The sequence below is a fragment of the Vulpes vulpes genome, chromosome 13 (genome assembly GCF_048418805.1).
Source record: "Vulpes vulpes isolate BD-2025 chromosome 13, VulVul3, whole genome shotgun sequence".
Classification (NCBI taxonomy): Eukaryota; Metazoa; Chordata; class Mammalia; order Carnivora; family Canidae; genus Vulpes; species Vulpes vulpes.
In genome coordinates this window covers 119,099,447-119,165,527 of record NC_132792.1, presented here as the reverse complement: position 1 = coordinate 119,165,527, position 66,081 = coordinate 119,099,447, and the positions used below count along the sequence as shown (strand labels likewise).

General features: G+C 55.8%; 5 protein-coding genes across 14 annotated transcripts; 4 read left to right on the top strand and 1 right to left on the bottom strand.

The window, feature by feature from the left end:
* The first annotated feature begins 13,405 nt into the window (after positions 1 to 13,405).
* HDGF (heparin binding growth factor) lies at positions 13,406 to 22,301 on the top strand. 4 transcript variants are annotated; one of them, XM_025997345.2, is made up of 6 exons: positions 13,406 to 13,686; positions 19,139 to 19,215; positions 19,347 to 19,485; positions 20,088 to 20,273; positions 20,556 to 20,785; positions 21,003 to 22,301. In XM_025997345.2, the coding sequence occupies exons 1-6, from the start codon at positions 13,600 to 13,602 to the stop codon at positions 21,007 to 21,009; spliced, it is 726 nt and encodes a 241-aa protein (XP_025853130.2). In that variant the 5' UTR covers positions 13,406 to 13,599; the 3' UTR covers positions 21,010 to 22,301. The 4 variants fall into 4 exon arrangements, with proteins under 4 accessions (XP_025853130.2, XP_072589719.1, XP_072589718.1 ...); XM_072733618.1 differs by lacking the exon at positions 13,406 to 13,686 and adding an exon at positions 13,891 to 14,064; XM_072733617.1 differs by lacking the exon at positions 13,406 to 13,686 and adding an exon at positions 15,531 to 15,720.
* A 788-nt stretch (positions 22,302 to 23,089) lies between these two features.
* On the top strand, positions 23,090 to 26,919 carry MRPL24 (mitochondrial ribosomal protein L24). Of its 5 annotated transcripts, XM_072733615.1 has the most exons (7): positions 23,193 to 23,254; positions 24,410 to 24,541; positions 25,037 to 25,384; positions 25,465 to 25,560; positions 25,760 to 25,863; positions 26,141 to 26,271; positions 26,371 to 26,919. In XM_072733615.1, the coding sequence occupies exons 3-7, from the start codon at positions 25,202 to 25,204 to the stop codon at positions 26,505 to 26,507; spliced, it is 651 nt and encodes a 216-aa protein (XP_072589716.1). In that variant the 5' UTR covers positions 23,193 to 23,254; positions 24,410 to 24,541; positions 25,037 to 25,201; the 3' UTR covers positions 26,508 to 26,919. The 5 variants fall into 5 exon arrangements, with proteins under 5 accessions (XP_072589714.1, XP_072589712.1, XP_072589716.1 ...); XM_072733613.1 differs by lacking the exon at positions 24,410 to 24,541 and having other exon boundaries at positions 23,090 to 23,254; XM_072733611.1 differs by lacking the exon at positions 24,410 to 24,541 and having other exon boundaries at positions 23,132 to 23,254; positions 25,034 to 25,384.
* Positions 26,879 to 33,711, bottom strand: METTL25B (methyltransferase like 25B). 3 transcript variants are annotated; one of them, XM_025997342.2, is made up of 8 exons: positions 33,322 to 33,711; positions 30,228 to 30,352; positions 29,912 to 30,104; positions 29,518 to 29,580; positions 29,185 to 29,328; positions 28,029 to 28,510; positions 27,417 to 27,601; positions 26,879 to 27,138 (listed from the first exon to the last, which is right to left on the bottom strand). In XM_025997342.2, exons 1-8 carry the CDS (start codon positions 33,430 to 33,432, stop codon positions 27,017 to 27,019), a joined length of 1,425 nt encoding a protein of 474 aa, XP_025853127.1. In that variant the 5' UTR covers positions 33,433 to 33,711; the 3' UTR covers positions 26,879 to 27,016. The 3 variants fall into 3 exon arrangements, with proteins under 3 accessions (XP_025853127.1, XP_025853128.1, XP_072589711.1); XM_025997343.2 differs by lacking the exon at positions 29,518 to 29,580; XM_072733610.1 differs by lacking the exon at positions 29,518 to 29,580 and having other exon boundaries at positions 32,622 to 33,512.
* ISG20L2 (interferon stimulated exonuclease gene 20 like 2) lies at positions 33,700 to 39,437 on the top strand. The gene is made up of 4 exons (XM_025997341.2): positions 33,700 to 34,005; positions 34,476 to 35,324; positions 37,133 to 37,333; positions 38,194 to 39,437. The coding sequence occupies exons 2-4, from the start codon at positions 34,593 to 34,595 to the stop codon at positions 38,305 to 38,307; spliced, it is 1,047 nt and encodes a 348-aa protein (XP_025853126.1). The 5' UTR covers positions 33,700 to 34,005; positions 34,476 to 34,592; the 3' UTR covers positions 38,308 to 39,437.
* Positions 39,438 to 50,346: 10,909 nt separating this feature from the next.
* CRABP2 (cellular retinoic acid binding protein 2) lies at positions 50,347 to 55,403 on the top strand. The gene is made up of 5 exons (XM_072732542.1): positions 50,347 to 50,521; positions 50,787 to 51,050; positions 54,008 to 54,186; positions 54,350 to 54,466; positions 54,909 to 55,403. Exons 2-5 carry the CDS (start codon positions 50,981 to 50,983, stop codon positions 54,957 to 54,959), a joined length of 417 nt encoding a protein of 138 aa, XP_072588643.1. The 5' UTR covers positions 50,347 to 50,521; positions 50,787 to 50,980; the 3' UTR covers positions 54,960 to 55,403.
* Positions 55,404 to 66,081: the final 10,678 nt, after the last annotated feature.

Sequence of the window (66,081 nt, the reverse complement as noted above, 5' to 3'; positions counted from 1 at the left end):
TAGTGCTCTTAGAAACTGCAAGCGGTGTCGGGAAGGAGAGGGAGTCTGCGAAGGTGGCGGATGGGGAAAAACGCTTAAAGGGGAAGTGACCTCTGAATGAACAGACGGAGTTCCCGAGTCGCCCGAAACCGGGAGTTGGAATAAAACACCCAGTAAGAGCCAGGGCCCGAGAAACGCGTACGAAAGTGGAGGGGGGGAGGGGGAAGTGACAAATAAGCGAGACTTGAAGTCTGAGAGCCGAGATGAATATACCCCTGAGTGGGGAGGTGACTCCCTCGCCATGACCGAGGTGCACGTCCAGGAGGACCCAGCCCTTCCAGACTGGCGCCTGGCCTCTCTCTGCAGCAGCCAGTGAGGAGAAAGATGGGCAGGGCCTGGAAGGCAGCCGGGTGTTTGAGCTTAGTCCGTTGCCGCTGCACCCCCTCGGGCAGAGGGGGGAGAGGAGTCCGAGGCATCACCCGAGCCCGTCCTTGTCCTGCCCGAGGCTCCGTCCGTCTGCGGACGTCCTCTGCATCCTCCGCACCTTCTGCATCCTCCGCATCTTCTGCATCCTCTCCATCGGTCTCTCTCTCCCCGCGCCCGCTGTTTCCTGCTGTGCCTTTGTGGGTGACCTTCGTATCCATCCGTGTGTGTGTCCCTTCCCAGCTCAGGAATGTCTGCCCACAACTGCTACCTGTCTACCTGTGGTTTTCTTCCCTTTCTTCTTTATGCATCTTCACCCTTTCTTGCCTGCTTGTGTCTGGATATTCTCTGTTGTCAGTTCTGTGTGTGTCCTTCACATGCTAATCCACCTCGGTGGGCGCCGCCTCCGTGCTCCTGGACAGCAGAAGATTCCACGGAGCTCAGCCCCTGAAGACTGTTGACGTTCTGTGAGGAGGCCAAAGAGGAATTCGGAAAGGACGGTGGGGGGGGTGGAGACGATGATGATGGCAATAAGCAAGAGGGACAGTGAAACTTCCGTTGGACAAGCTTGCATGGCCCCTCCTGCCACCCTGTCCATGTGTCTAAGGTCTTGTCCTGCCTTCATAGACAAACTGATACTCCACCTTCTCCATGAAGCCTCCCAAATCTGTTTGCTTTGTGCTCTGGATGCAGAGAGCAGTTTTCCAGCATTCCAATTCTTAAATTTTAATGTGCCTAAGATCACTGGGAAAGCTTAAAAATGCAGATTTCTGAATTCCAGCCTAAGAGATTCCTATTCTGTAGGTGTGGAGGTGGGGCCCAGAAGTCTGGATTTTGAAGAAACTCCTCACTTGATTGCAAAGCAGTTGTGGCAAGGACTACAGTGAGAAGCTACACCTCCCAGTCAGACCTCAGCTAGTATGCTTTGCACAATGCTGACTTGGACCTAGGACTAGCTGCTTTTTTTTTTTTTTTTTTAGATTTTATTTATTTATTCATTCATTCACGAGAGACACATAGAGAGAGAGGCAGAGACACAGGCAGAGGGAGAAGCAGACTCCATGCAGGGAGCCCAAGGTGGGACTGGACCCCAGGTCTCCAGGGCCCCACCCTGGGCTGAAGGCGGCACTAAACCGCTGAACCACCCGGGCTGCCTGGACTACCTGCTTTTCAAATCTAGGTTACTGAGCCTGCTTTCTGGTGACTTTGGCCAGTCACTTCTCTGAGTCTCAATTTTTTTCTTTGAAAAATGGGTAGAGTATTAAGGACTCCTGTCTTGGGATCCCTGGGTGGCCCAGCGGTTTGGCGCCTGCCTTCGGTCCAGGCATGATCCTGGAGTCCTGGGATTGAGTCCCACGTCAGGCTCCCTGCATGGAGCCTGCTTCTGTCTCTGCCTCTCTCACTGTGTCTATCATGAATAAATAAATAAAATCTTTAAAAAAAAAAAAAAAAGGACTCCTGTCTTAGTCCTGTAAGAAACACTTGATATTAACACACAGTGAAATGACTTAGAATGTAAGTCATTCAACAACACATTTTGCTGACCTGCAGAGAAGAGAAGCCCCAAATATGGTCTAAGCTGGGTTCTCTCACTGTAAAGATTAACGATTTGTCTCATGAGGTATATACCTGCCCTTAAAAGTTGTTTTCATGTAAGAAATTGATCATAAAACTCCACAACAGGAATGGGAAGAGGATATATTTCTCACTGTGTACTCTTTTATACCTTCAGAAATTTATAACCCGAACATATATTACCTATCCTAAAATAATAATTACAATAATAAAGTCTTCCAGGAAAAGATAGTGAATTGAACTGTCATCTAATCTGGTTCCCCCTGAAATACCACTAAAACTTCAATAAAGGCATGTTTAGGGAAGAGGCATTAAAGATCATTTTGAAAAGATTTCAACCCACAAAGATGGGAGATGGGCAGACCATGGTAGCAGCACTTGGGCAGGTGAAAACTGATTCAGCATGCCCTAGAGAGCTGAGAGCCACGCTGGCCTTGGGGAGTGGTGAGAATCAATCTCATCTATAGTGGAAGCCTCCAGAGGCTGAGGTGTGATGGCAGCAAGTACTTCTAGAAGTGAATGAGAAGAGAAGGGGACAACGTGAAGACTGGTTAAAAACTGTTTAAGAAACAGATGCAGGGGACAGCCAGGGTGGCTCAGCGGTTTAGTGCCACCTTCAGCCCAGGGCATGATCCTGGAGACCCGAGATCGAGTCCCACATTGGGCTCCCTGCATGGAGGCTGCTTCTCCCTCTGCCTGTGTCTCTGCCTCTCTCTTTCTCTATCTCTCATGAATAAATAAATAAAATCTTAAAAAAAAAAAGAAAAAAGAAAGAAAGAAACAGATCCAAGGGCTCCTGGCTGGCTCAGTCCATGGAGCATGAGACTCTAGACCTTGGGGTTGTGAGCTTGAGCCCCATACTCAGTGTAGAGATTCCTTAAAATGAGATCTTAGAAAAAGGAAACGGATCCCTATATCCCCTCCTTCACTTTATGCTGGTGGGAGACTGCCTCTCTGCAACCCCAGAAAAAAAATCAAAAGTTTTTTGTTTTTGTTTTCTTTCTCTCAGGAGGGACTAAAACAGGGTTTCTGCCACTGGGAAAACCAGCCACAGAGATAGAGGCACTGCTTTGAGAACAGGGGAAATAAAGCAATATGCACATTAAATACTAAGACCCCAGCCCTATTTCTTCCAGGACACTGGCCACTGGGCCTTTGTCCTCCTGGCTAGATATTGGGAAAATCTCCACTGAATATCTTCAGCCCGAGAGGAAAGACCTATGGAGTGTGATATCGGATTCCTGCCACCAACTCTCTGCACAGACAGGCCCGACTATGACATCCTCAGGTGTCAAGAGGCAAGCACCCGCTCAGAGGGAGAACAGGCCTTTGTCCCTCACTCTTAAACATGAGCAGCACCAAGGGTTATATGCTGAAAAAAGCCTCCAACAGGAGCATGGAAACCAAGCAAACAACCGGAAATAGAGAAAGTGCAGGGAGAAGAAGACTTAAAAAAAACTATCAATAATTTTCCCAGATAAACAAGAAAAATACTGTATCCACGAAACAAAACAGAATGCCATAAAAGGTAATATACTAGGGTGCCTGGGTGGTTCAGTCGGTGAAGTGTCCGACTTGATTTCAGCTCAGGTCATGATCTCAAGGTCATGAGACCTTGTTGGGCTCCATACTGGGGGTGGAACCTGCTTGAGATTCCCTCCCTGTGCCCCTTCCTCCCCCAAAAAAGTAATATGCAGAAAATAAAATAGAGCTCCTGAGAAATAAAAATGTAAAAGCATAAATAAAATTCCCACTAGCAGAGTTGGATGACACAAGAAAGTCCAACATTGAGTAATAAAGAGTTCCAGAAAAAGAGAACAGAAAACAGGAGAAAAAAAAAAAAAAACATAAGGGAGGAAATAATTAAAAGAATTTTCTTTTTAAGGACACTCTCTGCCCAATGTGGTGGGACTTGAACTCATGACTGCGAGTCACACTCTCCAGTGACTGAGCTGGGCAGGCTTCCCACACCTGAAGGACAGGGGGTTTCAGACTGAGAAGCCTACCAGCTGCTCGACCTAATGGATAAAAATAGATTCGCACCATCGGGAAATTTCAAAAGGCTGGAGACACAGAGATCCTACGAGCTTCTTCCTCCAAAGACAAAACACAGGGATCCCTGGGTGGCGCAGTGGTTTAGTGCCTGCCTTTGGCCCAGGGCGCGATCCTGGAGACCCGGGATCAAATCCCACGTCAGGCTCCCGGTGCATGGAGCCTGCTTCTCCCTCTGCCTATGTCTCTGCCTCTCTCTCTCTCTCTGTGTGTGTGACTATCATAAATAAATAAATAATTTAAAAAAAAACAAAAAAAAAAAACAAAGACAAAACACAGACAGTCAGGAAAGAATGGCTGCAAACTTCATAACGGACACACTGGAAGCTCAATTACGGTGCAGTGAGGCCTTCAAAACTCTGAAGGAAAAATACTTCCAACCTGGAATTTGACACCCCGTTTACCAAATGGACGAGGAGAATGAAGACATTTTCAGCCGTGGGGGTTCTCAAGACATTTCTGTTATGAGCACCTTTGCACAGGAAGCTACTAGAGACAGATGCCTGGGTGGCTCAGTGGTTGAGCGTCTGCCTTTGGCTCAGGGCATGATCCCGGAGTCCTGGGGTTGAGTCCCACATCGGACTCCCTGCATGGGAGCCTGCTTCTCCCACTGCCTGTGTCTCTGCCTCTCTGTGTGTCTCTCATGAATGAACAAATAAAATCCTAAAAAAAAAAAAAAAAAAAGGAAGCTACTAGAGAGGGGGTGTTCCATCAAAAAACAGATTAAATCGTGTAAGAGAAACACCTGCAGAACACACAGCCTACAGCAGGAGGGTGGGCCAGGCCCTGGGTGGGGAATTCCAGGTGGGCTGTGGGGCCCTCCCCTCAGCTGCTCCCCCCCAGTTCCCCCCAAGCCCCTCCCCCAGGGTCTGGTTCAGAACTGGAGGCCTTTAGGAGGTACATCAGCAAGAATTTGAAATCCATGGTGTATTTGATGTGTCCAGACTTTTTTTTTTAAGGATTTTATTTATTTATTCATTAGAGACACACAGAGAGAGGCAGAGACACAGGCAGAGGGAGAAGCAGGTTCCATGCAGGGAGCCTGATGTGGGACTTGATCCCAGGAATCCAGGATCACACCCTGAGCCAAAGGCAGATGCTCAACTGCTGAGCCACCCAGGCGTCCCTATGTGTCCAGACTTTTGAGAAGAGATGGAAATAGTAGGAAATTGCGGCTGATTTAGTGAGAACGTAGAAAACCAATCAAACAAACAAACAAACAAAACCTCAAAAATAGTTAACAACTCAGGGAAAACAGAATGTTATGTGTAAGAGAAAAAAATACTCGTGGCTCAGATGTAAGCGATATGTGAACACCAAATATGAATACAACAGAAATGATCATGCAACACTACTGGGGTGATGGGAATTTGGGGGACAGTGCAGCTGAGATGGACAGAGGAAGAGCAAAATGTATACTCCAGAAGGTTCTGTCAATGGATAATGTCCACAATGAAGAAATCAAGATGCAGCCGTAAAAGTATGTTGCTTAGAAATATGGAATTAAATCACTAAAATTTACTTAAAATACTCTGCATGTTGAATGTTGTCTCTGGAGAGGCAATAGAACAGGACCATTGTCTTGGATGAAAACTCATAGAACTCCGTTTCTCTGAACCATGTGCTTTGGTGACTTGACAGCAGCGACAAAACTTGGTGCACAAAGTGGAGTGTCTGCAACTCCTGGTCGATTCTTCATTGGCTTTGAATGTGGGTCTGTTAAGGACCCTCTTTGATTTACCTGTTGAAAAATGTGTATGTATGTAATCAACACCCAGAAACTGGCCACCAACCTTTCCCACTGACCCCTGCCTTGCCCAACACTAACTAGGTATCCCTGCAGGGAGCCCAATGTGGGACTCAATCCTGGGACTGAAGGATCACGCCCTGAGTCGAAGGCAGGCGCTAAACCGCTGAGCCACCCAGGGATCCCCCCTGTATGTACTCCTGAAAATATACTAGTCATTCTTAGCTGTTCCTTTCTTTAAAGATATTTATTTATTTGTTTATTTATTTATTCATGAGAGACACAGAGCACAAGAGAGAGGCAGAGACACAGGCAGAGGGAGAAGCAGGCTCCATGCAGGGAGCCTGACGTGGGACTTGATCCTGGGTTTCCAGGATCACACCCTGGGCTGCTGGTGGCACTAAACCGCTGAGCCACCTGGGCTGCCCTCAATGCCATTTTTTTTTCCCACTCAGTGGTATATTCCTTAGATTTATCCACACTGAACGTTGTTTGTTATTTTTTTCTATTTTGAAATTCCTTTGGACGAATCTACTACAGTTTATCTGTCCATTCTCCTGCAGATGAGCATCTGAACTGCTCCTCGATTTTTGCAGCTATGCACAAGGCTGAGGTGTTCTTTCTCCATGTCTTTAAGCGCGCACACACAATGGCTTCTCTTGTGTGCGCATTCGGGAGTGGAGATAATGGGTCACAGAATGTGGGGAAGACAGGCCTGACAACATGCTGCCAAACAGATTTCCAAAGCAGCAGAAGTGACCACAACCTTCCAGCATCTGGTGCTGCTGTTGGGCTTCTTAATTTTGCCTGTTGGACGAGTACGTGTAGTCTCTCGCTGTGGTCTCAATTTGAGTTTTGCTGATCACTAATGAGATTGAGTATCTTCTCACGTGTGTTGGCCGTGTTTTCTTTTTCTTATGTGAAACTCTTGTTCATGGATTTTGCCCATTTTTCAATTGGGTTGTTTGTCCTTTACTGATTTGTAAGTGTTCTTTGTATATATAGTCTTGATGTATTAGGTTGGTTTTCATGAATAATTTGAAAAAACAAATAAACATACCAAAAAATAAAGGTTAAGTGAATTTGGAGTGAGAAAACTGGAAGCTTCCAAATTGGAACATGAAGTCAGGGTAGGACCGGGGTGTGTTGGGATGACAAAAGCATGCCAGGCTGGAGCCTAGACTATTCACAGCTGGCTACCTATCTTATATCTCCAGACTGACCCTTTTCCCTACAAATTCACGGGGGGCCTGGCTCAGCTCCCCACAATGCCCAAGGAAATGTGTGGGGGTGAAGGAATGAATGACTAGGTGAATGAATGAAGCCCCAAGCCATAGGTAATGTGGTGACAGCAATGCCTTTGCATCCCCACAGAAGCCACCATCAGCCTTCTCCTGTAGGGCCATCCTGCTGCCCCACTTGGGGGGATGCTATCTCTCCTGGGAGGGAGTAAACCCACTAGGGCTCTATCTTATCAGACCAGGAAAGAGCCCTGACCCCAGAACAAGATGAAATGTGGACAGTCGCATTCACTATAGCACTGCTGGTGTCATCGAGAATGAGGAGACCTAAGGACCCACCAGGAGTGGACTGGTCCAGGAACTTATGGCCCAGAAGTACAGCGAGCTGGTGTGCTGGCATCACAGAGTGCAACAGATCTTTGTGCCCAATGTAAAAGGGATCCCCAGGTGCTCCCCAAAGTAAATAAGGTACAAAATGGCACACAGGGGATGGTGTGATTTGTGTGCCGGGAACAGCTCTGCATGTGCTTGAAAGTTATACAGAGAGAATACCACTGGAAGAATACGTGCACAATTGGTCATATTTTTTGTCTCTAAGAAGAAAATTGGGAGGGACGCCTGGGTAGCTCAGTGGTTGAGCGCCTGCCTTTGACTCAGGGCGTGATCCTTCAGTCCCAGGATGGAGTCCCACATTGGGCTCCCTGCAGGGAGCCTGCTTCTCCTTCTTCTTTTTTTTTTTTTTTAATTTTTTAAATTTATTTATGATAGTCACAGAGAGAGAGAGAGAGGCAGAGACACAGACAGAGGGAGAAGCAGGCTCCATGCACTGGGAGACCGATGTGGGATTCGATCCTGGGTCTCCAGGATCGCGCCCTGGGCCAAAGGCAGGCGCCAAACCACTGCGCCACCCAGGGATCCCCTGCTTCTCCTTCTGCCCATGTCTCTGTCTCTTTCTGTGTCTCTCATGAATAAATAAAATCTTTAAAAGAAAGAAAGAAAGAAAGAAAGAAAGAAAGAAAGAAAGAAAGAAAGAAAGAAAAGACGAAGAAGAAGAAGAAGAAGAAGAAGAAGAAGAAGAAGAAGAAGAAGAAGGAGGGATCCCTGGGTGGCATAGGGGTTTAGCGCCTGCCTTTGGCCCAGGGCGCGATTCTGGAGACCCAGGATCGAATCCCACATCGGGCTCCCGGTGCATGGAGCCTGCTTCTCCCTCTGCCTATGTCTCTGCCTCTCTCTCTCTCTGTGTGTGTGTGACTATCATAAATAAATAAAAATTAAAAAAAAAAAAAAGAAGAAGAAAGAAAGGAGAAAGAAGAAGAAAATTGGGGCAGCTAGGAGAGAGAGGTGCCATGGAGACCGCTTTTCTCAAAATCACCTTTATCTCTTAAATCTTGTATCATATGCATATACTAATTACTTATCTGAAAAGTTGAACTGAGTTGTTAAATTGGCGATGTGGGCCTACAGGGATCTTGAGGGGCTCTGGCCCTTCCTGCTCTGAAAGGGACAGGGTCTCTCCCCTGAGAGCTGAGGAGCTATGGCCACACAGAACTTGCAGAGAGCAGAGAGAAGAATCCCAGGGCCTCCGGGGCTCTCCCACATGGGGCACACCCACAGCAGGGGCCACACTGTGCCATCTCCCCTGACCTGGCAATCCCAGGCCTCTCCATTTCCATGTAGCCGCCTGGTGAAGCTTCCAGAAGTTCACCTCTGCTCACGTTTCCTTCCTGTCCAAACCCTTTAATGGCTCCCACAGTCAACCAACTAAATATAAACTCTGGGGACTTGGGCTCATGCATTAGCTTTTTTTTTTTTTTTTTCGTTAAGTAAGTTCTCCACCCAACATGGGGCTTGAACTCACGACCGTAGGATCCAGAGTCACATGCTCTATGGACTGAGCCAGCCATACTAAATACTTCTTATTTTTAAAATTTTTCACTTCTTATTTTTTCAAATTTTTCAACTGATTCTAATATAGAGTTCACGTGGAAAGTTATTGCCTTGGAGCCATGCTATCCAAGAAACCCTCTGTGATAACAGAAATGTTCCACATCTGTGATGTCTGATACAGGGGCCACTAGCCACGTGAGGCAACCAGGCTCTTGAAGTGTGGCCTGAATGAACGAGGAACTGATTATTTAATTGTGCTTAATATTTAAGTTTCAATACTCAATTTAAGTATTAAGTATTCAATAATCAATTTAAGTTTCAATACTCACACATATTGGACAGTATAATCTTAGAATATGAATCCACTGATTGTCACTTTTATAAAACAGAGGCCTCTTTTAATTTTTTAATTTTTTTCAGAGCCCCCTTTAAAAATTTTTTTTATTTTTTTAAAGATTTATTTATTTATGATAGACATAGAGAGAGAGAGAGAGAGAGAGAGAGAGAGGCAGAGACACAGGAGGAGGGAGAAGCAGGCTCCATGCCGGGAGCCCGACGTGGGACTTGATCCCGGGACTCTAGGATCGCGCCCTGGGCCAAAGGCAGGCGCTAAACTGCTGAGCCACCCAGGGATCCCCCAGAGCCCTCTTTTTAAAAACTATTTCTGTAGGGGTACCTGGGTTGTTGGCTCAATGATTGAACATCTGCCTTTGGTTCAGGTTGTGATCCCTCGGTCCTGGGATCAAGTCCGCACATCTGTCTCCCCGCAGGGAGCCTGCTTCTCCCTCTGCCTATGTCTCTGCCTTTCTCTGTCTCTCATGAATGAATAAATCAAGTATTTTTTTAAAAAAAGAAAAATTCGGGATCCCTGGGTGGCGCAGCGGTTTGGCGCCTGCCTTTGGCCCGGGGCGTGATCCTGGAGACCCGGGATTGAATCCCACATCGGGCTCCCGGCGCATGGAGCCTGCTTCTCCCTCTGCCTGTGTCTCTGCCTCTCTCTCTCTCTGTGTGACTATCATAAATAAATAAAAATTTAAAAAAAATAAAAAGAAAAATTCTATCTACATCATTTGCCAAAAGCAAGATTCAAACCAGCTTCCTTGACATGCAAAACCAGGTGGTTTCCACTAGACCACACTGCCCCTTCCCCAGCATCCTGAGCACCAGCCCTCCTGCTGTGCTATTACTCCTCCTTCCCCATCCCCTTGACCTTGCTCCTCCGGGAGACAAGCTTCAGGACCCTAGAGCCAGGTCTGCCCCCCAAACTCCCTGACTTCTGTCCTGATCTCCCTTCCACACAGAAGTTGAACCAAACACCAGGATCAATGGAATTCTTTCACGGAGACATTTGTGAATTGGAATCTGGGGGCCTGTGACCTGACCTGTGTGCTTTATTTATTTATTTATTTATTTATTTATTTATTTATTTAGAATATTTTATTTATTTATTTATGAGAGACACACACACACACACAGAGGCAGAGACACAGGCAGAGGGAGAAGCAGACTCCCTGGGATCTCCAGGATCACGCCCTGGGTTAAAGGCAGACACTAAACCTCTGAGCCACCCGGGCTGCCCTGACCTGTGTGTTTTAGATCCTACTACTCAAATGGTGGTCCAAGGTAGAAGCAGCACCTTGGGGGTTGTTAGAAATGCATCCATCCCATGTCTATTGAGTTTTGTTTATTTTTTTTTAAGATTTTATTTATTTATTCATGAGAGACAGAGAGGCAGAGACATAGGCAGAGGGAGAAGCAAGCTCCATGCAGGGAGCCTGATGTGGGACTTGATCCTGGGACCCCAGGATCACACCCTGGGCCAAAGGCAGGTGCTCAACCGCTGCGCCACCCAGGAGTCCCCTACTGAGTTTTTTTTTTTTAAGATTTTATTTATTGGGATCCCTGGGTGGCGCAGCGGTTTGGCGCCTGCCTTTGGCCCGGGGCGCGATCCTGGAGACCCGGGATCGAATCCCACGTCAGGCTCCCTGCATGGAGCCTGCTTCTCCCTCTGCCTGTGTCTCTGCCTCTCACTCTCTCTCTCTCTCTCTATGACTATCATAAATAAATAAAATCTTTTTTTTTTTATAAATTTTTTTTTAAAATTTTTATTTATGGGGGATTCGATCCCGGGTCTCCAGGATCGCGCCCCGGGCCAAAGGCAGGCGCCAAACCGCTGCGCCACCCAGGGATCCCCCGAGTTTTTTTTAAGAGGATTCCCAGATGATTTGTTTGCACACTCAAATCTGCAGAGCATATAAATTAGGTCTGACTCCCAGGGGAAGTAGGCTTATGCCTGGCCACCCGTGTAACTGACCCTCTGCACTTGGCTTGGATGTTAGGGCCAGCTGTGAGGTGGCTGAAGATGTTATTGTAAGGAGAACTTGGATATTAAATTGCAACCAAGGCCCAGGAGATTATTGCAACAAAGGGAACCCTGCTCCTTTTATTGCAACCAGCATCTGCATGATGGACTAAGTGACGGGCCCAAGAGATTTGTTGAAGAATTGTGAAGCCTTTCTGTGGCCTCCCAACAGGCTGTTATGATGCAACAGAGTGGAGAAATGGATAGGGCTCTGGGTTTTAACTGGACCAGGGTGCACTAAATTGGGAAAACACTTTAAAACATGTTTGTCGCATGGGACACCTGGGTGGCTCAGTGGATGAGCATCTGCCTTCTACTTAGGGAGTGGGATAGAGTCCCAACAGGGCTTCCTGCATGGAGCCTGCTTCTCCCTCTGCCTAGGTCTCTGCCTCTCTGTCTTTCATGAATAAATAAAATATTAAAAAAAAATAAAAAAAAGAAAAACGTTTGTTGGATATTTATAACACCAGCCTGGACACTTGAAGGAAACTTATCGTGGCACCATATTTACTGAAACACATTTAAGAATTTGTGACAAGATCCTTTGCTAACAATAATCATAACTCAGGAAAGTACTAGCCTGAGAGAAACCAGAGGATCACACCGACAACATTTCAAACTGGAATGCCTCGCAGAGTAAACACCAACTGGAATCTAGCAGCTCTGTTGCAACAAGTTTAGATTCCTATTGAAACCAATTGACAAGTCTGTGGCTGAGGCCATGCACGGTTCTTTTATTGCAACAGGAGTGCCCCTCTGTGCCAGCAGCGCCTGTGCACAGGCCAGAGAGACTCCTATCATAGGGGGAATTATGTGGAGAGGCCACACTGTTATAAAGGCAAAAGTTGTGAAATGCATTGCCATAACGACATAATGTATAAGGACAGCCAACTGCTATGGAGGGAGGAGTGCCTAGAACAGCTGCAGGCTCAGCTAACAAATAACCATCTCTCCTCTCAGACCTGGCAGGGCGGGAAGGTTATCCCCTGACCACTTAGGAAACTGACTCAGGAAAGCTCAAGGGGTCCGAATTGTCAGGAGAAGGTGGGGCTGGGCCTTTGGGCTGCATCCCATCTCTGCTTCCTTGCAGGGGGACTTTGCATATGCTTTGAAATCAGGAAACCAGTGGGAAGAAAAGCATGTGTATTTTACCTATTCAAATCCGGAACACCCAGTGCAAAATATTAAGGATCTGGAAGTGCTGCAAGAGATCCAAGTATCTTATTTCTAAGAGACCGTTGGTCTCTGGATTTGAGCAAATCCAAGATGAGCAGTGACGGCAAAGCAAAGAAATAATTACGGTAAATGTTTGGCTTCGTGGGAAGAGACCCGAGGTCCAGCTCTGACTCCAAACACTTGCCAACACAGAACAGCAGCTAAAACGTGGTCCGTGGAACCCAGCGCGAGCGCTCGGTTCTCTCGGGCCCAGCTCTAGGCACCACCTCTGTGAAGCCCTCCCGGATTCCGCCCCAGTTCCATCCAACCCCCGCTCCCCGGAACGGTAGTGCGGGTTCCCAGGCTTCGCGGCTCTGTGCGCGGGCGGCTTGGGGTTTACTGGCTTTGTGCGGTGCACCGCTCATCCTTGAGGGCTTAGCGCGTGGCGAGCCCGGGAGCAGCCCCAGGACGCGACCGCTTCGTGCCTCGAGCCCTCGGACACCCGGCGGCTCCCCGACTCGAGCGTCTCCCTCCCGGCCGAGGCCGTCCGCACGTCGGGCCCCGCAGGGCGCGGAGCGCCCGCGTCCACACGAACCCCGTGGCCGCGGCCACCCCGCGTGCGAGCGCCCCCCCGGGCCAGGGGAGGGGCGCCAGGCCGCTCCGTCCAGCCCGGCGCCGGCTCCTCCCGCCGGGCGTGCGGGCGGGCGCCCCCCGACAGCAGCACACAAAGCCCGCTCGGCGCGCTCGGCGCTCGACTCCTCGCGCCTGTGCCGCCGCGCGCCGCCGGGAGGCCCCGGGTTGGGCGTCGGGCCGCGGCAGGCCCGGGGCGTCGAGCGCCGCGCGCATCGAACCGGCGCGGGAGGGGGAGGGGAGCGGGGGAGGAGGGGGAGGGGGCCGGCGGGGGAGGAGGAAGAGGCCTCGCGCCGAGGAGGGAGCAATTGAATTTCAAACACAAACAACCGCACGAGCTCGCAGCACCGCGCCGCCGCCTCCGCGCCCGCCCCGTCCGAGCGGCGGGGGCGCACACCGTGGCCGCGCCGGAGCTGGGGCCGGGGGCCGCCATCGAGGCGGGGGCCGCGCGAGGGCCGGAGCGCAGCGGCGCCGCCACCGCCGCGCGCGCAAACTTGGGCTCACGCTCGCCGGCGCGGCGCGGAGCCCGGGGCGCCCGGAGCCCCGCCATGTCGCGCTCCAACCGGCAGAAGGAGTACAAGTGCGGGGACCTGGTGTTCGCCAAGATGAAGGGCTACCCGCACTGGCCGGCCCGGGTGAGCAGCGCGGCCCGCCGCCCGGGCCCGGGCTGGGTTGCGTAACACCCGGGAGGGCGCAGAGGGGGCGCGGGCGAGGGGCGGCCGGGTCCCAGTCCCGACCCGCCGCGAGCCCCGGCGCCCCCCGCCTGTTACATAATGGTGGGGGCGGGGGCCCGGCGAGCGCGGCGTCCGCCCCCGCCCCCACCCCGAGCGCGGCGGCCTGGGGCGCGGGGCCTGGCCGGGGACCCCCTGGAGAGCCCCGCTGTCGCCTCTGGCCGCCGCCCCCGCTCAGACCTTCCGCGGACCGCGCGGTGGCGGGAGGGTCCTGGGCCGGGGAGGGCTGCGTGGAGGCGGAGTTCGCTCCTGTAAAACTTTGGTGTGGGGCGGCCGCAAGAGGTCTGAAGTTGGGAGGGTCGCCGAGCGCTCGGGGCGGCGTGAGAAGGGGGCTGGCTGCCTGGCTCGGGACTTGCCGCCAGGACCTCGGGCTCTGCGGCCCCGCGCAAACATCCCTCCATATGCTGGCGATTCAGATTGGGGGCTGCGGGGTGGGGACCCCCGGGAGGCCGGGAAGACTGCCCAGGCCGCCTCTTCCTGGTGTGTGTGGGGGTGGGCTCCTCCTCCCTCCACCGTGGCCCAGCCTGCCATGTGGTGGAGTTAGCCCGCCAATATCAGCGCCCCCCCACCCCAGCACCTGGCCAGGTGGGAGGGTGGAGCCCAGGGCCCTGCCTGCTGTGTTCATCAGGTCTCCCTAAGGACTGGGTCGGCTCCTGGAAGGACGGAGGGGGGAGGGAGGCTGCTGGAGGAGGTTGGGGGTGTCACAGGGGGCCGTGTTTTTGGCAACTTACTGCAAAGTTGTTCTGGAGAGGCTTTTGAAATTGGGTGCGGTTGTGACTCTGTCCCCTAGAGGTAGGACTCAGGGGAACCAAATAGGGCTGAGAGCGGTTTACCGAGTTGAGGGGCCGTGCAGAACTGCCTCTAGACTGTAGGTCGCTCTCCACGCGAGTCCCAGCGTCTTCAACTGGTCCGGCCGTTGCGCTGGGCCTGGTTCAGGCTGCCAGGCCAACTTTTGGGGCTACTTAGGCCACTTCGTCACTGGGTACCCTCTCCTGAAGAGTGTGATTAATTCACTATCTCTTGAGCTCCTTCCCTGAAACTTCTACATGTCCAGCCTCTCTGAGTGGGAACAGGTATAGAGAGAAGTGCGGCTCTCCCAGCATCCAGGGCTTCCTAAGGGCCTGGGCCGTGTGCTGGGGGGAGCAGTGTGAGGACACAGGCACTTTGCCATGTGTGTGCATGCTATATGTGGCCTGTGAACACTCGTGTACTTTACCCTGCACCTTTGATCCATCTGGCTTCTCAGCCCAGATGCCCAGGCCTGCCGGGCAGGGCAAGAACTGAACCCAGGTCTCTACCACTCCTATCTCCTGGGGGTGGGACAAAGTTCGAGGCTGGCCCAGTGGCCCAGGCCCCTGGGAGGGGGTGCAGCTGGAATGTAGGTTGCACAGAAGAGAGAAGAGGGAGGGGGCGCAGACCTTCAGGGAGAGGCAGCATGTGGGACTGGGGATGCCCAAATGTCTTGTCTTCACTCTCACCCTCAGCCTCCAGGACAGAAGGGCGGGACAGGGAGGCAGTGTCTTCCTTTCAAGGCCTGGACCTTTTAGATAGAAGTAGGTTTGGCAGGGGAGTCCGACTGGATCTCAAGGAGGATCTCACCCTTTGCTTGTGCTCTGGCTTTTGTGACATCTGGGGAATGGGACCCCAAGGCTCCTATCTCCCAGGTAGAATCCCCCCTGAATGCTGAAAGTACCGACAAATGCGAGCCTCCTCACCATGCCTGGGTGCTGTCTCAACCCCTAGAGTGGCGGAATCTGAAGGGGCCCGGCCCCTCCTGAGACAGCTCCTCGACTGCCCCTCTGATCAAATAGAATCCTCAGCTGTGGTGAAGGCCACTGAGTGGACTTTGCCTCCCCAGCCCCGCTTCTGGGGAGGATGGCTGACTGGGAGAGACTGGAGAGCTCAGTGCCTGGAGAGCCCAGCCAGAGAGGCCACGTGGTAGGCAAGACCTGCCTGGGGAGAGCATGACTCCATCTTAACCTCCTTCCCCTCTTCCTCCTGCTTGACTTCTTGGGGGATCTCCAAGCACTTAACAGTTCACCTTCAAGACTCAGGGCTGTTTTCCTCCCAGGTTCCTTCCTCCTCTCTGCTTCCTGTTTCACAATCCCAGAAAACCTGAGCAGCTAGAGGGCCTCACCCAGCTTTACTCCCTCTGCCCCCCCACCCCCCATGTCCCGGCACCACCTTCTCCTTTCTGCCACTTAGGCTTGCCACACTTTCCCGGCCCCAACTGTCTCCTGCCCCAGATTTTCCGGTTCCTGGGTCAGGTTGGGCCTGGCTCTGGGTGTGGTGGTCAGAACCCTGGCTGGCAGTCTGAGCAGGCTTAGCCTTCCCTGCTGCCTTCCTATTGTGTGGGCAGGCGGCCCTGGGCTCTGCTTTGGTTTGAGGCTGGGGAGAGGTGTTCAGTCCTCCCCTGTTCTTCACCTGGGAGCTTCAGTTCCCTCATCAGACCTCTGGCGGGGGGTGGTGGATGTGGGCTCAGGGATTTTAGTTTCGTTAGCTGGGGTCTGAATGATGGAGCCAGGCCGATGCAGAGGTTTCGGCGTGGAGTATGGACTGGCCCTGTCCTGGGAGAGTTGGCCTTCCTAGATTCCTGGAGTGGCTGAGAAGTAGAGCCCCCTCCCCTGTTGGCCAGTAGAGGGGGGGGTGTACAGTGGGGTCCCTAGCACTCTGGCCCCACCCTGACCCACTTAGCTTTGACTCACTTGTTCTGAGTCACAGCCTGGATATAAAGGCACCGCCTGGGAGACATATGTCTGTATTGGGGGTACAGGCCTCCCCTGAGACCTCATGTCCTCTATATGGAAGAAGAACCGCCCTTCACTTCAAAATGCAAGAAATGACATTTCCTTTGTAGCTTGAAAGATGGAAGGGATTTCTCCCATTTTGAGATGAGAGGCTGGGACTTGAATTAAGTGAAGAGTGTACTCTCCTGGCACTTCCCCCACAGGTACCTGCAGTCCAGGTGAGGCAGGAGCAGGACTGACTTCCTCCCGGTAGATGCCCATCTACCCAGGCCCCTGGCTTCCTTCTTTCCTCCAGACCCACCCTTTATTTGGCGAGAAGTCAGCAGGGCGGGTATATCTGGCGTGTGGTTCTATTTTTAATTCTCATCCATTCTTTTGTTTCTCTTCCACCCCTGAGGCTGGGCAGCTGGTGGCCTCCTGGGTCCCTGTCACACCATTCAGCTGCCTCTGACCGCCTTCCACGGTTCCCCATGGCCTTGTGGTTGGAGCAGCCCTGGCCATGGCAGTGCTCCTGGAGAGACCTTCTCACCCTTCCTTTTGACCCTCACCTGCCCCACCCCCCCTTCTCCTGAGCCTCAGTTTTCTGACTTTGACCCCTTGAGCATGTTAATGTCCTGTCGGGGGTTTGGGCTCAGGTGCGCGCCAAGAATGCAGAGCTCAAGGTTCCCTGCTGTGCTCCCAGCAAGACCCTTGGCTCCCCACCCCTGTGGCTGGTTCGTTGGGCCGAAATCCACAGAGAAGAGGCCTCAGGAAGGGCATCTGCTATTGTTGTACCGAGCCTGTCTTCTGGGACCTCTAAGCCCTGGAGGCTCTCATTTTGTTTTTCGCTTGCCCCCCTCTGAGAGGTCTCACAAGACCCAGGTGTCCTGGCCGAGGCCTGACTCCTCCAGCTGCACCCTAGGTTTGGCTTCCCAGAGAAAGGCCTGGGCCCTCCAGCCCTAGCTGTGGTTTCAAGCACAGCCTGGGTCCCAGGTGCCAGACTCCGGGCTCAGGGGTGGGGTGTGTTAGTGTCCCCTCCTCCCCAATCTGGAGAGAGGGCCTGGGGGGAGGGGTGGTCACATTCCTGGTTGCTGAGTGGCCCCGGGGGCGGGGTGGGTTGTCATGGCGATGGGGATCCTGTTTGTGGGGGGAACTGCGTGCCTTTCCACCCCCTGCTAACACACCCCAACCTCCTGGTCATGGGGAGGGCCCAGTTGGTGCTGGGCCTTCCTGGGGGGAGGGGCCGAACTTCTGTCCCCAGAGGCCACAGGGCAAGGGGGGAGGTGCCCAGGAACCTGCAGACTCCATGCCTGGAGCAAGATGCCCCTCAGATTCCTGCCCAGGGCCCCGCACCCCCTCCTGGGCGTTCCTCAGCTCTGGCCCATCCACCCAGGCTCTCAGGTCAGGCTCCGTGTTCCAGTCCCTGCTCCTCACGGCCATGGTCTGCTGTGTCCTATCTGCGCCTGGGGCCCCAGTCAACATGGCCACCTGGCCCGTGTCCGGCGAGAAGCCAGGCTGCTAGGCTGCTGGGCTGCTGCAAGTGTTGCTGGGACTTGTAGTCCTTCCCACTCCCCCAGCTCTGCTGGGCCTCTCCAGGGCTCTGGGGAGGCTGTGGGGGCCCCTGCCTGTCCATGAGCACACACCTCTGCACCTTCCCCACCATGGCTCTCCTTGTGCCCCCAGGACGTGGCAGGCAGGGGGTCAAGTCAGGAGACCAGCTCAGAGACCCTTGCTGACTTCCCCTGTCATTTGGGGGGCCTGTTTCCTTATCTGTGAAACGATAGCGTCCGACTACATCAAGAGGCTTTCAAAGCCTTCCCCAGAGACCTTTGGCGTTGCTTTGGAGGGGGCTGTTGGATAGGCAGCCCCTTGGCCGTACCTGCCAGAGAGTCCACCTAGGCAGTGCTCGGTGCTGACGTGGGTGACTGTAACACGCACTCTGCTGGAGAGGTGCGGAGACTTCTGAGGGGGTGGGGTGGGGGAGGTCACGGGAGTGAATGAGCGTGGGAGACCGGAGACCAGTATGGTTGAGGAGGACAACTGGCACTGTGGGCGGTACAGCAGGCCAGGTGATGGCCATTTACTCTCCACTCTGTGGTTTCAGTACCATGACACTCTCCATCTTACAAATGAGGTCACTGAGGTAGAGGATGGTTGAGTAAGTAGCCCAAGGTCATCCAGATATTGGTGGCAGCGTGGGCATTCAGGCCTTGATGCTTGAGAGGAGACGTGAGTGGATGGGCCCTCTAGTCATGAGCCTAAGCCGCAAGGTTTCAAGCAGGCAGCACGGAAGGCAGCACTGAGGGCACAGTGGCTTGTAGGCGGGCTGTAGTCCAGCGGGAGTGGAGGGAAAAGGTGACTGGTTGGGCTAGGGTGAGGGCTAGGACCTGGGTGCGTGGGCAGGCAGAATGGGTGCTGTCTAGCACCTAGAGGAGAGATGCTGATGCTGGTTTCCAGTGGGCTTCATGTCTGACTTCCAACAAAGTTTTCCTGCTTAGAATGGTTTAAAAACTATCATGGTAATCTGGGTCCCTCCCAGTCTGGTTTTACAAGTATTTTGGAGGCCAGCCTTGGCCCCAGTTTGGTGACTTCAGGACTCCACTCACTCCTGTCCCTACTCTTGCTCCCAGATTGATGAGATGCCGGAGGCCGCCGTGAAGTCCACAGCCAACAAGTACCAAGTCTTTTTTTTCGGGACCCATGAGACGTGAGTGAGGGGCTGGAGGTGGGGAGGGCCAGAGGTGGTGCTGGCACGCCTTCCCCTTGGCACCCCTTCCCCTCGGGTCACGCAGCTCAGGCAGTGAGGGCTCCAGAGCACAGTCTCCCATCTCTCACCAGGGCATTCCTGGGCCCCAAAGACCTCTTCCCTTACGAGGAGTCCAAGGAGAAGTTTGGCAAGCCCAACAAGAGGAAAGGGTTCAGCGAGGGGCTGTGGGAGATCGAGAACAACCCTACCGTCAAGGCCTCGGGCTATCAGGTGAGCAGCCACGACCCCAGAGAGCCCCTGGAGAGCAGGTGTGGCCACTGGCTCTGGAGCAGGCTTGCACCCACTGGGGATGCTGAGCCGGCAGGAGCTCCTGGGGTGGGGCTGGGGGGGGCCTGCAGGAAGGGCTGGGAGGGTGGGGGATGGAGGGGGGCAAGGACAGGAGGACGGAGGCGGTAAGTGGAGACAGCCCTTTCCCCTTTTCTGAGGCCCGGGTGAGCGTAGGACTTGGCCTTAACTCTTTCCACAAAGGCTTCCAGGAGGAGGTGCTCGTGAGCCGGGCAGGATGAGGCGGGAGGGTGGGGGGCGGGGGTCGGCGGGGAAGGGTCCCAGCTCCCTCTGGGAGAAGTTGACCCGAGGTTTTGCCTCCTGCTCCAGCCCTCCCCCCTCCTGCACAGAGCCCTGCCTGCCCGGCCGGTGGGTTTAGCCCGGGGCTAATCCGACAGAGGTGGGTCTCAATCACTCGTGAGACTGGGCACCTGGGCGGGGGCGGGGGTGAGGTGGGAGAAGGAAGGAGTGAGTGGCCGTGGGTGGGTCAGGGAGGGGCCCCACGGGCCGCGCTGGTGCCACTCAGCCTCCACCGTCTCTGCACGCAGTCCACCCCGAAGAAGAGCTCTGGAGATGAGCCCAAGCCGGAGCCTGAAGCCACGGAGGGCGATGGTGACAAGAAGGGGAACGCCGAGGGTAGCAGTGACGAGGAAGGGAAACTGGTCATCGACGAGCCAGCCAAGGAGAAGAATGAGAAGGGGGCACTGAAGAGGAGAGCAGGGGAGCTGCTAGAGGTAAGTGACCACCGCTTAGGCCCTGGGTGGGGGTGGGGGGCAGTGGTGGCTCCTGTTGCTGCTGCTGCTGCTGCAGGGATATTCTAATCTGGGGGAGACCACCTCCCAGTGTGGGGTCCCCTGCTGAGAAGATGGGGCACAGACCCTTCAGCTGGCAGAGAGCTGGGGACAAGGACTGTGGACATGGTCTGGAAGGAACCTCTGGGTGGGGGGGGGACTAGTTGGTGGCTGATGGCCTCCCTCCCCAGCCTCAGTGGCCTTATCTCTGCCAATCCCACCTAGGACTCTCCTAAACGTCCCAAGGAGGCAGAAGACCCAGAAGAGGAGGAGAAGGAAGTAGCCTCCTTGGAGGGTGAGAGGCCCCTCCCCGTGGAGGTGGAGAAGAACAGCACCCCTTCTGAGCCCAGCTCTGGCCGGGGGCCTCCTCAGGAGGAAGAAGAGGAGGAGGAGGAAGAGGAGGAAGAGGCTGCCAAGGAAGATGCTGAGGCCCCAGGCATCAGAGATCATGAGAGGTGAGGGAGCCCCCTGCCCTGAGGCAGCTGGACTGGGGCAGGGGGGGTGGGGGGGTGGGAGGTGGACAGCCACCTGTGGAGAGGTGGCAGCAGAGGAGGAGGAGGAGGGCCTGCAGTGAGGCAGGGTGGGCTCTCCCAGGACACTGGTGCTGGCTGGGGTGTGGCCAGCCCTGGGGTCACACGGATAACCCTTCTCCCCTCCGCCCCTCCCCTGCAGCCTGTAGCCACCAATGTCTCAAGAGGAGCCCCTGCCCCGTTCCTGCTGCTGTCTGGGTGCTACTGGGGAAACTGGCCATGGCCTGCAAACTGGGAACCCCTCCCCCACTCCATCCTGTTCTCCTCTTCCACCTACTCTCCCCACTCCAAGCCCAGCTCCTGGAGATTGACCTGGATGGGGCAGGCCACCTGGTCCTCACCTCCATGTCGCCAGCACCCCTGTGATCTGAGTCAGGGCCATGTCTTCTGCTTCATGGGCTGAGATGAGGTGTCCCTCCCTGCCTGGAGTTATTTTCAGGGTATCCGAAGGGGCCTTGGACTGGCTGTTTCCATCTCCTAACGCCTCCTCCCTGCTCCCCAGCATTCTGGACCTCTGGGTTAGCTGGGATCAGACGTAAGAGTGGAAAGGATGGAGAATTCAACAGTGGGGTAGGCTTCTGGGCCTGAGAGGCCATCTCCAAATTGTAGAGGGGGGGTCTCAGGCAGGAGGACGTGTCTTCCTGCACTTCTGTCCCTTCCTCCCTTGCCTGTTATCCCAGCTGCCTAGATTCAGGGAAAGTGGGACAGCTTGTGGGGGAGGGCTCCCTCTGTACATCCTCGATGATGATTGACAGCACCCTTTCTTCCTTTTGCTGACCCCAGGCGTTCTGGGAGCTGTAATTGGTCATCAGAAGGTCTGGGGCTCTGCAGGTGTTGGGGTGGAGGACCTGGGATGGGAGGGTTGGCTTCCCCCAGCGAGGCTGGGAGTGCCGAGGAGTAACCATCCCCTCTGATCTCTGGCCAGAGATTGGATGCCCTGTGCCCCCTCCCCACCTGCTCAAGGCCAGCCTGCACTCACACGTCACCCAGACATAAAGGAAAAGACACATTTTTTAGGAAATGTTTTTAATAAAAGAAAATTACAAAAAAAATTTTAAAGAACCCCATCCCTTTGTGTCCCCCCCCCCCCCTCATTCCCCACTGCTGCCTCCATTTCTGAGGTGCCCTAGGAGGCTTCCCTCCATTTGGGGTCTGAGGACTTTTCTTTTTGTAGCTGGGGCTTTGGTGTTCCTTGTTGTGTCATTTCCCACTCACTTCCCCACCTGGTCTCCTGGGTGTTGTCACCAGACCTGAACCCGCGAGAGGACAGGGAACCAAGTGCCCTTCCCGCTGGCCTCTCGTGGCCTCTCTGCCTCCCTGTCTCCTGTCTCCCCTCTCCCTTGGGCTCTGATGAAAAATTGCTGACTGTAGGTTTTGGGAGTTTAGTTCTTAGAACCGTAGACGATTTCAGTTCTAGGAAAATAAAACCCGTTGATTACTAGATGGAATCTTGACTGCTTCTTGGGGGTGGTGGTGGTGTCTGGGGGGTGTGAGGGGGCAGGAGATGTGGGGGTCTCCAGTCCTTTGTCGGCCTGAGGTGGGCCAGTGGGCAAAGTGCATGAAGTGTCTCCTTGTACTCATGCCAGCAGCTGGGGAGCAGTGCGTACCCCCCAGTCACCTGGGGGCTTGCCCCCAGCAGTGGGGGTGAGCGGTGCCGGAGCCTGATCCCCACCCCCGACCCCAGGACACAATGGGACGGGAGGTGCAGGGGCTGGTTTGGGGGAGCCCTGCTGCTGCCTCGAGTCCGAGCTACGGATGCCTGCCACCCGTAAGTGGCAGGAAGGGCCGGGAGCTGGCGACACCCAGTGCACGGAGTGCGCGGAGTGGCCAGAGCAGGTCAGCATCTTCCACGCCTCCCAGAGCTGACATTTTGTGACAAGCTTATGGACTGGCCTTTGAAGGGCCCACGTTTCATCCCTTCCTGCAGAAGCCCTAAGGCAGTTTCTTAACCTGCCCTGCCCCCTGCAGCAGACTGGGGGGCGCGGGGAGAGGACCGTCCGCAGCCCAGCCTGGAAAGGAAGGCCCTGTGTTTCCAATAGGAAGCCACAATCCTCTAGAAAATGGAGACTTCCTCTCTGGAAACTACAATTTCCAGCGGCCCTCGGCAGAGCGCGTGCGGGGACTTGCCCCGGCGCCGCAGCCTAGCCTTCCCGGCCTTCAACTCCCGACGTGCCTCTCGGTGTTCTTACGCTGCCTGATTTCCTACCCGACCAAATTTCCTGTTTCCAGCTCGCCTCATAGTGACGGACGGACTACAACTCCCAGCCTGCAGCGCGAGGTTGATTTGCGCGTCGGCTCCGCATTTGGACTCCCATTTCCCAGAAAGCCGAGGGACAGGGGCGGCGGGCTCAGGGCGCATGTGCGGGCGGCGCGGCGGCGCGGCGGGAAGCGGAGGTGAGCGTCCGGCGCCCGCGGTCCTGACCTCGTCGGGCTCGCCTGGGAACTGGGGGCGGGAAAGATCTTGGTTTGCCCGGGCCGTGGCTCGGTCAGCTGCTTGGAGCCGGTGGGTGCTGAGGACTGCTGGGGCCGGGGGCGGGCGGGACGGGCTTCCCGAGGACAGCCCCACTGGGGTGTGTGGGCGCGGAGGGCCGGATCCTGGGGGTCCCCCCGCCCCCCGGGGCTGCACCGCGCGTGGCCGAGCAGCGACCCCCCGGGCGTCCTGGCCGGGACGCCGGTGAACTAGCTCCCGGAGCTCCGTCGTCCACGGGCTGGCCTAGGGCTCGCACCTGCCGCTTCCCCCCAGCGTCGGGGTCGGCCGATCTGCGCTCCGAAGCGGGTATCCGGTGCACATGGGAACCCCGAGGCCGCCGTTGGTCGGCAGGACGTTGGCAACTTTTTTTCCACGTGAAGAAATAGAAAAATGGGGATCCCTGGGTGGCGCAGCGGTTTGGCGCCTGCCTTTGGCCCAGGGCGCGATCCTGGAGACCCGGGATCGAGTCCCACGTCGGGCTCCCGGTGCATGGAGTCTGCTTCTCCCTCTGCCTGTGTCTCTGCCTTTCTCTCTCTCTCTCTCTCTCTGTGTGACTATCATAAAAAAATAAAATAGAAAAGTGATCCGACGTTTCAGATAAACCACTTGGTTTCTTTTCTTTTTATCCCAGTGTGCATAGTTGGAACCTGTAAACAAATGTCGTGAAAGGAACTGTGCCCCCAAACAGTTCCTTTGCCCGGAACAAGTCCTGGGGCTCTCTCCTTCACGTAAATGTTTAAAGCCTGTGCCAGAATATGTATGTGTTTTTTTTTTTTAATTTGCCTAAGCAGCACAATGCTATTTGCATTATTCTGTACTTTGTTAAAATATTAGTAGTTTGAAGGACACCAACAACCCCATAAAGTTTCAAGGATGACAAAACTAGCCCAGGCATTAAGTTGCCCTGGGTCCCAGAGGAAGATGCTGAGCTGGTGGACACCCAGGTCTCCGTGCGCTCCTTGTGCCACAGGAGTGCGCTTTATTTGCACTTTTAAGTGAGACTCTGTGCTTAGCTGTAAAATAACATTAACGATCCCTGCTCCATCCCCCCCCCCCTGTTTTTTCCTTTTTTCTTTAAGATTTTATTCATTCATGAGAGACCGAGAGAGAGAGAGAGGCAGAGACACAGGCAGAGGGAGAAGCAGGCTCCATGCAGGGAGCTCGACGTGGGACTGGATCCCGGGTCTCCAGGATCACACCCCGGGCCGAAGGCAGTGCTAAACCGCTGGGCCACCGGGGCTGCCCCATTTTTTCCCTTTTTAAAAAAAGATTTATGTATTTCTTAGAGTGCCCGGGGGAGGGGGGTGGGCAGGAATCTCTCTCCGCTGAACTTGAAGTCCAAAGCAGGGCCGATCTCACAACCCTGAGATCAGGACCTGAATGGAAATCCAGATTCAGTGGCACCTGGGTGGCTCAGCGGTTGAGCGTCTGCCTTTGGTTCAGGGCAGGTCTCGGTTCAGGGCTGGAACTAGATGGCATGGCATGGTCTCTGGCCTCAGAGAACTTTTTGGACCTTGAAATCAGATATGGGTGGGTTTGAACGTCAGTTCTCATATAGTAGCTTTATGAGCACAGACAAGTCACTGAACTTCTGTTAAGTCTTCCTTGCATCTTTGCCCACATGTCTCTATCCGTCTATTCTGGGGGTTTGTTTTTTAAGTTTGTTTTTTAATCTTTTTTTTTTTTTTTTTTTTTTTTTTCAGCAGGCTCCACACTCAATGTGTGGGGCTTGAACTCAGGACCCTGAGATTAAGACTCAACATGCTCTCCCGACTGAGCTGGCCAGGTGCCCCTCTGTCCGTCTTCTTGAAAGCTGACTAGGAAGGTTTCTGGATCTTCCCTGGCCAGGGGATTCCTCACGGCCTCCAGCCATGCGTCTCTCTGCCCTGCTGGCCTTGGCATCCAAGGTCACTCTGCCCCGAGACTACCGCTATGGGATGAGCCGCCCAGGCTCTCTCGCAGACAGGAGGAAGAATCCTCCAGGGACTAGGCGGCGCCGGGTGGCTGTGGAACCCATCTCTGATGAAGACTGGCATCTGTTCTGTGGGGACACAGTGAGAGCCTTGGATGGGGCAGAGTGGTGGGGGTCTCCCGGGGCAGAGGTCCCCTCCCCAACCCACATGTCTTCCCGCAGGTGGAGATCCTAGAAGGCAAAGATGCTGGGAAGCAAGGCAAAGTGGTGCAAGTCATCCGGCAGCGCAACTGGGTGGTCCTGGAGGGCCTGAATACAGTGAGTGGAGAGAGGATGGGGTGCTCAGGAAGCCCGTCCCGTGTCACTCTGCGTGAAGAGCAGCCAGGGAAGGAGGGAGGGAGACTAGCTGCAGGGGTGGTGGACAGCCGACCGTGCTGTTCACTGGGGCCGAGTGCTAGCTGTGGGAGGCAGGCCCCGTCACAGTCCTTGGTTTTCACGTCCCTTCTCTTTTGGACAGCACTACCGCTATGTTGGCAAGACCGCCGAGTCCCGGGGAACCATGATCCCTAGTGAAGCTCCCTTGCTTCACCACCAGGTCAAATTGGTGGATCCCGTGGACAGGTAAACACAGGGGCTCTGGCCAGAGGGCTCCCCTCTGTGAGTCTGCGTAGGTGTTGGTCACCCATACCAACGCATTCCAAAAGGAATGGTGGGTCGGATGTTCTGAAGTTGAGAGGGGACATCTGTCTCATGGATGTGACCCCTACAGGTCACCTGGGTTAGAGATGGAACAGCAACAAGATGGTGACCTTCATGTTTTCAGCCATTGACTTTTTTGGGGTGAAATGCAGCAGGAAGACCGGGTTCTCAGGCTGGATTTCTCTTTTACATCCACCAGGAAGCCCACTGAGGTGGAATGGAGGTTCACGGAGGCAGGCGAGCGGGTACGTGTCTCCTCAAGATCAGGAAGAATTATCCCCAAACCTGATTTTCCCAGAGCTGATGGCATCGTCCCTGAAACGTGGACTGGTAAGGCTGGGGGGAGGGGCAGGAAGGTGGGCTGGGGGGAGGAGTGGGAGGGAGGGTGAAGAAGCCCTCCCGCCCATCTTCTTTTCTCTGGCTCGACAGATGGCCCCAAAGACACATCAGTGGAAGATGCTCTCGAAAGAACCTATGTGCCCCGTTTAAAGACACTGGAGGAAGAGGTGATGGAGGCCATGGGGATCCAGGAGACGCGAAGACACAAGAAAGTCTACTGGTATTGAGCCTGGGAGAGCACTCCTTCCTCTGCTTCTAGCCCTGAAGGACAGGCCACTCCTGCTGCAGACACCAGCAAAGAGCCAGGAGTCCTCCCCTGGGTGCAGCCTCCCCATCCTCTGGTAGCCTGGCACCCCTAACCACAGTGCACTGGCTTCTGGGACTGACGCAAGAGGTGTTGGTCCTCACACAATGATAGAGCCTGGATGGAAGTTAGCCAGCTTCCAGGGGGGCCAGGCCTGCAGGTTGTGGGAGAGAGACTGTCCGTGTCTATGTCTATGTCCGTGGGTGTGGGTGGTCCAGCTGTGGCAACTCTACGACTCAGTAGGGGTTGGTGCACGTCTGTGTTTTCTTACACTGACTAGAAATGGCAAGGAAATAAAGATTTCACTTGTTTAATAAATTAAAAATAAAATTTTACATAGCATGATGTTATCAGAGATACCAGAGTTCCAGGAACAAAGAATACTGGTTCTTTGGGCAAGTGTGGTGGCTGGGTGGTTTCAGAGAGGGTTTGTCAGCTGTCTTCCATCTCCAGAAGAGAGAGGGCTTCACCCAGGGGCCTCTTGGTAGCCACTAGAACCAGGTTTCTGGGTGAGAGTGCAGGACTGAAGATCGGCAGGAGCTCAGCATAGAAGCCTAGGAGAAAGGCAGGGCCGCGCTCAAACTCCACTCAGATTAGGCTCCTTGCCTAACCTATGCATAGCCCTTCCCCTTGCCTCCCAGGGGAGGCCTCAGGCTATCTAGGGAGACCTAGTTCTCTACCAGGAATGTGGGGGTTCTGGCTTAACATGCAGCTCACGGATGTGGGCCTGATGAATGGGAACGTGCACTGACCAGCCCTCTTCGCCACCACCCCCCGACCAGGGAGGAACCCAGGCTACCCAGCAGGTGTGGGAGTTGGTAGCCACCCTTACCCTGCTCCTGAACATACAGCAGCCGGTCCAGCAGAATCAGTGTCTCTACCAGTGGGGCCAGAAGCAAGGCCAGGCTGAAGAAGGCCACCACTCGGTTCTCCTGGGCCTGGTGGGCCTGAAGGGCAGCCACATTCAGTGGCAGCTGAGGATCCAGCCCCACCCGCCGGAGTCCCCGCCGCACGTATCTGTGGGGTCAGCCACAGACAGCAATCAGTTTGCTTTTAGGAACCTCTGCCTCCCACTCAAAACTGCTTCCCTAACCCAGCTGGAACTTTGCTCCGTGTGCTACCTACTGCGCATTTTCAGATGTTTCCCTGGCTGTGAGCTGTCTATCAGATAGCAAATTAATCGCAAAATTTACTTTCAGCTAGATCTGTCCGACTATTCAGCCATTTTTTTTGCATTTAAGAAATTTGATAGAGTTGTCTGATAAAAAACTGCCTTCCTAAAGATGTTGAGGAGCTGCCCCTGAGACTTCAAAATCAACCCCCTGGGCACATCTGGAATGTCCTTCAGGATAAACTGACAAGTGAAGATGGGAGGGGCATCAGACCTGCAGTTGGTGATGTTCCCTTGTCAACCCCCCCCTCCCCCCCCCCCCCCCCGCCTCACTCTTCAATCTTCAGCTCGTGGACCCTGGGGATCCCCTGCACGCCTGGCCGACGCAGCTCGGGCTGGGCACCCCGGATGACGGTCTCCAGTGCTGCCCGGTAGCAGTGGGTCCGGAGGCCAGGGCCTGATTTCTGCAGCCGCTCTGCATACTCCTCCAGGGCGTGGCAGGCTCCTTCCCGCAGCCTGTAAGGCAGCTCATGGCCGGGCAGCCCAGCCACCCATTGACTCAGTGGGTAGCCACCAGGGTCACTCAACTTCATGTAGCAGCAGCCCACCGAAGCCAGGGCCACCACTTGAGGACAGGAGAAGTGCCTCAGCAAGGTAACGCTCAGATCCCCACAGGCATGCAGGCCTGTCAGCAGCAAACGGGCCCTGCTCTGAGGTGAGGTGTCCAGGGGAAGCAGAAGCTCTTCACACAGGGCAGTAGGCTCTACCCACCTAACCACGTGGTGTGGGGAGTATCGAGGGCTGGCTCGGACCACCTGTGAGGCAGGAAAGAACACAGGCAGGTGGGAAGTCTGTCTGCTGTCCCTGGGCCATGTCAGGTCATAGGAAGGGACATGTCCCCTGCATTCCTTCCCCAGGAAAGAAGCTGGAGAATGGGAGAGCTGGGCCTTGAATCAGGAGACAGGCTGAACTCTGGGCTTATCACAAACCCCAAACCTCTCTGTGTTCTGGCTCCCTCCTCTGTCAGAAGCCTGGTACCTTACCGGCCACCTCGCACGTGGCTGGAAGGACACACCAGTGTGCAAAGTACTTGGTAACTAGAAAGTGCCTTTAAGATGTGAGGAGGCAGGGAAACCTGGGTGGCTCAGCAGTTTAGCGCTGCCTTCAGCCCAGGGCCTGATCCTGGAGACCTGGGATCGAGTCCCACATCAGGCTCCACGCAGGGAGCCTGTGCCTGTGTCCCTCTGCCTGTGTCTCTGCCTCTCTCTCTCTGTGTTTCTCATGAATAAATAAACAAAATCTTAAAAAAAAAAAAAAAAAGATGTGAGGAGGCTCTGGTGTAGGGAGCCCATGGGCAAGGGGCAGCAGAGTTAGTTAGGTTAGAGACCACCACCTCAATCTCAGAAACTGAAGAGTGAGTCCAGCCTTGGTGCCCGATTCCAGCCAACCAGACCCTCCCCTACAGCCCTGGCTGCAGAAGTTGGCCTACCTGTGGGTGCCTCTTCTCTTCCTTCTCCAGAGCCTGCAGCAGCTCCTGGTCCAGGCGCTGGGCTCTCTGCACCAGCCTCTGGTCCCCCTCAATGCTCTTCACCAGCAGCCCCAGCCCCAGGGACATGAACCGGGAGAGATGGCCCTGCAGTCACAAGAGGGAGGGTGAAGACAGCCCCACTCAGTGTTCCCTCTACTGGCAGCCTCCCTAGCCTCCCTGGACACCTGAGGCTCTGGCCCCCAAAAGGCTCATCTACCCTGACTTCCACGACTCCTCAGCATCTGCCTCCAGCTTTCTATCCCCACAACTCAAACTATCAGGGGTCTGACTCACCTGGCCTGAACCTATATCCACAACCTGGGTGCAGCCCGTGAGGTCACTCAGCTTCTTCACCAGCTACAAGAGGGAACAAAGCTCTCCTGGCCACTGGTTGCTGGCTCCCAGAGCAAACACCCATAATGAGGGTGGAGGAGCTGCAGAGGGTAGAGGAAGATGGACAGAGGGCCACAGAAGAGACAGTAGATATGGAAACCAAGAGCAAGGGTGCTGCCCCCAGGCTCAGGTGGTTCTTACTACTCAGCACCGAGAAGAGCTACGTGTTGAAGCCCTGAGCACGCTATGGAGGGGCAAGACAGGAAGATACAGCCACCAACCAACCCATCAAAGGACGAACATATAAAACAAACACAGCATCGAGGGGATGGCCCCTCAGTGCCAGTCGTCTCACCTCCCCCAGCCTCCGGATCTCATGCTGCTTCTTGGGCCTGACGTGTTTCCGGAAGGGAGCTGTCAGCCGGGAGCTCTGGCTGGGGTTCTCCAGGAACTCCGAAGGAGTCTGAAACCCAGGTGTCCGGGTAAAGGCCAGGGCACAGGCTGTAGACTTCAGGGCCAGCAGGGAAAGTGGCCACACCGACCTGTACCTGAGATAGGCCAGCCCCAGTGAATGGCTCTATTACATCCTAACTGTGCCAGTTTACAATTCAGGAAGTCCCAGGGGGACTCTGAGTCTGAGTCCCCCAGCACGGGGCCCCTCTTGCCCATACCTGACCACTTCCCCTTCCCCAGGCATCCCCAGCAGCTGCGTGGCCAGCTGTGGTGGGTTCAGTCCATCCAGCGCTTCCTGCCATGAGCAAGGAAGTGTGCCCCACAAGTTGTCTGTAAAGAATTCCTGCAGGAGAAGGGGAGAAGCAGTCAATTTCTTTAAAAAAAAAAAAAAGATTTATTTATTTATTCATTCATTCATTCATCCATTCATTCATTCATTCATGATAGACATAGACACAGGCAGAGACACAGGCAGAGGAAGAAGCAGGCTCCATGCCAGGAGCCCGATGTGGAACTCGATCCCGGGACTCCAGGATGGCATCCTGGGCCAAAGGCAGGTGGAGAAGCAATTAGCCACTCCTCCCTGCCCCTCTGGACACAGGGCCTGGCTGGCTGCAGCCAGCAGGTGCCTCCTGCCCAACCCAGTCACCTCTCTCTGAAGCCTGTTCTGCCTCCCCCTCCCTCCTCGGGGACCAAAGGACTTTGTGGACATACCTCTCCTTGCAGCACCTTCCCTGCTATGTGTGTTTTCTCCATTCAACTGAACCTAAGGGCAGGGACAGTGTCCCATCTGCATCCCCAACACCGCAGTGACAGACCTGTGGTGTTAGCACATCGCCATTTAACAATCTACCAGTATATGCACCGAACACTTTATATGTCAGACATTGGATATAATAATGCATTTTTATTCATTCATTCATTCAACAGCAATTCTGGAGCTTTGGTTACACACCAAGCTCTAGTTTGGGCTCAGATGATACAACAACTGATACAACAAGGAACCAGAGAGAATTCTTGCTCTCACAAAGTTTACATTAGAACAAACAAACTTCAGGCAACACTGAATGCTACATAGACAATAAGACACTAACGAAACAGTAACACATGAAGTTTGAGAGAGCACTACTTTGGAGAGGATAAGGAGGGAAGACCTGTCTGAGCAGCTGGCACCTGAACTGAGATGTGATGATGAGCACACCCCAGCAGGTTAAGAAAGGCCAGTCAGTGGCTGCCAGAGGTCGGGCAGCTAGGGAAATGCAGCTGGGCCGGGGAGGAGTAAAAAAGTACAAACTGCCACTTATAAAATAAACACATCACACAGGTGTAATGTGCAACAAGATGACTATAGCTAATAACACTGTACTGCATATCTGAAAGTTCCTGAAGAGTACATTTTAAAAGTTCTTATCCCAGAGCAAACCTAACTTTAGACGTGAACGATGTCAACTATACTCACTGTGGCAATCATTTTGCAATATACACAAATATCAGATCGTTACATTGTATACCTAATATATGTCTCAATAGAAAAAAGTTCAGCCATGGGCAGCCGGGTGGCTCAGCGGTTTAGCTCAGCGGTTTAGCGCGGCCTTCAGCCCAGGGCGTGATCCTGGAGCCCCGGGATCGAGTCTGACGTCAGGCTCCCTGCATGGAGCCTGCTTCTCCCTCTGCCTGTGTCTCTGCCTCTCTCTCTCTTTTAAAAAAAAAAAAAGATTTTATTTATTCATGAGACACACACACACACAGAGGGAGAGAGAGGTTTCAGATCCCAGCTTTGCTGGACTCTAGTTCTTGCTCCTAACCACTCTGCTCTACTGCCTTCCTGTGGAAGAAAACCCTCCAGGCACACAAGTAACTGCAAAGGCCCAGGTACCCGCCATGTTTGTAGCACAAAAATCAGGCCAGTGTAGGAGCCGCAGAATGAACATGGGAGAAGCTTGTGTCAGACTTCATGAGGCAGCAGGGGGGACGCCTGCCTGGCTCAGTGGTTGAGCATCTGCCTTCAGCTTAGGTCATGATCCTGGGGTCCTGGGATCGAGTCCCTCCGTCTATGTCTCTTATAAATAAATACATAAAATCTTAAGAAAAAAAAAGAGGCAGCAGGGGATGGGGATGGGTCATGCAGTGCTTTCTAGTTAACGGTAAGGAATTAAAATTTGATCAAAGCACCTCGAAAGCAAGGCACTATCTTGATCAGATTTACTTTTTTTAAAGTAAACTTTACACCCAATATGAGGCTCAAACTTACTACTCTGCCACTGACCGACCCAGCCAGGCGCCTGTGATCAGATTTACATTTTTATTTATTCATTTATTTTTAATTTAAATTCAGTTTGCCAACATATAATACAGCACCCAGTGCTTATCCCACCACAGTGCCCTCAGTGCCCCTCACCCAGTTACCCCATTCCCCCCCACCTCCCCTTCTGCCACCCTTGGTTTGTTTCTCAGAGTCAGGAGTCTCTCATGGTTTATCATCCTCTCTAATTTCTCCCCACTCAGTTCCCCTGCTTCCCTTATAGTCCCTTTCACTATTTCTTATGTTCCACATGAGTGAGACTATATGATAACTATTTTTCTCCGACTGACTTATTTCACTCCAGATTTACATTTGAAAGAGCTCAATCAGGCTGCTTTGTGAAGAAATGTCATGGAGAAGAAGTGGACACAGACGTTAGTTAGGAAATGGTCCAGGAGCAGAGGATGGTGGCTTAGTCCCCGGTGGCATCAATGGAGATGGAAACACAGGGGTGAGTCTGGTATCTATTCTGGAGACAGAGCCCCAGGAAGGGCCGGCGCGTACATCAATGAAGGAGAGAGCTGGACCAAGGATGCTTCTGGGTCTGGGGGCTGACAGTCAGTGGACGCTGGTGCCACTCATACATCAGCGCATTTACTCTTCAGGTGAACCCTCCGACGGGGATTACTGTGGCAGCTGAGAAACCCGGGCTAGGCGGAGTTTCTTCAGACGCCTAAGGCTGGCCCAGTAAAGGAGGCAGCTGGTCTGTCGGCCTCCAGAGCTCTCACTGTCCCTACACTGCTGAGCCAAGGACTGACTCAAAGCTCGGGTGAAGAAGCACCTCGCACGTTCCCGGCAGGGCTCTGTGGTCCACACTTTGACCGTGGACTTGGGACGGTAAGAAAAACTATCTGTGTACTAGGAATGTTAACAGGTACGGGGCGGGGGGAGACGGTTCTAACCCTCTCTCGCACAGACACTAGGCTGAGACGCAGAGAAGAGAGGTCGGAAGCCTGCACCCCAGATTCTCGGCCCGCCGGGCGCACCCGCCCACACCCCCGGGGCCTCACGATGATGTAGGCGTCCACGATGGAGCGGTAGCGCGCCAGCACGCGGGTGAGGTTCACAGCCAGCTGCCTCCTCTGCTCCAGAGAGAGGCCGCGCGCCGAGACGCCGGGCATCCCGGGGGCAGGCGGCGGCGTCGGGAGCGGGGCGCGCTGAGCGGAGAGAGCGCTGGAGCCAGGCCCCACTCGGGGACCCCTTCCCCGGCCGTCGGCAGGCGCGGAAGACTGGACGCGCCCCTGACGTCACAGGTCGCGACGCGGCGCGGAGGGGGCGTCCCCGGGGGGCGGAGCACCGCGCAGCACGTCACAGAGGCGAGACGCGGCGTCCCGGCTCGCCCTTCCCCGCGCATTTCCCTCCTTGCCCGGAAGTGAGGCGGGCCCTGCGTGCGGCGTTTCCCGCGGGGCGCGGCCGTCCCACCTTCGAGTTGTACCTCCACGGGGCTAGAGGGGCCGGGGAGCGCATCCCGCCCCCGCCGCCCCCCACGCCGCCACCGCCGCCGCCGCCCCTGCCGCTGCTCACGCACTCAGACTCCCTGGCCTCGCTCCCGGAGGCGGGGGCGCTGCGGGCGCGCGCACGCCGGCCCCCAACGCGGTCCAACCCGCGCGCCTGCCGGCCCGGGCCTCGCCGCCGCGCACCCACTTCCGCATCCGGCGCCGGGCGCTTCCGCTCATAGCGGCGTCTGCCGGGAGGTAGGTGTGAGTGTCGGGGGCGCTCTCCTGGGCGGGGACCCCCCCGGCCTGGGTTCCCTGGGCGGCTACATGTGGTCAGGGGACCTGTCTCGGGAGCAGGGCTGGGGCGCGGCGCCGGCGGAGGGTGACCGGCGGCCCCGGGGGCCGGCCCCGATTGCCGGCAAGCGCGCTCAGCCGCTCTCGGGCGGGCGATGCAGCCCCCGCTCCGGCTTTCCAGCTCCGCTTCCGAATGGGACTGAGCTCTGGAGAGTGCCAGTGACCCTTCCCAGGCCCTACAGTTGGTGCATTATGGGGCCGCGCCACAACCGAGGCCCTCCTGGCTCACACGGTGCCCCTGACATCCCTCCACGTTACAGATTCGTTCCCACTCTGGGCAGTCGCTCGGATGCCTTTTCAACCTGCAGCCCACGCAGACAGGTCTTGTTTCCCAGGCCTGAAGGCTCTGTGATCAGGCTCCCTTTCTTTCCCAGGGTGTGCTACAGACCTCCAGATGTGGGCCCGTGGGATTCAGCAGAGGATGAGTCCTCTGTCGTGCTGTCGTCAGTAAGCCACTCTTCCCAACTGCTTTCCCGCTATCCACTGTCCTCATGTCTACCCTGCTTCTCAATCTGGATTTTGGGGAACCTCCCCCTAAAAAAGCCTTAGAGGGGAATGCCAAGCACCGAAAATTCGTCAAGAAGCGGCGGCTCTTGGAACGGAGGGGCTTTCTGAATAAGAAGAACCAGCCCCCGAGCAAGACACCTAAGCTACATTCAGAACCTATGAAGAAAGGGGAGACTCCTAAGGTGGATGGCACTTGGAAGGTTTCTCCCCTTCCAAAAAAGAAGGCAGTTGCCTCCAGCAGTGGACCAGAGCAGTCCCTGGACAAGAAGACTGCAGTGCCGTGGCTGACACCTGCCCCTCCACAGAAGGCTGGCTCTGCTTTGGCTAAAGTAGATTTGCTGGGGGAGTTCCAGAGTGCCCTTCCAAAGATTAGGAGCCACCCAACTCGCCCCCACAAGAAGGGCCCCCAGAAGAATCCTACTCAGAAGAATGCCCCACAGAATTCCATCCAGTCTCATTCAGACAATAAGTGCTCCGGAACAACCCAGAAAACACCGAAGAAGATGGTGGCCATTGACTGTGAAATGGTGGGCACAGGACCCAAGGGGCATGTCAGTTCCCTGGCTCGATGTAGCATTGTCAACTACCATGGAGATGTGCTCTATGACGAGTACATCCTTCCGCCCTGCCACATCGTGGACTACCGGACCAGGTGGAGTGGCATCCGGAAGCAGCACATGGTGAATGCTACACCCTTCAAGGTTGCACGGGGCCAGGTGAGAGGCATGGGGTACGACAGGAGCAGCAAGGTGGCTGCGCTGAGGTGCAGATCCCTTTTCAGCAGAGGATATCGCCCTAGAAGGTGCCAAAGAAGTTTGGAGGAGGGAAGTGGGAGTGGACTGCCAGATGAAGGGGGCAGGCATGGTGAAGGCCCAGAAAGTTACACAGTTAACGGCTGTGCTGAAGCGAGTTAGCAGAGACCGAGCTGAACTCCCCAAAGGAATCATCACCTGGGAAACTAGGAACCTAGAGGACTAGCAGCACCACAGGGCAGAGTAGCAGGTGTGAATGGCGAGGGAATGGGCTCGATTTGGGAGTGCCTTGTAGAGATGTAGTTTGGGGTTGAGAACAGAGGTGGAGAGGGTTCCCAAGCAAGTGTGGGAAGTGTTGGTGGCAGGAGCTAGGTGGTTTGTATTCTTGGGACAGGTAGCCTGAAGCGGAGGGGTTGCGTGTCGGGCTCTCACCTCAGTCATGAGCAAACTTCTTTGTGGTAGCCCCATGCTGGACCCTGGGAGCATCACAGAAGGATGGGAAAAGGAAGGCGAACCTGGGAGGCACAGGGAGGAGGTGGAGGGGAAGCCAGCTGGTCTTCGGAGGCCTCCAGAGGGCGCCCATGATCCATATTTTTGTCTTTTCAACTTTACATTCTTAGTCTTCTTGGGACATGCTTTGTTCCACTAATTCTTTTCACTCCCTGGTAGTTGGAGGCTCTTCATCAGAGGCAAAGGTGCTGAGTTTTAGAAAGTACTTGAGAGGTGTGCCACAGGCCACCAGTGAGCAGGGCTGGGAGAGGCAGAAGGTGGGATGGGTCTGAGATCTAGAATCTGCGCAGCTTGAATGAGGGCTGGATGTGAATTAATGTGCAGTAGAGGTGTTGGTGGACAGTAAACTGAAGGTGCGGTTAGGAGCAAGCAGGAACCTCATCAATTGGGCTCCCATTGAGTTTTTGTCATAAATGGATTCCCCAGTGCCCATGCCAGGGTGTGAGATGGGTACGTTCAGATGGTCTGGCCCCTTCCAGGGGGTTCCTGCTGGCTCTGCACGGATTGTAGGACTGTGGCTTTTGTTCACAACCTGTTTGGAGCCCTCTTGGGGAATGGCCTTGAGAGCTTGTGCCTTATTCTTGGTTGTCTTTTTGGTTGCATGCCCTCATGCGTTAAGATCCTGAAATGGTGAGGTGACCTGGTCCTGAGACTAGTGTGAATGAGTTTCCTGAGCAGCTGGTGAGTGAGTGGGAGGAGCTGTAGAGCTGATTTTCTGGGTTGCTTGACCGATTCCCTCTGCAGCCTGAGTCTACAGGTGATTCTTAAGCTTTTATAACTTATAGGTCCTTCCAGAGTCTGATGAAAATCAGAGACACTCCTCCTCAAGCACCATATATGTAACTATTGGCATATGATTTGGGGTTTCTTTTATCTTCCTGGAGCCCATCTTTGACCATTGGTTCAACCCTTATGTCTAAGGCCAGAATATGGTAATGGTTAGAGAACTTCACATAGCAAGCCAGAACTGAACTGGTTAGCAAACATCTGACACATGAGTGTGATTTGGGACTGGGGCAAATTAATGAGAAGATAAGGAGCCATTGGTGATAGGAGTCCAAACCAGGTTACACCACGGTAACAGCTGCTCATCACCTGGAGGTGAATCTCAGATGGAAGAAACGTTGTGGGAGAGGTTGAGGTAGGTGAGCACATGGTGCAAAGAGCTTGACAGGATCTATGACCACATTGGGCTTTCAGGATAGAGGGGCTCTTCTACCTTTGCTGCCTCCTCACCACCGCCTTTTCCGCTCCTATTTCAGATCTTGAAGATACTCACAGGGAAGATAGTGGTGGGCCACGCCATCCACAACGACTTCAAAGCCCTTCAGTACTTCCACCCCAAGTCCCTCACCCGTGACACCTCCCACATTCCCCCCCTCAACCGGAAGGCTGACTGCCCAGAGAATGCCACTATGTCTCTGAAGAGTCTCACCAAGAAGCTTCTAAACCGGGACATCCAGGTAGTGTCTCCCCAGATGCTGTCAGGCCCCCGGCTTGGATGCTGGGGGGCCCTTCTTGCTGCAGGCACTGGCCCCGAAATTGCTCTGGTTGTAGATGCAGGTGGGCTGCTCTGATGGGAAGAGCTTTAGCAAAAGGGCCCAGTGTGTAGGGTAACAGTTCCTGCTTTCTACCTTACAGAATGTCCCAGAGGGTGCTTGGAAGGGGGGGAAGTCTTCAAGTGCTGGCAAAACCCTAACTGAGAAAAGAAAGCTTCTTCTTTTTAAAAAAAAAAAAAAAAAAAAGATTTTATTTATCTGTTTGTTTGTTTATTTATTTATGAGAGACAGAGAGAGAGAGAGAGGCAGAGACACAGGAAGAGGGAGAAGCAGGCTCCATGCAGGGAGCCTGATGTGGGACTCGATCCCTGGACTCCAGGATCACACCCTGAGCCAAAGGCAGATGCTCAACCACTGAGACACCCAGGCATCCCGCACATAGTGCTTCTGAAAGTCCGCAAAGTGGATGCCAGGATCTCTTGTGTGGGCGACAGGTTTGCACTCAGAGAAAGGTGTCCTGCCTGGCAGGAGGGTGGGCACACGTGTGTAGAGAGTGGTTGAGGTTGTGGGGAAGGTGGGAGACTCACAAGGCCTGTCTGTGATCTGGTTGTTGTGTTTGCAGGGTGCCGAACAGCGTGGTGTGTATGGTCCACAGAAAGGTCTGAGGCAGACAGTGTCATAGGAGTTGAACCCTCAGAGGTCTCCGGCAGTGGCCCACTAACTCTGCAGCAGCAGCAGCATTTGGGGGGGCTGGGGAGAGCCAGTTGGGAAGGAAAGAAATAGTCTCTTGTGGCTTCATGATACTCTCTTTCTCCTGTATTCAGGTTGGGAAAAGTGGACATTCCTCCGTGGAAGATGCTCAGGCCACCATGGAGCTGTACAAGTTGGTTGAAGTCGAGTGGGAACAGCACCTGGCCCAGAATCCCCCAAAGGACTAATGGCAGTGGGGGCGCTGTGATGTGGGGATACAGAGGTGGCACCATACCCAGGAGAAAACGGGCCATGGACCAGTGGACAGCTCTACCAGCTCCACCTCTTCGCAAGCTCAAGCTGTGAGGGAGAGAGAGGCTCCACCCCAGGCTTAATATTCATTGAAATTTCCCCTCAGGTGTTGTGTTGTGTGTCTGGCTAAGTGTTCCGCGGAAGGAGGAAGCCTCCATGTCAGAAGCAGCCGTATACTGTTTACCTCTTCAATGGTGCTAACCGTGGGTCCCAGGGTGCTGGCTCCAGCAGGCCTTCTGACCTTCAAGGGGCAGGGCATACTGGGAAGTGTAGTTTCCCAAACTGCCTTATCGCCAGGGTGTCCCATTTTATGCCTTTTGTTCTCAAGTAATTAGCAGCACCTTGTTTCACTCTGAGAAGGACCCTGGTTGGATGATGGTGCTGCGAATCACAGACTCAGCTTTTGTCTCAGTCTCCACCTAGTTTGTGGGGGCATACTGCTTGTCCTTGCCACTCTGACCTCCCGAGGAGCCATCCCTGGTGAGAGCTTCAGTTCTCCTCTGGGTTACGCAGTAGAGGTAAGAGAGCGTGACTTGGAAATCAACTTTTCTGATTTAGGAAAGCAGTGTCTTTCCTAAAGTCATAGAGGATTAATTTAATTTAGATCTCACTTGGTAGGTTTAAAAAGAACTTAAAGTGTTTTCATGGGTTTTAGTCTTTTACTTTATTAAACCAAATCTCTAAAGACTCAAATTATTCCCTTGATAAATTTTTATAATGGAAAAACAATTGTGTGCTGTTTGTTGTTTAACATTACGCTAAAAAGTGTTTACAAGGAGGGGCATCTGGCTGGCTCAAGTAGAGCACACAGTTCTTGATCTCTGGAGTTGTGAGTTCAAGCCCTACATTGGGCATAGAGCTTACTTGGGGGAAAAAAAAAAATCTTGGGCAGCCCTGGTGGCGCAGCGGTTTAGTGCTGCCTGCGTCCCGGGGTGTGATCCTGGAGGTCTGGGATCGGGTCCCGCGTCGGGCTTCCTCCATGGAGCCTGCTTGTTCCTCTGCCTGTGTCTCTGCCTCTCTCTCTCTCTCTCTCTGAATAAATAAATAAATCTTAAAAAAAAAAAAATCTTGTCATAAGGCCTAATGGGGCTATGATGCTGTGAGGGGTTCCCAGATCTCTGTGGATAGCACTAACTGGGCTCTCTTGCTGGAAGTCCTCAAGAAGCACTGACCAAGCCTTTGCATGTAGCCCAAGTACTCTGCTGCCTTGTCCTTATCCCTACCACAAGCTGAGCAAACCAAAAATGATGGCCCAAACCACGCAAACATATTCACACAGTGGGTGTGTGAACAGCAGAATGATTCAGAGTGGGCATGTGGGAGGGATGGGTCGAGGGAAGGAAGGGTGCTCGGTGACACCAGCCTGGTTGGTCCTGCCAGCTCTTCCTTGGTGGCACACGCCCTCGTCTTGGGAAGGTGAGTCACAGGTCTGACCTTGTGTCTGGGATCACCATGTGCACTGTGGCTTGGGAAAATGCAGCTTCCACATATGCACCAGGACTATGCCGTCTTGAGAGGCTGGTTTGTCTCCAGGGGCAGAGTTACAGTCATGGCAGGTGGGAGAAGGGAGTTTCCTACAGCCAAACCGACCTCGGTCTTGCTGTCCTGTCCTGCGCTGCAGGATCTGCTTGCACAGGCAGCTGCTGAGCTGTGAGCAAGTTGGTTCCTGCTGAGCATGACATAAGGAATGTCCATGACACTTCAGAGGTGCCAAGTGCCCTCACACACCTCTAGGTGGGAATAATGGAAGAAGGCCACACCCAAAACTGGGAATACTTGCGAAAGCAAGTCTGAGTTACATCATAATTAGTAAACTGGGAGATACCCAGGAAAATCTTCAAGGTCAGCTTTGAGGGTACGTGTCAGCTGCAAGAGATGGCTTTGTGTGCATCTTGGTAGATAGCAGGCGGCTCTGCTGCCCCACTTGCTGCCTATGTCCTGAAGGGCACCTGGTCTCAATGCGGGGCCTGAAGGAGCGGTCTACTCTGGGAAGAACCTGGCCAGAGGACCTTGCAACCATTTCCTTACTGTTTATTCTCATCACTCTTCCTGGTCAGAGCCCAGCTCACCCCACAAGGCTGCCTGGGGTCCCCTCTACTCCAGTTCCCTTCCTTCTCTGCCCCTCTGCCCCTCTGCCCCTCTGTCCTGGCTTCCTCCAAGGGTGGCCGCCTGAATCCCAAACAAGTCTTTTGCCTGAATGCGGGTCCTTCGGATGGAGCAGGCACACAATGAAATGCATGCTTCTCTTCACAGTAGAAGGATGTGTTGTGATTCAGAGACCCCTCTGCAGGTGAGCTCAGGAAGGAGCAAGGCTCATGAAAAATGTATACTGCCAGACGTCATCTGGACAGTGTGAAATGTCATTTAACTAAGTGGTTCTCAACGGGAAGGGGAGTGGCTGTAGGAGTTCCAAGGGATGGCACTGCTCTCCCTCTACTGGTGGCCATAGCATGGCCGCAGGAGGAGTCATTTGATTCCTAGGTTAACAAATGATTGTAGCAGACAATAGGAAAGCTCAACAGTGCTGTAATGAGGAACTTGTCCCGAGGCACAGGAGCGAGAGTCCAAGTACAGAGACAAATACCTAGGTACGAAGTATGCCAGGTGAGTCCACGAGCATCCACCATCTGCAGTGGGAGCGTTGCTCACAAAGCGCTTCAGTTTGCCCTGTGGTGCCATGAGAGCAGGTCACCTTGTCCTGATAACCATGCTTCAAGTTTAATTCTGCCACATACTAAATCTCTAGCACTTTCCTTCTTGTGGCAGCAAGGATTCCAGCATTAAAACATTGGGATTGGGACGCCTGGGTGGCTCAGGGCCTGATCCCAGATTCCCGGGATTGAGTCCTGCATTGGGCTTCTTGCATGGAGCCTGCTTCTCCTCACTCTGCCTGTGTCTCTGCCTCTTTGTCTCTCATGGATAAATAAATCTTAAAAACAAAAACAAAAACAAAAAAACATTGGGATTTCTTTCCGCTCTTGATGTTAATGGTCGCTGTCAATAATGACCATCACAAACATTTACTGATTGCTTCTGTGTCAGGCACTGTGCAGGGTCCCCTGGTGCCTGTGGTGTCATTCTCACTGAGGTAGGTGGTGGTGGTCTCACATAACAGTTGGAACAGGCGAGGTTGACAAGAACTCTCACCTGGGCCCAACAGCTGCCAGTGGGCCACGCGGACCTGGCAATCTGCCGGGCTGCAGCCTCCACTCTGTACTGCTGCTGTACTCTGCTGCTGACAGAGCCGCGCCGTGTCTGGTGACCCTTGGAATCATCAGACACTGATTAAGCACCTGCTGTGTGCCTGGCACTGTTCGATGCTGGAGGTGGCTTGCCCTTCGTCCACTAGTTGTTATAGTCTGGAAAAGGGAAGCCAGCTCACTAATTTCAGTTTGCTGTGGCAAGGGCCGGCTAGGACCACTGTGCAATTTCAAGCAGGGGAGTGACATGATCACCTTTGTGTTTCAGGACCATAATATTGGCAGCCAGATGGAAGCCGGATTGGAGAAGAGCCAGGAGACGAGTTCTGTCTGAGTAACCCGGGTAAGCAATGATGGAGGGAGGCCTGGATCACGGAGGTGAGAGGATGCACATGAACACCCCGGGGAGGTAGGAGCTACTGAAGACCTAGAGGTCAGAGCAGGACGATTAAAGACAGTCTTGATACTTCTGACCTCCGGAGGATAAGCAGCAGCAATGTCGTTCACCAGGACAGAGAGCGATGGGCAGAAGAGTGGTTTCCCAGGAAGCTGACTCTGGGGTGCCTTGGAGCTGCCTGAAGATACTGAGTGAGAGACCTGGGACTGACGGCTCAGAGACCGCCAGGCAGCTGCAGGGGAACCTTGGACGGGGAGGAGGCCTTTCCATATGAAGGTGCATGCAGGAGAGCGCAAGGCCAAGATGAGAGGCTTGGGATCCACCCTGGAGGGCAGCCTGAGGGAGGCTACCAGGTGGGCCAGAGGGCAACCGGAGAGGCTCTCCAGGGGGGAGGGACAGTATCAGACACCACGGAGAGGGCCAGCAGCATGAGAGCCAAGGAAAGGCTCTGTTTTTGTATGAATTTGGTGCCTTTCATCTGAGCAGTGTCTGCGGTGGGGGCAGAGGGCAGCAGAAGCTCACCCGAGGTGGGTTGCAGAATATATTGGAGGTGAGGAGGGAGAGAGGTGGTGTGCACCGCTCTCCAGGGGCTCCGAAGAGGGGCCCATGAGGACCACATGGGAATGAGGGGTCTGAGGAGGCTGCTGGCAAAGCCGTCAACCACGTGGCAGAGGAGGTGGCCGCTATAGTGGGTCCCAAGAGATTGGGGGATGAGCTTGACCTTGGCCAGCAGTGGGGACCCTTGTCTTCTAGGTCCAAAGGGAAGGAGGAAGGGATGGGGCAGACGGGTATGTTTCTGGGCAGCACCCGGATTGTTCATTAAATCTGAGTAGAGGGACGCCTGGGTGGCTCAGTGGTTGAGCGTCTGCCTTTGGCTCAGGTCTTGATCCCAGGTCCTGGGTCCTTGCATGGAGCCTGCTTCTCCCTCTGCCTGGGTCTCTGCCTCTCCCTGTCTCTCATGAATAAATAAATAGAATCTTTATTTTTTTTAAGATTATTTACTTATTTATTCATAGAGACAGAGAGAGGCAGAGACCCAGGCAGAGGGAGAAGCAGGCTCCATGCAGAGAGCCTGACTTGGGACTTGATCCAGGGTCTCCAGGATCACGCCCTAGGCTGCAGGCGGCGCTAAACTGCTGCGCCACCGGGACTGCCCTAAATAGAATCTTAAAAAAAAAAAAAAAATCTGAGCAGAGTAGGAGCCAGAAGTCAGGGGGACAGAAGTTAGGAGCAGCCACGGGAGAAGGGAGAATGAGCTGATGGAGTACGCCAGGGGTCCTGAGTGAGATCGGACCTGAGTTTGCGGAGGTGCTGCAAGCTGGCTGTCGGGTCTTTTTCACCTGGCAGCGCAAATCTAGAAGGGGAGAGCTTCCACGGTTGGGAGGATGAGGTGTGCTGGAGTCCTTGGACTTGCAGCCTTGAGAGGCTGAGCTGTTGAGTGAGGGTCAGAGACCCTCCTCCCAGTGGCCAGCCTGACCTTGGAGACCTGGAAGGGGGAGCCTGGGCCAGATCTGCAGTGCCCTGGGCAGGCGCAGCAATGAACACATGGCCTTTCTGAGGAGGAGGCTGAGTGCTACTGAGAAGCATGAAGAGTCCTGGCCTCTCCCAGCTGGGGCAGGGCTGCCCTTGTTTGCAGACTTGATTTTTGTTAGAGCGCCTCTTTTATGAGCCTATCAAGGACAGTAAATAGACGATTAAATCAAGAACAGAAGTACTGGGGTGCCTGGGTGGCTCAGTCGGTTGGGCATTTGCCTTCAGCTCAGGTCATGATCTCAGAGTCCTGGGATCAAGGACTTTCACCCTCCTTCAAATAAATAAGTAATCTTAAAAAAAAAAAAAAAGAACCAGGTCCGTCCAAGTGGCTCAGTGGTTTAGCACCGCCTTCAGCCCAGGGCGTGATCCTGGAGACCCAGAATCGAGTCCCATGTCAGGATCCCTGCATGGAGCCTGCTTCTCCCTCTGCCTGTGTCTCTGCCTCTTTCTCTCTGTGTCTCTCATGAATAAATAAATAAAATCTTTAAAAATATGGGCAGCCCCGGGGGCCCAGAGGCAGCTTCCCCAAAGGAAGGGTCAGTCTCATCATTCCCTTCTACCCTGTGGAATCCTGTTTGGTCGCTTCTTTGGAAAGATTCCATGAGAGGGATCCAACCATAACCACAGGAAGAAGGGGGACTGCCCCTGCCCTGGGACCCAGAGAGGGAGCAGAGGCAGATAATCCAGCCTGGCAGCTTGCTCAGGCTGGGGCTGGGGCTCTGGGCTGGGCCAGGAGAGTGAGTAGATCTGGGAAACTTTCCTGGAGGGCGAGCGGGTGGAGCTGCAGGAGGAGCCTTTGGAGAAAGGGCTGAGTGTTCTGGCGGCCTCCTCCCAGGCTAAGACCCACTCCATGCACACCCTCCCACCAAGGCAAGGAGCACCTCCTCCCAGCTTTGGCACCAGTTCCCTGGGCAAACTCAGAGCTCAAAAGAGGGGATTTGGTTCACAGAGGCCACAATACTCAAAAGCAGCAGAGAAAGGCCTGCGAGTGTCCTGGACCCAGGCTGACTCCCTCTCTGGGCCAGTTGCTGCAAGCTCAGAGGGAAGACAGGCCCAGCAAAAGTCCAGATCATTTGGATACCTGAAATCCTGAGGCTGACCACCCCAGAGCTCTGGGGTTTAGGAGGCGAGAGACTACAAAATCCAGGAGACACAGGCTGGCTCCTTTGATCTCCCAGGGACGTGTCCCTGCGGATCCCAAGTGCCAAACTCCCCCTTGGATGTCTTCCCAGGGTCGGTGGAGGAGACACAGGCAAGGGAGGTGGGGTTTTGTCAAGGCAGCCTGATGGAAACTCACTGGCAGTAGCCCAGTGCCCTCTGTAATCCTGGCAGGCTGGGGGGCCCTCGTGGGACCCGGGGTAGTGGGCAGAGGGAGGCCGGAGACTGTTGAGTCTCTCTTTCTTTGACAGCTAACATTTTCCAGAGCTACCGCCTGCAGGAGAAAGGAAATCAGAGCTTCCCACCTCACACATCTTTTTCCCATTTTGTTCGTGCTGCCCAGGGAAAGCCATTAGGGCTAGGTCCGTCTGGGGCCTCCCCCACCGCCCATCTCTCCAGCCGGCTACAAGGAGGGGCAGGGATGGAGGGGGGTCATTGGGAGGACAAGGCCCTAGCCTGCTAAGGGGCCAGACTCTGAACTCTTGCACCCCCTCTTCATTCCCTGCCCTCTCAGGATGGGAGTTGGGGGCGGGGGCCCGGCATCTGGTTGCTGGGGCCCTCCCTCACTTTGCCCCTGCACCTCTGCTTCTGTCTCCAGGGAGTCTGGCCTGCTGGCCCTAAGAAAGGCTGGCTTGCTTGGCCTGAGTCTGCAGCAAGAAGCGCCTTGGGGTTGGGGGCTCTGGAGCCAGGCAGGGGGTGGCACATGGCTGGGTACTCTGGTCTGGAAGTGTGATGCACTGGGAGCATCGAGGAGCCTAGGAGGGGAGTCCTCCTCAAGCTGACTGACCTCCTCCCTGAGGCCAAGCCATCAGCCTGTCATCCTGCCCCTGCTCCCGGGGACAGTGAGTCCACTGCTCTCTTTTGAGCCCTATCCAGTACCGCACACACACACCCGCTCTGTCTTGTCTCTGGGACCTTGCCTGGCTCCCTCCCTCTCACTCCTTCTTCAATCCTAGAGTTGGCTTCTCTGGCCCAGGGCCACTCTCTGCAGTTCAGGTCAGAGAAGGAGCGTATCCCCCAGCCAGTCTGCAGCCCTGCTGATTTCTTTCTTCTGCCAGAAAGTCCAGGTCATCTCAATGGGGAGAGGGATTCCCTGGAACCCCAGAGCTCCTTCAATTTTCCACCCTCAGAGAGCAGGAGAGGAGGCATCTGGGAGATGGCCTGAGCTCCCCAGAACAAGTCTGGGGCCAGGCTGCAAGCTGCTCATCTTTTCCAGGCCAGGCCACTGTCCCCAGGTACCTGGCAAACCCAGGTGTTCAGCCCACCAAACTTGTCATGGCCCAGGCCTTCCCTGCCCTGCCCTGGGCTGCCAGGGGTTAAGGGACTGGTACAGGGCAAGGGGGGGGGGGGGAGTGGCAGAGGGGTCTGGCCCTAGTCTCTGACTCATAAAAGCCAAGAGGAGTTTAACTGCAGGTCACAGGGCTGCCTGACTTCTCCATCCAGCAGTGCAGCCAGGAGGGGGGGTGATCGTTCAGGAGGGGAAGTGGGGGCCATAGCTGGCCAGGCTCAGGCCCAGGCCCATCCAGCTTCAGATGCTGGCAGCTACCATCAACAGTGCTGGCGATATTGGTTCCCCACCTCACCCTTGGAGGTTCCCTCAAAAGCAGGAAGACTCCAGAGTAAGGGGAGTGGGACGTTGGTGCCTGTCAGTGCAGCGGGCTAGAAACATGGGCAGTGGCCTGGATGGGGAAAGAGGTGATGCCCTCTGCCAGACCAGCAGGAAGCACTAGTCTGGGTGCTGCCACAAAAGCACAGTGACCAAGAAGCAAGCACCCCAGGGTCAGAGAGCAAGAAGAGTGTGACGGCTGCTCTCACCTCCGCGCTGCCCCCTGAAGAGGCCAGCAGAGCCAGGGGCCTCTCTCAGGGGACAGGACTTGGTCTGGACATGTCCTCAGCCAGTGCATCCTCACCTCCTCCTGCTCGCCTGCCCGGCTCAGCGCGCCCAGCCCAGCCCTGAGAACAGCGTTGGCAGCTGGGAACCAGGTAGCAGAGCCAAAAACAACAGAGGAGCTGCTTGGCCGCCTGGGTGCCGCTCAGACCCTCGCCTGCTCTGTGATTTCCCCTGGAGAGGGCAGCCCTCCTCCCACCTGAGGCTCTGACCCTGCTCAGTTCAGCAGGGCTGGGGGCTGGCCCTGGAGGTCACCTCCAGGCCCTCCTTTCCAGGCCAGCCCCCAGCCCTTTCTTTACATCACTAGGGCTTCTCTGCTCGCACCTTCCCTGGCTTGAACGGACAGGAGTTGCCTGCTTTCCAGATGTCTGACCCGGTCTACCAGCTGGCTGGAAGCCCTGTTCCCTGCTGTAACAGCAATCTGTGGGGAGAATCCGAGCCAGGCCTTACCAGATCTGAAAGGGGCTAGATCCCTGAACCCAGGCAAACAGACAAAACCGGAACATTCACCTCTGTACTGAGGGTCAGACCAGGAGGCAGGATGCTTGAGTTCACGCTGCACCACACTGAATGCTGAGGGCTTGGGGCCAGGGGACACCACTGTCTGGGCCCAGCTACTCCTAGCTCCTTTATTCTACACTCGCCCCCCCCACCCCAAAAGTTCTGCCCACGCTGCTGCCCCTCTGCTGAGTGGCAGAGACCCCGTGTCCAGCCTCGCCTGGGTTTAATTTCTACAAGACTCCCAGCCAACACACTCTGTGACGCAGCGGATACAATAACACTGCTTGGGGTGAGGCTCTTCTCCAAGTGCTGACCTTGACCAGAGAATCTTCTTGGTCCCAGGTTGGGGAGCGGGGAGGGGTTCACGATTCTCCCACCCTTTCCTTTTTTTTTTTTTTTTAAGATTTTATTTATTTATTCATGAGACACGGAGAGAGAGAGAGAGAGAGACAGACAGACAGACAGACACAGGCAGAGGGAGAAGCAGGCTCCATGCAGGAAGCCTGACATGGGACTCGATCCTGGGTCTCCAGGATCATACCCTGGGCTGAAGGTGCACTAAACCACTGAGCTACTGGGACTGCCTGTCTCCCACCCTTTCCATCCCCAGCTGAGCTGGTGGTCCCTCCTGCCCCATCCTCAAGAGAGAGTGGAGAGGGCTAGAGACAGCTTCTCCTCCCAAGCCCCTGACTCCTCCATCACGCACACATCTATACCCACTCATGCTCAGGCTTCTCCACCCAGCCAGAAGTGTGCCCACCCCCATTCCTTCCACGGCAAAACCAGCCACCTTCCTCTTAGCCACAAGGCCATGGGAACAAAGCCCCAGAATGTTCCTTGCTGAGCTCTCAGGCCTGTTTCCTCCCCACCCCACTCCACCCCCATTCTGCTGATACTCCCCCAGCTTTTCTTACCAACTTTACACCGCTCCCCAGTATCCAAATTCCTGGGGGAGCCCCCAGTAGGGGTCTGACCAACATTCCTAGAAAGGAAGAATGGGTGCTCTCCGCCGCCCCTCCACCCCCCACCCAGCGGATCTGCAACAGGTTTGGTCCTAATGAAAAGGCCAGCGACACTCAGGAAATTAAAGCCAGTTGTTTGTGACTGAGTGACAGACAGGGGCTAAGCCCCTCCCTGCGGCCTGGCTCTGGGCCTGGTCCCTGCCCCTGGGCTCCCCCACCTCCTCGGTTAGCCCCCTGTCCCATCCCCCAACCCTCTGTTCCACCCATAGTATCCCCCAGCCCTCTGCATGTTCCCTAAGCCGCCCCCACTTGCCGACCAGATGCTCCTGTGGGCTGAGACCCCAGCCCAGCTTCCTGGCACCCTGCTCCAGACCCTTTCCCCACCTCCCCCAGCCAGGGTTGGGGTGCAGAGGCTGGAGCTCAGGCCCAGAGCTGCCAAACCACAAACACTCACATCTGGAAAAAATTCCCCTCCTAGTCTGACTTCCCTTTGTCTTACTTGTGTCTCTCTGGAACTTTTGGCTGCCAGGCCAGTGGGGGGGAGTGAGGAAGTGAGGGGGGGGAGTGGGCGCAGGCCTCCCTGCCCCCACCCCAGGGAGCCCCCCTTCCAGCCGCCCCAGGATCCTGAGCCAGACCACATCCCCCCCCCCCCCCCCGCCCCCCCTGCTCCCCATAGGGCTGGCCTCCTGATGAGTTCTCTTGGTGAGGTTCTGACATCCTGAGTTGCCAGGCTTATGGGGGACAGGGCATGCACTGGCCTTCTCTTCTGCAGCAGGAAAGATGCCTCCTGAGCCTGGTACTGGACTCTTCCAGCTAGGGGCTCAAGAGGGCTGGAGTAGAGAGGAGGTCGAGAGAGTGACTAGAATGGAAAGGGGGGCAGGAGGGGTGTCAGGTGTCCGGTTCCTGCCAGCTTCCCTCCTCCCCCAAGCCTCTCCTCATCCCTTTGGCTGGGAGCCTGATTCACAGTCAGAACCTAATTCCCCTCTCTTTACCTACAGCAGCAAGAGCCAGCTGGTGGGGGGAGGATGACAGGCGGCTGGCTGAAAGGCTGGGTCTGAAGCACTGCCCCCCAGGGGCTGCCCCTTCCCTCCACCACCTCTGCTTCTGTCTATCCTTCCTCAAAGAGCTCCCCCACCCCTTGCTTCCAGAAGCCCAGGCCTCCCCCACCGGCTAAGCCCTCCCACACAAACCCTGGACCCTAAAGCCAGGCTGAAGGGTCTCTTCTTCAAACCTGACCCTTGATCGCTCCCCCTGCGGGGCCCATGAAGTCCCTTCTATCATAGAACCCCCACACCTCCTGCTCCAAGGCACCCTCGCTGCTTTAGTGTTCTACACATCCATTATTCAGAGATTTCCCTCCTTGCAGCACAGTGGCTCCAGCCCTCTCCGGTCTTTGGAGAAGCCTCCAGCCCCTCAGCTTTGGCTCTGTTTCCTCGACTCCTCCCCAGCCAAGGCCCCCAACTCTCAGACCGGTCCAGGGCTCTAACGGAAAGGGTTCAGGATCTCAGCAAGCCTGTCCTCTGCTCCACCCACGGCCACGCTGGCAGGGAGGGGCCGGCGCAGGGACCAGATGTGGGGTGTTTCCTGCTTGCCTCCCCTCGCAAGGAGCTGGGAGCACAGTCCCGGGAGGGTGGCGGCGGGGGGTGCAGCGCCGGCAGCGGGGCCACGTGCATGCCTTCGCCGAGGGCAGCTGGGCCACAGCATCCCCAGCAGCCTCCCGAGAGCGCCGCTGGCCCGTCCGCCTCCACCCATCCGCGCTCTGCGGCTTCGGACCTCCCGGCCGCTCTCTGGGGCTCCCCGCTCGCTTCCGTCAGTTTCTGGCAACCAGCCCTCCCAAAACGGGGCTCGGGGTGGGGAGCTGGGCCCTGCCCCCTCCTTTGAGCTCCTGAGCAGCCGCAGGTGGGAGGTGACACCTGAGACCCCGCTCCACCCCTCCCCGGAGCACCCGGTCTCCCTCCAACTGGGGTGGCCACGCGGCGCGCGGGGGCTCCAAGCCTCCATCCCCACCCCCGCCGCCTGCTGCGATCCCCTGGGGGTTGGGGAGCCCGGAGACAGAGAAAGAGCCTTAATTAAGAGCTCGTGTCAAGTGATTGGCTGTGACCTCTGCCCTCCCCAGCCTCGAGCCCGGGGCTCCTGCTTAACCCTTCGATGCCCGTCCAACTCAATAAGAGGAAGGAGTCTCCTGAGCCAGTCTCCAGAGTCCCCGACCCTGCCGCAGCCCTGAGCCCCTTGGAGGCCCGCGGGAGCTGGTGCGGCACCCCCTCCCACCCCCAGGCCGTTCCAGCAGGGGGCGCCATTAGCCTATTCGAGTGTCTGGCGCGACCGCCCCTGGCCTCGCCCGCGGCTCTCTCAGCTCCCTGCGGTCACCCTAGACCCAGGTCAGGCCTCGGTGGAGCCCAGCGCCGCTCGGCTCGGAGTGGGGATCGCCCGCCCGTGGTGTCACTAGGTGTCTGGCGCCAAGGAGTCGATTGCCCCGAGTCAGGAGTCAGGTCCGGGAGGCCCGGGGACCTGGTGAGCCGTGACCCTGGCGACGAGAGACCCGTGGATCTGCACCCCGACCCGGCGCCCATTCCTCTTGCTGGAGAGCCCAATCCGAGCGCTCGCCCCGAGCCAGCTGCCTTGGCCCCTGGCCAGCCCCGGGACCAGCCGAAGGCGACCAGATCCGGAGCCCGGGCTCAGGGCCCCCCAGGTGGGGTGGGGGGCGGGGCGGGAGGCGGGGCCACCTCTCTCTCTCCCTCTCTCCCTCTTTCCCTCCCTCTCTCCCTCTCTCCGGCAGGGGCGGGCCGTACAGGGTATAAAAGCGGCCGGCGCGGAGCCCAAGCCAGCTCTGGGGTTGCCCTGGGTGGGACGTGTCCTGTCCTGAGTCTCACCACCAAGCAAAGGCCACCGCGACAGCCCTTTTGACTAGAAGACTCAGCCTCCGGTGATCCAACCAAAGCATCTAAGGGGACCGCCACCCGCACCTCTACCATGCCCAACTTCTCTGGCAATTGGAAGATTATCCGATCAGAAAACTTCGAGGATTTGCTCAAAGTGCTGGGTAAGGAGATGGTGGAGCTTGCAGGAGCGGAGGTGGGTGTGAGAAAGAAAGGACAGTGGGGGTCAAGGCACGGAGGTTGGGTATCTGCATCCCCAAAAAAGGGGCCATTCTCCTGGGTCAGGGGGGCCTTAGGGCCAGGAGGTTTAGATCCTTTCTCTGGCGGGGCGCCCCAGAGGCCAGCTGCTGTAGTGACCAGCTTGTGAATCAAATGGAAACCAGAACAGGAGGTCAGTATTCCTCGGGGGTGGGGCCAGGGAGCTCTCCACAGGTCAGAGGCTGCAAACTCTGCACCCAGGCTGGGAGCTTGGGTCCCTACTCAGCCGAGCCCCTCGGACCTGGTCCAGCCCCTCTGCCCCCACTCTGCTGCCAGTAGCCCAGTCCCTGGGGCAGGTTCCTTCTCCCTCTGTGCCGGGCTCCACCTGCCAGGTGACTGGCCACCCCAGCTCCCATGGTTGCCCCTTCCCTCCCCCTTCAGCACTTTCCACTCTGTGCCCCCACCCTCCATTTGTGACACAAATATTTTCCTACAGCGGGCAGTTCCAGCGTCCTAAATCACTCTGGATAATTATCACTTTCTTAGATTTCAACAAATGGCTTCGTGTGAAACCCCAACCCCCCATTTCTGAAAATGCCAGTTCTCTTCTCCCTCCCTCCCTGAAGCTGCAGCCCTGCTGGGTGTATTGGTTAAAAGTGGGGGAAGCTAAGTCTACTCTGCCTTTCCCAACTCCTGTGTGCCCACTGGTGTGTGGGAGAGGCTCTGGGAAGAGAGGGAGGTTGCTTAAGGACCTCAGCAATTGGGAAGCCCCCCAGGAGCTGAGCAGCCAGAGGGTAAGCATGCCCTGGATCTCTGGGCTGAACACGGTGACCCCCTCCTTAGGTAGGGGGAGGTGGAGGTCACAGTCCATGCAGGGCAGGGTGTAGGAGTGAGTCCAGACCTGGGAAGGGTCTGGAATGCTGTGTTTCCATCATTCCTTGCCATTAGTTCTTGCGTCTAAACCACCATACGTCTTCAAACCCTGTCTGTCTTTCCCGCTCTGCCTTTGCTGCAATTAAAAAACAAAAACAAAACAAAACAAAACAAAAAACCCAAAAAACCAAACGTGTTCCTTTCCCCATCCCTGGATTCTGGCCCCTCTCCAGTGGATGAAGCAGGAGGTGGCTGGGCACACCCGAAGGCCCAGCTGCAGAATAGGAGCCAAAGCCTGGCCCTGTTGTCTGTCTGTCTTTGGCCTGTTTGTCCTCCCTGCGGGGTCTCTCAGAGCCACGTGCCCTCCTCAGGCCCTGCTGGGGCAGATTGAAAACAGATCCATTAGACAAACAGCCCTGGCTGGAGTGGCCTCTCCGCTGAGCCCAAGCCCCTCCAGCCCAGGCTGGCCCCTGCAGGAAGCTTGGCCCCTCCTTGCCCCCTCTGCCCTTGGTCAAGTATCCCTTTTCTGGAGAGGAATGCTCAGGTGTTGGGTGATAAATGTCTCACTCACTGTGCTAGGCAGAGTGTGTGAGCAGGTTCTGCTCCTGTAGCAGGAAGGGTGAATGTTAGATGGTGAGGTGACTTCCAGGTGAGGATGGGATGAGATGTGTCTCCCCTGCCAAGGCCACTGGATCTGGGAATCCTGGTCACTTCTCCTTGGACCCATGAGATCAACAGCCAAGAAGGGGGCTCCCGGAGCTCCAGGGGGAGACCTCTGCTCTCCCGCTCTCTTCTTTCTGGAACAAAGTGGGTCTGCTTTAGTGCTAAGGGAAAAGAGGATTTGTTTCTCTAGGAACCCAGGTCTGGAGGAGGGCCAGGAAGCCCAGGTTGCCTGATCTACCCCTGCTTGGCCCTCTTGTCCCCACCCATTGCCTCTCTGAAGCTCTCTGCTGGTTCAGTGTGAGGGCACAGGCAGGTGAAGTGGGGTGGTGATGCTCAGACCTGGCCCTGGCCAGCAAGGCCTACCTGGTGGCTTATTGTCTCACTCTCCTGGCTTCCCCACCCTTCTTAATGACAGGGGAGCCAAAGAGAAGGGGTCCAGTTTGGGGAAGGACACGGTGGATAGGCTCGGGAGACTCTGAATCCACAGAGAAGGCCTGACCGCCCCCAGGTCAGGGTGATCCTAGAGTAAGGAACATATAGGCGCGGGGGGAGGACAGGGTCCCCATCTGTCCCTTGAGGGGAGATGGGCACAGGATCCCACCTGGAGGCCGGGCCAGCAAGGATCTGATGCAGGCAACTTGGTCTGAGCCTCAGCGCTGGCTTTTTCTTCGGTTTCCTTTTCTCAGTAAAAAATAAGGACAGCAATAAGGACAGGTGTGCCAAAAAAAAAAAAAAAAAGGACAGGTGTGCCTAGCGCTGTGTGTGCTGGGTCCCATACATGCCTCCCATTTGCCCAGGGTCACCTGGCCTAAAAGGGAGACTCAGCCAGGTGGACATTGGGGTCCAGTGGATCTACTGTGGAGCCTCTGGCTTCCTTGGGCTAGGCTGCTCTATAAAGGGGGAGAGCTGCCCCAGCTCGTCACTGCTGAGGGTCTCTGCTCCCCATTGCAGAGAGGGACAGGGATTGGGCAAAGGAATACCGGCCTAGGACTAGGAAGGGGAGGTGCCCAAGGCAGAGAGGAAGTGGCCTCTACTTCCAAGACAGGAGTGGTAACGCCTGGCTGGGGAGGGTCTGGCCTGTACTTGGGCAGGGGTGAATCATCACGGAGGGTCGCAAGCAAGGTGGACAGAGGGCCCCAAGGGAGGTGAACAGGGCTAAGGTGAGGATGCCTGCTGGGTGAGGGGAATAGGGAGAGTCTGCCCCTGAGAATGCCGAGAGTGAAGAGCTAGACCTCGAGAGTGAAGAGCTAGACCTCGGGGTCGGGGCTGCTGGTCAGCGGGGTAGGCCTGCAGGGTGCTGCCGCCCTGCCCTGGACTGAACTGTGGGGACGAGTGAGGCATGGGCCCGGGGCATCCCTGAAAGCCAGCCTCCCTCCTCTCTGCGCAGGGGTGAATGTGATGCTGAGGAAAATCGCTGTGGCTGCGGCTTCCAAGCCAGCAGTGGAGATCAAACAAGAGGGAGACACATTCTACATCAAGACCTCCACCACGGTGCGGACCACGGAGGTCAACTTCAAGGTCGGGGAAGAGTTTGAGGAGCAGACTGTGGACGGCAGACCCTGTAAGGTGAGTGCTGGGGCATTGTGGTGTCCATTACCCAGCCTCCCAATCTCCCAAAGGCCATTTTCCAGTCTTCTCCAGGATTCGTGTCTCCGCTCCCAGGGGATGAAGTCCCTCTGGCTGCATCATCCTCGCTGCGAGCCCCACTCACTTGGCCTCTCTCTCGCAGAGCCTGGTGAAGTGGGAGAGCGAGAACAAAATGGTCTGCGAGCAGAGGCTTTTGAAGGGAGACGGCCCCAAGACCTCCTGGACCAGGGAGCTGACCAATGACGGGGAGCTGGTCCTGGTAAGACCTGCCTCCTGCCAGCCCAGCGCCAGCCCAGCACTAGCCTCGGTGGGGGGCGGTTCTGAGACACTCTAGGGCATAGGAGGTGCAAGACCAGCTGTACTGGGCACCCCCCAGCTCCTGGGGGGCTGGGGGGCTGCTGGAGCAGGACTGTCCCTGTCCCTCACGGTGCTACTCTGTGACTATGATTTGGTCCTCTGTGTGGAAAAAAGCATGTGCCCCAAGAGGCCCAGCAGTTCCCTGGGTGACCCTCCCGGCTCGGGGAGGAGGCTGGAGCACAAATCCTCGGGGCTCCATTGCCATTCTCCCTCCCAGGACACCAGGGCATCTGGGGACCAGCTCCCACCTGTTGGTCCTGATTCTAGAAGTAGGTTTGGTCTCCCAAGCCACAGGAGCATGGGCCTTCCAGGTTTACAATGACTTCTGGCTTCTGTCCCTCTAGACCATGACAGCTGATGATATCGTGTGCACCAGGGTCTACGTCCGAGAGTGAGCAGCTGGCTGTGGGTCCAGGAGCTGCCAGAGCCGGCCCCCAGCCCCCCCAGCCGCCCCCCTCAACTTGCCCTGCCTCACTGCTCCCCCCCCCCCCCGGCTGCCCCTCCCCCTTTCCTCCTAGGCTAGCTCTCCCCTCCCCCTGCTCACTTCTGGGGATGCTGGGATGCCTCTAGCAGGGTTCTGCTTTTTAGGGCCCCTACTCACACCCTCTCCCACCAAAGAGGGATGGATGGCAAGAGCCCACATCACCCATTCCAGAATCACTCCCCCTCCCTAGCCAGCACTCCCGAACCTGCCCAAAGCACAGCCTCTCTTTCTGCACAGTGACCTGAGGGCCCCAGTGGGAAAGATGATCCTCTGGCTTCCACCCCTTGTCCCTGTAGCCTACACAGTGTAGAATATTTATTGGTTAATTTTATTAAAATGTTTTAAAAAAATACAACCTGTCTCTGGTTCATTGGGAAGGGGACAGATAAAGTCACGAGTGCCACTTTGCTTCTGAAGTGCGGTGTGAGAAGCAAGTGTGTCAGCAGCAGGGGGAGTGGGGCCACAATGAGGGGGGCCTTCCCTCATCCCTCGGCTCCTCCTGCAGCCTCCTGCACCGCCCTGGCTTCCAGGCTTGCCCTGGACCTCTCAGCAGGGACACTGGGTACTGAGGAGCCGACTCCCACCTTCTCCCACACTCTCCTCTGATTGTTCCTTCAGTCCTCCGCCTCCCATCTGTGGAAGACCCCAGGTCTGGCCTTGGCCTCCCACGCGGTTCCAGATGAGCTCACCAACGCCCACAGGCTGGCCTCGCTCCCACCCAGGTCTCCTGATGAGACCATTGTCCTCCCTGCCCTCTGGTTCTGAGCTATCAGCCTTGAGACCTACACAGCCCTCCTGCCGGCTCCCACCCACCTTCCCATGCCTCCTCATTTGGGTCAAGTCTCCACTGCACGGTGCCTTCCAAGTTCTTTTTTTTTTTTTTTTAAAGATTTTATTTATTTATTCATAGAGACAGAGAGAGAGAGGCAGAGACACAGGCAGAGGGAGAAGCAGGTTCCACGCAGAGAGCCCGACTTGAGACTCGATCCAGGGTTTCCAGGATCATGCCCTGGGCTGCAGGCGGCGCTAAACCGCTGCGCCACCGGGGCTGCCCATGCCTTCCAAGTTCTATCACCATCTCCCCATCAAGTGCCTGCCCTCCTTCTGCAGGCCGAGGCCCTCGACTGGACCATCTCATGGCTCACCTAGTTTCACGCAGCAGTACCTTCTAGCTGGCCTGCCTGGCCTGCTTTTCCATCATCATGGCTTCATGGGGTGAAGTGAGCACAAGTGTTAGAAGAAGGGAGGTTCTGGGACGCCTGGGTGGCTCAGCGGTTGAGCACCTGCCTTTGGCCCAGGGTGTGATCCTGGGGTCCCAGGATCAAGTCTTGCATAGGGCTCCCTGCATGGAGCCTCCTTCTCTCTCTGCCTATGTCTCTGCCTCTCTCTCTCTGTTTCTCATGAATAAATAAATATCTTTTAAAAACAAAAAAAGAAGAGAGGTTCTGTCCTACTTCTACCACTTGCTCCATCCATGATCTCCGAGCCTTCGTTCTGTAACCTAAAGGCTTGTGCTGGGAAGCTTCAGTTGGGGGCCAGCCAAATCCAGGCAAAGTCGCCAAGTGCTTCTCCTGCCCCTATCCTGCTCATTCAACTCTGTCAAATAGAATGTTTCCCTACATCATGGAAAGTTGACTTCAGATGCTGCAAGCTTGGGACCTCTGAGTGGCTTAGTGGTTGGGTGTCTGCCTTCAGCTCAGGGCATGATCCTGGAGTCCTGGGATTGAATCCCACATGGAGGTCCCTGCATGGAGCCTGCTTCTCCCTCTGCCTGTGTCCCTGCCTCTCTCTTTCTCATGAATAAATAAATAAAGTTAAAAAAAAAAAGGACATAGCACTTAGCAATAGTAAGCCCCCACAAAGTGAAGGTCCCACCTCTCTGACCCACCCCTCCAAAATGCGAGGACTGAGATTGTCCTTCAAAACACAAACTGGGGCAGCCCGGGTGGCTCAGCGGTTTAGCGCCACCTTCAGCCCAGGGCCTGATCCTGGAGTCCCACGTCAGGCTCCCTGCATGTAGCCTGCTTCTCCCTCTGCCTGTGTCTCTGCCTCTCTCTCTCTCTTTCAGGAATAAATAAATAAAATATTAAAAACAAAAAAACACAAAAAAGGATAAACTGTATTAGGTCAGTGCTCTGTTTAAGAAACAATAAAACAAAACAAACTCACCTTGGTCAGACCCCTCTTTTTGCCCAGAATACAGTGCAGACTGGTATCAGCAGCCATTCAAGACGTGGCCCCTACTCCTTCCTACATGTGCTCCTCCCCTGCTCGGCATGCCACCCACTTGCCCGTGGGTGCCCAGCTCTCCTCCAGAGCTTGGCTCCCCACCTAGCCCCAAGAGGCCTCTCCCACCAGCAGAGCTGACAGCCAGTGGTTATGCTTCACAGCCTGTATGTGGCAGGTGAGCCTCTTCTCCCTGCAAGACCAAGGTGCCCCAGGAGAGGCCACGTACTGCCCCAGAGGGCAGTGGGGTAGGGCCAAGGAGTGGGGAGACTGTGTCCAGAGTCCTGGGGAGGCCAGTCGTGGGGTGGGGGAGCTGGGGGCCCTTTCATATGTGTGGCCAACCACTATTTGCTGAGAGCCTCCTGGGAGCCTGACGCCCTGCCTTAGGCTGGGAACTCAGAAATGCATCCTGTGGACAAGATCCTTGCCTTATTGGGGCCTCCAGGAGGGCATAGACCTTTAGTGGGAAGGGACAATGAAACCACAAATGCAGACACTTGGGGGAAAAGGGGCAGAGGGAGGGGAGCACCAGAGGAGACCTGGCTTAGACTGGGGGTGGGCGGCTGTGTTGGGAGAGCAGATGTTTTGGAGAACAAAGAACTTAGGGGGGCCTGAGGGATTTAGTGGGGTGAATCAGAGGGGAAGGTACCCCAGACAGAGAGAACAATGGGGTCTAGGCCTCCTCAAAAACAGTTTGGGGCTGCCCAGGGTCTGGGGCCTGGAGTGCAGGGCAGTGGGGGCCTTCAGAGAGCCACAGTCAATATTCCTTATTTGCTTCCAAGAGTAATGACAAGCTAGTGAAGGATTTAAAGGGGGCGGCATCCCACCTGTGCTTTAGGAGTCCCCCCTGGCTGCCAGGTGAAGATGGATAGAGGAAAGCAGTGGGGGGTGGGGTGGGGAGGCAGGGCCAGGTGGCAGTCAGGGAGAGACTGACTGGAGCAGAGGGTGGAAAGAAAGTCAGGGACCACAGAGACCCAGTGATGCATAAGGCAGGAATGAGGGGTGAGAGAAAGGGGGGTGTCCAGGGTGGCCCTCTGGCTCCAGTCCTGGGGGGCTGGAGGGCTGTTTTCAGAAATGGAGAAATGAATCTGGGGTTTATGGATGCCAGTTTTATTTGTTTTAATCCAGAAGCACCCTAATTCCTCAGCCTGAGGCCTGGCTCCATCTTCTTTTTGCATCACCTCCTCCCCTCCCACCCCATCCTTGACCTCAGCCCCCATGGATGCCCATCCAGGCTGTGGACTCCCCAGCCCACCCTTCCCACCTTAGCTTCACTCCCATGCCCACCCTGGAGTGACCTTTTCTCAAACTCTTCCTGCCTACTTCTCATGCCCTTGTGACTGGAGCATCTGCTCTTGTTTTTCTGACCAGTTTGTTTATGGAATCAAATTGTTGAGGAAAGAGAAGCCCTCCCAAGAAGTCCAGGAGGGGGGATCCCTGGGTGGCTCAGTGGTTTGGCGCCTGCCTTTGGCCCAGGGCGTGATCCTGGAGTCCCAGGATCGAGTCCCACGTCGGGCTCCCTGCATGGAGCCTGCTTCTCCCTCTGCCTGTGTCTCTGCCTCTCTCTCTCTCTGTGTGTCTCTCATGAATAAATAAAATCTTAAAAAATATATAAGAAAGTCCAGGAGGGCAGGGACTGGGCTTTCCCCATCAGACTGGGGGCTCCTGGAGGGTAAGGACTGGGTCTCCCCCATCAGACTGGAGGCTCCCAGTGGGTGGGGACTGGGCCTCTCCAGTCAGACTGGGGCTCCTTGAAGGCAATGGCAGTGTGTCTCCCCTGAGCTTGGGACTCCCCAGGGTGAGGCCCTTCCCCTGGCTCTGCTTCCCCTGTGCTCCCCCGCCCTCCAGACTGAGATGACAGGGAAGTTAAGTCCCAGACTCAGGAGATGGGATCAGGGAGGGGCCACCTCACCCATCTGATCCAGCCTGGCCCAACCCGTGAGAAAGTCCCTCCAGCCTGCCCTCCCATCCCCAAGGCCCTCTTCCTCCTCTTCCGTTACCTGTTACCTGGGCATTCATTACTCAGCAGTGCTTTTAGGAGAAAGTGCACAGGGGCCCCCAACGCCCCCCTACTTGCATCCCCAAAATTCTGTAGGCAGAACCTTCTCTACAAGTCAGGCTTCTCAGAGTTCAACCACGGAGGGGGCAGTGGAGGGACCTGGGCCACCCAGCCTCCCTTGCTCCTGCGACCAGGGCAGAAGAGCCAGAGAAGGAAGGAGGGCAGGGGCCAGGGAGGGGGCATGTGTGACTCTCCCCGGGTTGGGTGGCTGCCATGCCACAGCAAGGGCACGGAGCCTGCACCAACATCTCAGGGAAACTGAGGTGCACACACTTGGCAAGGGACAGGAGCATGGGGCTGAGAAGGCCTAGCAACGCCAAAACCAAGAGATTCAGGGCATGGCCAGATCAATGAGGATAAAGTCTGAAGGGAGCCCAAGGCCCGGGTGCCACAGAGGCCCCCAGAACCCAATGGCAGCTCCATGGCTGTGTGTGGCAAGAAGGGCCAAGCCTCCTGAACCCACAGGGGAGCTAGGCAGAGTGGGGCCAGACGCGGAACCCTGAACCCCAGAGGGTGCCTAGGAGAGGGAGAGGCTGGGAGGAGCCCATTGGAGGAGACATTGGGGTCAGGGAGGAGGGGGAATCCAGCGGCGGGAGGGGAGCTGACTGAGGGCCAGTGGTGGAGGGGGCCCGGGGGAGTCGGGGGAGGGGGTGCTGGTCAGGCCCTCTGACCCCGTCCTGACAAAGGGCCGCCTGAGGACTGCCACAGGAGCAAGATGGATGGGGCTGAGGCGGCCAGGCCCTTTGTGGCGGGGAGATGAAAGGGAACAGCCTTTGAGGAGATTCTCCAGCCCACCCCCTCCACCCCGGCTGCCCCCCACTCCTGCCTGTTGGCTCCCTGCCCCTCCCCCCCACCTCAGGAGCCTCGAGTATTGTGGGGGAGAGGGGGTGGGGGGAGTCGGAAACAGGGCCGGGAGGAGCTGTGTCCAACCAGGTATTTCCCCTGGCTGGGCCCACATACCTGAGAGATGGGGGGCAGGCCGCTGGATGGGGTGGGGGGGGAGCTGGGTCCATACAGAGCTCGAATGGGCGAATGAGCGTAAGAAGCAGGGTCTGTGCCCGAGCCAGTGAGGCCCCGGAGGAGCTGGGGGAGACTGTGGATCCAGCGGGGACCAGGGGTGTCTGGGCGGGCCCTCCCCCCACTACCACAGGCCTGCTGCCCTCCTGACCTCTCGGTTTCTTCCTGTCCCTGTCCCCCTTGGCGCTGCCAGTCGAGAAACCAGTTCTGTGCCTGTCCTGGATAAGGATCTCTGGCTGGGCGCTTCCCAGGCAGCGGCAGGAACCTGGCAGGCTGACTGGCACCACCGCCCCCAGCCAGGGCGCAGGGGTCTCTCCGCTTCACGTCTCTGTCACGGGCCAGGGCCAGGGCCGCCCTCCCTCCCTCGCCCTCGAGGAAGAGATCTCCTCCAGTAGCCTTGTAGGGGGCAGGGGGCCTCTGTTGCCTTCCCCCCTGGGTGTCCCAGAGGCTGGGTCCCTCTCCTGCCCCTTCTGCCCCCTCTGCCCCCTCCCCCCAGGCTCCCCACAGGGTCCTAACACCGGCTCCCTACACTAGGGTCAGCCCCACCCAGCCACTGGCATGGAGGGGGGCAGGGGAGACAGGGTTGACCATACTTAACCCCAGTCCATGCTCTTCTCCTGAACCATCACTCAACTCCCCTGACATTCTGGTCCCTTTCTCATCCCCCTACTCGAACTGGAAGGGACTTTCAAAGGTCATCTCCATTCTTCTGCCTCTCATCACATGTCTGCCTAACCTCTGTCCCTGCCCAGCACCCCAGAAACCACAGACCACTCCTAGCGCCGCTGCCCGCCCGCTCCCCGCCCTCCGCAAGTTTGGCCAGTCTCTCCCAACTGCCAGAAGAGCAACTCTGGCAGCCTTCAGGGAGACCTGGGGGCGTCTGGAGGCAAGGGGACTCAGGTCTCAGCTCCCACCCCCACCCCTGGAGGTGAACAGGTGTGTCAAGCCAGGCTGGGATTCAAGCTGGTGACTCAAGCCCGCAACTGAGCCACCGACAGCTGTGCTTGTCCTCAGCAATGAGCCCTCCCTTCCACTGCCACCCAAGATGGAATCTTAGAAGCTGGGAATTCTAGAAGCCAGGAATAGAGTCCCAGAAGGAAGGGCCCTCAGGGATCATGCCTCTCCTTTGTCTGAGAGGAAACTGAGGATCAGAAAGAGGTGTGGCTTGCTTGGGGGGTCACTCAGGCAGCAGGGAAATCACTGGTCTCTTGAAAGGCTGTGGCTTAGGCCCAGTAAAACCCTTGTGGTCCCAGCACCTATCAGCTGGGCCCCTCACACCTCTTGCTCTCCAGCAAGGGGAGTGGGTTCACTGGTGTGGAGAGGACTCTTCCCAGTCTCCTGCCCTGGAGCCCTGGAGCGAGTCAAGCAGGTGCCCCTCGCTGGGCCTCTCTCCTCTTCTGGGCCGCAGATTATGAGGCCGGAACAGGTGCAGGGGGGGGAGGGGGGCTTCAGTCTCAGGTGGGGGATTAGAAGCTAAGGTTTCAGCAGGAGACTGAAGGCAAGGGTATCCCTGGCTCAGCCCAGAGTTGCAGGGGGTGGGAGAGCCCTGCTCCCCTGGCTCAGCAGGGGCGGGCAGGACTCCCAAGCGCCTTCCACCTCTGCCCAGCCAGGGATGTGTGGGAGCATCCAGAGGCCAGGGTGCCAGGTCATCCCCCAGCCGGGTGACACACAGGGAAAGGTGGTATCACTGTTTTCAGGGGAGCCTACAAAGGGAGGAGCCAGGCCAGGCCTTTCGCAGCAGCAGCAGCTTGTGTCCCCCTGACAAACATTTTCAAAGCCCAGACTCCGTGCAGACATGGAGCAAATATTCTCTGACCCCTGAGAGGTGCCAAGCGTGTCATTTCAACTCCCCTCTCCGCAGTTCCAGAGTCAGGTGGGCCCTGGGAGGTCGCTGTGCAGGATGGGGTCCTCTCCTGCCACCCTGCCCAGACTGCCTGGGGCTCAGCTCCCACCTCTCCTCTAGGCCCTGCAGAGGCTCAACTTTGCAGACAAGCTTTCCTGTAATTGTCCTTCTGTCATCACAGCTCTTGACACAGAAACCAGCCAAGGGGCTGTGGAAAGGCATAGGCAGAAAGGTGAGGTCGCCCTTCCAGGACCCTGTCTGTGGGCGAGACCATGGGGCCACAGCCCAGTTAAGTCCAGAGACTCGCCAGAAAGAGATTTGCCCTCCCCCAGCCTGCTCTGACTCACTCCTGCCCTTTGTCCCCAGCCTTCCAGGGAAGTCCCTCCTAAAGCTAACCTAAGTGCCTCCTGTGTAGCATCAGCTCCTCTGGGGATGGAACCCAGGGGACAGGCTCCGGTCTCAGGGGGCCTCAGGAACCAGGCTGCGGAGTGGGTAGGCACACCTGGGTGGAGATGCTGCTGCTGCCTCCCTCCCCTTCCCTCCCTCGTTCTCCACCCAACACCCAGCCCTCCCCTCTCCTTAGCCCCCCACTCAAGCTCTTGGCTGGGAGCCAGCATTGTTCCCTCCCGGCTCCCACTCCCCTCCTCCTTCCCTCCCTGCCATCCAGAGGCAGCAGGCCCTGGGCAACGCCCCCCGCCCCCCCCTGCCCACCGGGTCCCTGCTTGCCCAGAGGGAGGGAGGTGGGAGCAGAACTTCGGTTCCAGGTTCTGATTCCTCATCAAGCTCCACCAACAGAGAAGGCTGGGAGCTTGGGTTACTTGGGGCCCCTGGTTATTTTTAATGCCACCAGCTTACAAGATAAATATACCTCCCCTCCCCCAGCTGCCCCAAGGACTCCCTCCTTCCTCACCATTCCCCCAGGCTCCTCAGACCCTAGGGGCCTTTCCTTCTTGTCACATGCTGTCCTGCTGGGTCCCTTCTTGTCTCCCTGGATTCCCAGCAGGGAGACAACTTGGCCCCCAAATCCCATGGATGAGTTGGGGAGATGTGCTGGCGCTACCCTGCACCTTCTTGAGAACTGGCACTCTGCAAAGGACTTCCAGGGGAGACTCCCCCTGGGAGGGGAGGCTGGGGCAGGCCTCCCAGAGCCCTGGGAGGAGGCGCTGGACAGGACGCACTCCTGCAGGTTGGTCTGTCTCCTTGACACCAGGTGGGGCCTTGGGGCCCCACTCCTCCTTGGCCAGGGACAGGGTTTGGTGGAGGGGTGGGGAGAGGGCTGGTGGAGCCCACCTCTGCCTCCTCTCTTATCCCACTCCATCCTGCTGGTTGGTCCCACAAGGCAAGCAAGTTCTGCCTGCAACTCACTTCTAGGCCTCTTGCTTTGATCCAAAGAACATTCTGGCAATAGTTCAGTGCAGGGGCTGCAGCTCTGAGGGAGGGCAGGAGAGGGAGACTGGGATTGGGATGGATTGTTGTTGGTTCCTTGATTGTTGGAGTCCCCAGACTGAGAAAGCCACCCAGGTCCTGAGGACAGATCCTGTGAGCCAGCCTGCAGCAGGTAGCTGGTCTGCGCAGCAGATACCTGCCACCACACAGGAGCAAATCTTGTGATGGTCGCCTCTGTTGGGCTGGTCCCACAGCTTCTGCCTCACAGGCCTGATTGTTCCCTGGATCCACAGAAGAAAAGTCTGGGCCATTTTCCCAAGAGCCCCCAGATGCCCAAGATGACCTTGTCTTCTATAATTATTTTCAAATACTTCGGGCAGTCTATCAATTAAGAATTATATTGGGGGGCAGCCCAGGTGGCTCAGCGGTTTAGCGCTGCCTTCGGCCAGGGGCGTGATCCTGGAGACCGGGATCGAGTCCCACATCGGGCTCCCTGCATGGAGCCTGCTTCTCCCTCTGCCTGTGTCTCTGCCTCTCTTTGTCTCTGTGTCTCTCATGAATAAATAAATAAAATCTTTAAAAAATTATATTGGGGCACCTGGGGGGTTCGGTGGGGGAAGTGTCTGCCTTCATTCGGCTCAGGTCATGATCCCACATGGGATCCAGTCCCACATTGGGCTCCCTGCTCAGTGTGGAGCCTGCTCCTCCCTCTCCCTCTGCTGCTCCCCCTGCTTGGGCTCTTTCTCTCTCTGTGTGTCAAATAAATACATTTTTTTCAAAGATTTTATTTATTTATTCATGAGAGACACAGAGAGAGCGAGAGAGGCAGAGACACAGGCAGAGGGAGAAACAGGCTCTGCAGGAAGCCTGATGTGGAACTTGATCCCAGGTCTCCAGGATCAGGCCCTGGGCTGAAGGCAGCACTAAAACGCTGACCACCCGGGCTGCCCAAATAAATAAAATTAAAAAAAAAAAAGACATACATGGCACAACTTGACCCCTGCTTCTCCCTCCTTCCCCCCAGAGGGAGCCATTGTCCTCTCCTTCAGTTTTGTTTTGTTTTTTAAAAATTTTTTTCATTTATTCATGAGACACACACACACACACACACACACACACACACACACAGAGAGAGAGAGAGAGAGAGAGAGAGAGAGGCAGAGACACAGGCAGAGGGAGAAGCAGGCTCTATGCCCGGAGCCCAACGTGGGACTCGATCCCGGGACTCCAGGGCCCTGGAGCCGAAAGCAGGTGCCAAATTGCTGAGCCACCCAGGGATCCCCCTCTCCTTCAGTTTTACCATCCACTTGCTTTCCAGAAATACTTCTACATATACACATCTGTCCAGATGGCACATGGTTTTGCAGTGTTTTGAAGCCCCTTGCTTTTCCAGAATGAGAACAGCATGATGCTCCTGAGGTTCATGCACATGGATGTGATTCCACAGTTCTATCAAATGAACACACCTCACAACCAGAAAACATTTAAAACGTGACAACACCCCAACTATTTGGAGCCCTGGGACCTCTTCAGCCCTGCTGAAGTTTAGCTTCTGCAGGGCCTAGACGAGAGGCTGGAGATGAGCCCCAGGCAGTCCAGGGAGGGTGGCAGGAAAGGACCCCTCCTGCAGGGCTCTGAGGGTCCCCAGGGTGGCATTGTTCCTGCAGTGGAGGTCGAAGATGTGCAGTCCCTCCTCCCAGATGGTGCCTATGAGCTGGGAGGCCTGGGTGAGGGTGGCTGGGAGGCAGTGGAGGCAAGGACCCAAGTGCCCACCTCCTTCCCTCACTGCTCCACTTCACAGACATACCCTGATCTGTGGAGGACCAGGTGCTGGGAACTTGCAAGGGGCAGGCAGAGGTGAGCAATCTGGTTCAGGGTGGGTACGTATTACTGTCCCACCTTAATGAGAAGCTGAGACTCAGAATTTGGGTGTCTCTCCAGGACTCAAACCCGGGTCTGCCTCTAGAGCCAGTGCTCTCGACAGCCTTGTCCCCTCGCCTGCAGTGGCCTGGGCCCCCAACAGGCCTACTCTGTCAGTGGGGTGCTCGGGTGCAAACTCAGCCCTCAGTCAGGAGGGCATCCAGGCACTGGCACCGAGTCCTGCGCCCAGGCCTGCGCCCAGGCCTGCGCCCTACCCCAGCTCCTGTCCACCCCCAGCAGCTCTCCTGGTTTTCTCTGCCAGCTTTTCCCAGAGCTGGGCGGACCAGTGGTAGCGGGAGACAGAGACTCCACTTTAAGCAGGGTAGAGGGGCTTGAGTTCCATGTCAGTCACCTCCTGGTTCCATGTGGTCTATAGTAGCCCCCAAGTGAGATGACAGGAGAAGCATGAGGGATGGCAGAGACTAGAGGTCCTTGTTCGTCCCCTCTGACTCATCCTATGAGCACCACCATCCGCTTCATTGCTGGAGAGAGGGACAGGGATGCGCAGGCTGAATCCGGATCCTGAGTCCAAATTCTGATTGTGTGGTCTTGGGTAGGTTACTTAACCTCCCTGAGTTGTTT

What these genes read in the sequence shown, in the direction of transcription:
- HDGF (XM_025997345.2), top strand. Translation starts at nt 13,600, where the DNA reads ATGTCGCGCTCCAACCGGCAGAAGGAGTACAAGTGCGGGGACCTGGTG. An exon ending in ACCCGCACTGGCCGGCCCGG is followed by an intron (nt 13,687 to 19,138) that starts GTGAGCAGCGCG and finishes TCTTGCTCCCAG; the next exon opens with ATTGATGAGATGCCGGAGGC. An exon ending in GAGCAGGGGAGCTGCTAGAG is followed by an intron (nt 20,274 to 20,555) that starts GTAAGTGACCAC and finishes AATCCCACCTAG; the next exon opens with GACTCTCCTAAACGTCCCAA.
- MRPL24 (XM_072733613.1), top strand. Translation starts at nt 25,202, where the DNA reads ATGCGTCTCTCTGCCCTGCTGGCCTTGGCATCCAAGGTCACTCTGCCC. An exon ending in TTGGTGGATCCCGTGGACAG is followed by an intron (nt 25,864 to 26,140) that starts GTAAACACAGGG and finishes TACATCCACCAG; the next exon opens with GAAGCCCACTGAGGTGGAAT. An exon ending in CGTCCCTGAAACGTGGACTG is followed by an intron (nt 26,272 to 26,370) that starts GTAAGGCTGGGG and finishes CTGGCTCGACAG; the next exon opens with ATGGCCCCAAAGACACATCA.
- METTL25B (XM_025997342.2), bottom strand. Translation starts at nt 33,432, where the DNA reads ATGCCCGGCGTCTCGGCGCGCGGCCTCTCTCTGGAGCAGAGGAGGCAG. An exon ending in AAGAGAAGAGGCACCCACAG is followed by an intron (nt 28,511 to 29,184) that starts GTAGGCCAACTT and finishes CCTGCCTCACAG; the next exon opens with GTGGTCCGAGCCAGCCCTCG. An exon ending in GCTGTATGTTCAGGAGCAGG is followed by an intron (nt 27,139 to 27,416) that starts GTAAGGGTGGCT and finishes CCTTTCTCCTAG; the next exon opens with GCTTCTATGCTGAGCTCCTG.
- ISG20L2 (XM_025997341.2), top strand. Translation starts at nt 34,593, where the DNA reads ATGTCTACCCTGCTTCTCAATCTGGATTTTGGGGAACCTCCCCCTAAA. An exon ending in TCAAGGTTGCACGGGGCCAG is followed by an intron (nt 35,325 to 37,132) that starts GTGAGAGGCATG and finishes CTCCTATTTCAG; the next exon opens with ATCTTGAAGATACTCACAGG. An exon ending in TTCTAAACCGGGACATCCAG is followed by an intron (nt 37,334 to 38,193) that starts GTAGTGTCTCCC and finishes TCCTGTATTCAG; the next exon opens with GTTGGGAAAAGTGGACATTC.
- CRABP2 (XM_072732542.1), top strand. Translation starts at nt 50,981, where the DNA reads ATGCCCAACTTCTCTGGCAATTGGAAGATTATCCGATCAGAAAACTTC. An exon ending in GGATTTGCTCAAAGTGCTGG is followed by an intron (nt 51,051 to 54,007) that starts GTAAGGAGATGG and finishes CTCTCTGCGCAG; the next exon opens with GGGTGAATGTGATGCTGAGG. An exon ending in TGGACGGCAGACCCTGTAAG is followed by an intron (nt 54,187 to 54,349) that starts GTGAGTGCTGGG and finishes TCTCTCTCGCAG; the next exon opens with AGCCTGGTGAAGTGGGAGAG.